Genomic DNA, 65,680 nt, shown 5'->3' with positions numbered 1-65,680 from the left:
GGCCAAGTTAGTGACGTGTCGCTCCCAGATTAATTCTCACTTAATTATTTACACGTCAGCTTTTCCACCTATTAATTCTCATTTAATAATTTACACATCAGCTTTTCCACCTTGGCCCTATTTGCCACATTAAATTTTAGATTTGATTAGGATTTAGGTTGTTTATTTCTTGATTTAATCTTAATTTATTTTTAATTTATTTTTAGAGCATTAATTAATTTTTATGGTATTTTTATTGAATTTTCGGATTTTTAATTAATTCAGAATTTTATGAGTTTTTATTGTGATTTGCTAAATTTTGATAGTTTTTATCTATATTTATTTAGTACCTTTTTAAATTTTAGATTTGATTAGAATTTAGGTTGTTTGTTTTTATGTATCTTTGTTAGATAGTTTCTGTTAAAAAAATCTTCCTAAAAAATATTGTTTTTTATATAGAGTATCAATATCAATCTATATTAGAAAATAAAAAGGGTTAGTAGAGCAAAAAAACCTTCATACGTTCTCTATCTCTAAATACTCACACAATTTTCTCTATTTCTCCCTTCTTCATCTCAACCATGGCAAACCTCAAATCATATATGCTTCAAAAACAACATGGACCTTCACTCACTTCAATTAAATTTTTCATTATAAATTTATCCCCATCACAATTGAGAATTTTTTTTTATGGTTACCAAGGGAAATCACAATTGAAATTTGAGAGTGCATGTTCTTCAAACTCAAAAACGAGTTTCTCACTTCTTGCTTCAGCCTCTTTGTTCCAGGTATGTAAAAAACAATGCTTTGTGGCTTTGTAGACTAAGAATTGTTATCACTCAAAAGTCAAAGGCATATCATTTTTCTCATATCTCTGGTAGTCCTTCTTCTTCAATTTTAATAATTCTTTCATGTAGTTCTAGAAGTGTCTTTTGTTCGCCAAAGCATGTTTTAACCCATTCTATGTTTCATTATTATTGTTTTGTAATGTTCATGTGTTAATGTGTTTGTTGATAAAAAAAAATTAACATTGATAGATGAATATCCCATTTATTTTTTTTTCATTGTTATGTATATTATTTCAACATTTATCTGTTCTCACTGGTCATGAAAGGTGAATTGTTTTCCATCTGTTCTCACTTTTTAAGGGGGATTAAAAGTTTCTTTGATGTTGTAAGCTTATGAATTAGGCTAACCAGATCTTACTGCAGTGTGTTATCCAAATCTTAAGGTTAATGGCCATAAGTACGTACTTTAATTTGAGGCATGTACTACTAACAAAGATTGAGATATAGGTGCATTTGAATGTATGTGAACATTTATACAAACATAGTCTTAGTGACTAACATAAGCGAGGTGAGATCAATAAAAAAAATATTGTGCATATAAAATAAAAATTAGAAAAATTCACTAAAAATACCATAAAATTTAATTAATACTCTAGAAATAAATCAAAAATAAATTAAGATAAAATCAAGAAATAAACAATCTAAATCCTAATCAAATCTAAAATTTAAAAAGGTATTTTTTATGACAATATAATTAACTTGAGATCAATAAAAAAAATACTGTGCATATAAAACAATAGAAAATATATATTTTTTAATTAATCGACGTATGTGGAAAAGTAGTGTGATTCATTTCACCTTGCAATTTAGATTTTTTCATAGTTTGGGTGGGATTCTTCTACAACTGAATACCTATAGGTTAGTGTTAATTTGGAATTGCCAAATCCTATTGCTATCAGGCTGATTTAGTGACGTGTCGTTCTCACGTTAATTCTTAATGACGTGTCATTCCCACGTTAATTCTCATAAAAAAAATTCCACGTGTCATTCTCAGGTTATTTCTCATAAAAAAAATATATTTTTAAATTTTAGATTTGATTAGGATTTAGGTTGTGTATTCCTTGATTTTATCTTAATTTATTTTTTATTTATTTATAGAGTATTAATTAATTTTTATGGTATTTTTATTGAATTTTCGGATTTTTAATTAATTTAGGATTTTATGAGTTTTTATTGTGATTTGCAAGATTTTGATAGTTTTTATCTATATTTATTTAGTACATTTTTAAATTTTAGATTTGATTAGGATTTAGGTTGTTTATTTCATTATTTTATCTTAATTTATCTTATTATTGATTTAAGTTGTTTATTTCTTGATTTTATCTGTTGGTCTTTTATTTTATTTTTATTTTATTTTTAGAGTATTAATTAATTTTTATGGTATTTTATTGAATTTTCGGATTTTTATTTAATTCATGATTTTATGAGTTTTTATTGTGATTTGCTAGATTTTGGTAGTTTTTATCTATCTTTAGTTAGTATCTTTTTTAATTTTAGATTTGATTAGGATTAAGGTGATTTATTTCTTGATTTTTTGTTGGTGTTTTCAAGTATCCTTAGACTTTAATTACGATAAAAAAATTAGAATATATTTTTAAGAAAAATACAATGAGAAATAAATTCTATGATTCTGTCTACTAAGTTAAGACACAACCCCAAGTCCTAATTCTAAAAGAAGGAATTATCTATCACTCTAATATAATCCTCATGAAACAGGAATGGTCAACCAGCCAATTATACATATTCCTTCATTACCAAGATAACTGCACTAGATACTTATGTTTTATCTATGTCAGCCTGCTACATGATGACACCATTGTAAACATGAGGGAGCATGGTTTTCTAATAACATGATGTTTGCTTGAAAGGCTTCTCCTGATTGCTTGATGGGCATTATCAGTTTGAAATACAATCAAAAGTTAAAAACTTTATTTTCCTAGATCTCAAAAGTTATCTGAACATATATTTTTCTCTTCAAAGTCCAATTACTATTTAAGTTGATGTGGTCATTGCTGGATTTTGTTGGGGTGCAACCTTAAGAATTAAGTTAGATTTCCTTCCTAGGTCTTTTGTTTTAAGTAATTTTAACTGTCCATTACCACCTATGAAGAAGTAAAGGGCTATAGAACAGTGCTGATTTGGGTTTTCGCAAGTTGCATAGGATCATCGACAGGGAAGATGATTACCGCCAGAGGAGGCTCAACAGCATAATCTCCTTCTCTGAAGAAGGACCTCTACCTCTCGCTTTCCCACAATCCTCCTCAACGACAATGGCAAAGAGGTAACTTAATTTTTTTCCCCTTTATTTTTTGTGTCTGATGAAATGCTTAGTAGAAGGGAAACTGAAATTTTATTTTGGTGATGGTTTTCAAAAGATGAATGATATATCAATTCCAATCTGTTTCTCTGGCTTAACAAAATAAAATAGCAAGAGTAGTAAAGCATTTCAGCAAGAACCTGTGTTTTGGTTATCAACCTTGACATGTCTTTGAGCCATAAAAAAAAATTAAAAATAAGAAGAGAAAATGATATCACTTTCCAGAACCATAAATCTAAAAAAAAGGGAAAAAGTAATAAATGATGAGAATACATACATCAAATTTTTCATCATAGATCGTAGCACCAACCTGAGCCATATCGTGAGTCTCAAAGGTAATCACACCGCTCTGCCATGGGATTAACACTGTCATTACGAATACTTTCTTCAACCTACAAATCAAGGAGAAAAAATCACACATGTTATTTAACCCCTGAAAATGCATAGAAGCCAAAGATATATAAGGACTCTGTTGAATATCTGTTAAGATTTAGTTTATTATTAATCTAACAAAGAGATAAAAAGAAACTAAATATATCTAAACCTATCTCTATTTAAATAGATATTATCTCTATTTAAAAAAATTCAATAAAAATACCATAAAATTAATGAATACTCTAAAAATAAATCAAAAATAAATTAAGATAAAATCAAGAAAAAAACAACCTAAATCCTAATCAAATCTAAAATTTAAAAATGTATTTTTTTATGAGAATTAACTTAGAATGACACGTTGAATTTTTTTATGAGAATTAACGTAAGAATGACACGTCACTAAGAATTAATGTCCCTAACTTTTTTTTAAAAGAGTGAGTTTGAAAGCTATAGCTTAAGTTAATTTGTTAATATATTACCAAATAATAATAATAATAATAATAATAATAATAATAACATATGTGTGCGGGTATGAGCCGGTTGGGTACTATAATGCTCATACCCGCACTCATACCCACTACTTTTTGCGGGTAATTACCTATATTCAACCTCATACCCATTTAGCGGTTTTTTACCCTACCCATAGTTGGTATTTTTTGCGGGTACCATATGGGCCCGAAACCCTATGGGTCCGAGACCCACTGCCATCCCTACATTTAGATTTTGGCAAAGATGAAGAGCTTCCTGTAATGACATTGAATTGTCTAAAGGTGGAGAGCATCGAGTTGCTACCCACGCGAGTATGGGGACGGGAACATGTAATTTTTTAAAACGCAGGTATGAGGATGGTTTTATAATACCCTACCCATTGTCATCCCTACTTAGTTGGAATAAACACAATAATGTCATACTTTATGATTTATCTTACACAATCCTAATTTGTGCTACTATCACATTTATTTTTTTTAAGATTAATTTGTTGCTAATTTCTTATATCTATGATTTGTGTTATTGTCTTCATATTCACGAAGAATGTAAAACGAGTTCCTGTTGATCTCAACCAGGCTTACAACATAAGTCTTTATGTCAACTTTGCTTAGCATTTCTGAGTCTTCTATTTCATCCATTGTTTAATATATTTTTAATAATCAAGGTATTAATTGACATATCAAATACAATAGACGTATTCCCCGTGCAACGCGCGGGTAAAAAAACACTAGTTTACAAGAATTGCATATGTAGAGTTCAAAAAAAAAAGAATTGCATATGTATATATACTATCAAATCAATCATGCACTTCAAGAGCTCGTACGCCAAGCAATTAAGATGGAGCAAAAAATAAAAAATTTGTGAAAATTTTCTACTAGGAATATTCACAATTCTTCACATTATTCTTCCAAGTTGAAAGACGGGAATTTTTTTTTGGATATGTTTGATTATTGTTTCAAACATTGATTTCCACAATTCGCTAAACACAAGTATCGCAAAAAAATTCAATTTGGTGGCTCATAAAACTTATACAAGTGGTACTTTAAGGTTGTTGCATACAAATTAAGGAATAAAATTTAATGTCCTTTGTTTCATTAAAATTTTATAATGTAACTTTCTTATATACCCTTTATTTCTCTTATTAATTATGTCTTTTCAATTCCCCTACTACTAATGAATGAATTAAGGGTACAAAGTATAATCAATGGTCTATTAAAATTGTAAAAGTGACAAGTAAATATGAATGAAATAAGGATCAATCCCATCAAAAAAAAAAATAAGGATCAAAATATTGACAGTTATATAGGAATGGAAGGAAGTAGTTTCTAAAAACTGTATTTTTAATGGGAATCAAATTCCGGTTCAAAACAAACTTTTTTTTCATATGTTTTTTAAATTAAAAATATATTTAATAAGAAAAGCCCAATCTTTTGTAACTAACTCTTTTGGTGATTAAAATCTTTTGTAACGAACTAAAACAACTTTTCTTTTCCTTGTTGTTACCAAAAAAAAAAACTAAAACAACTTTTATTAATTAAGATTTTAAAAATATTTTCAGTTCATATCTTTTTATATCTCACAAGTCAATACACGTTAATTTAATCTTCCATCTTCGGTCTTCCGTTTCCCTAGATGATGATTTCCTTCATCTTTATTTTGAAAACAAATCAAATAATTACAAACTAAATCCGTATAAATAGATTTTTTAGCTAGGTACATCTTATAGGTAATGATGGGTTATAATGATGATGCATATCCAAGATATGTTGTCTGATTTCCTTGGTTGCTAAGTCATTTTCCCTTATTATATCTACTACATATAATTAGCGTGTTGAAGGATTTACTGTGAATCACTGTTCATTTCAGATGGCCAATTTTTTTTTTTTTGGTCGAAATTTGCTTTTTACTGTTCAACTGTTCATTCATGGACAGTCTTCCCCATTCCCTACGACACCACCAACTCCACCCATCACTTTCTCCCCTCTTTCCAGATACGTGGAGATGTAGAAGCAACAAGATAAAGCAGAAGGAAATGGAGCATCACATATGTTTACATATCAGATCCGTTCATCTATCAAACCCAAACCCAGAATTAGAGGAAGAATGAGACAGAAGAAGAGATTGACATTTAGCTAAAAAATTACAACAAGAATTAGACAAAGATGTTACAATAAAATTAAAAAGAGGTTGAATAACACAAGTTCCAGTAGATGAAATAGGTGAAGCAAATCCAGAAGATGAAATAGGTGAAAAAAAAAAACAAAAGAGGAAAGTCGTATTCTTTCATGTGATGGGAAGCTTCAGTTCTGTGGCTGGAAGCTCTGATCTGGTGGTCGTGCCCTCTGATTCACACCGATCTGGTGGCTGGGGCTCTAAATCACTATGATTAGGGTTTCTCATTTAAATTTAGATTATTCCTTTTTTTTGTCAAATGTGTATTCCTTTCTACTAATAATTAACCATTAAATAATTTTTTTTCCTGTTCTTTGAGTCAGACGGACCTTCTTGGCCCAGTACGTATTTTTTCATACACTGGGTAATGTTTTTATAATTATTATGTTTGACTTATTTTGTATTATGATGAAGTTTCAAAGCCCAGTTTATCTGTTTGGTCTGTAAGTAAAGAGCATGTTTTTGGAAGCTAACTCAAGTGCTTGCCCAAAATTAGTTGAAAGTTTATTGATTTTATTAATTAATTCTGAATATTTTAAGAGTTTAATTTTGATCCACTAAATTTTAGAGTAAAATACACTCACCCCCTCAAGGTTTGCAAGAATGACATTCCACCTCATTCTTTTTTAAAATCTACACTCCACCCCATTTTTTATAAAGGCAAAATTTAGTGACGAAAACAAATTCGTCACTGATAAAAAATAATTACTAATTAGTTAAAATTTAAATAAATTTAATGCATATACACTATCATACATTAATTTATGAAAATAATTTTACTGAATTAAATTTCAAAAAAACCATCGACCCTGTCTGTTAAGTCCACGTCCCATCTATCTCCAAATCATATTTCTCACCACAAAAGGTCACCACCAAGCCTTTGCTCCCTTTAACACGGCGGTCACTGTCCCAGAATGTGAAACCTCATGACACAACCGTGCCTAAAAGTTTTGTTGCGACCTGAACCCTAGAACGTGAATCGCACATCTCAAAAACCACTTGTTCAACTAATTCTTGTGAACTTCACCCCTTTAAGTTGTGAGCGAACACTCTGTTGGTTTAAGATGTTGTTGGATTTTGTTAAAAACGGTGTTTCACCGCATCGTTGGGTTCTAATAACCTCCGATCCACTTCATATTTCTTAATTTTGTTTCTCTATTTTCTTCACCCATTTGTATTGCTTTTTGGGTCTACAATTCAATTTTGAAAATTGGAGGTATAAATAGATTATTTTGATTAAAATTGAATTATTACCAAATATGAAAACACAAGCATGTTTCATTATGTTCGAGATATGGTTTGTAAACCGGAGGAAGAACGCGATTGAGAGAATGAGGAGGACAGTAATGTTTTCATTTTTAAATTTATTAGATTATATTGAAAATATTTTTTGAAATTATTGATTAACAATTTAAATAATAACTAATTATTAATGAAGAATATTTTTCGTCAATAAATTTGCCTCTATATAAAATTGGTGGGGTGTAGATTTTAGATAAGAATGGGGTGGAGTGTAATTCTAACAAACCTTGAGGGAGGTGAGTGTACTTTACTCTTAGTAAAATAAGTCTAACTGTCTAAGTCTATATATATATATATATATATATATATATATATATATATTAATGATTAATATATACTTAAAACTGGCCCCGAAAGATAGCAAGTGGTAAGAGCTAGGGACATAAGGGTTGAGTGGGGTGAAGGGTCCCGGGTTCGAACCCGGAGAAGAGATTAATTTACTAACACTTCTAACAACAAACATTTATCTATAAAAAAAAGAGATTAATTTCTATGCCACGACGGTGTAAAAAGTTTTACACCATCATTCAATCACAACCTTCCATTTCCTATTTTTAGATATTCTTAAATTCAAAATTAATTGTAAGCTAACAAAATTGAGGGATGCGATTGAATGATGGTGTAAAACTTATTTACACCGTCGGTGCATAGAAATTAATCTCTAAAAAAAACTACAATATGTAAATTGCTTAATTCATTTTAATAAATTATAAAATCGTTTCTCCGTGCATAGCACGGGTGTACAATCCTAGTAATATATAATCCCAGACCCTTCTGAGTTCAAAAAAAAAAATCCCAGACCCTTCCTTCTCTTCATTAATTTGACTTCTCAACCCTTCTCTCTTTGCCTTCAACTTCAAATTCCATGGATTTTACATACGTTTGCAAGGTATACCCAAACATCTCAGAAAGTGACTCTGCCACAGATATTTCACTGTGCCCCGTTTCTATGGAACCATTCTTTAATGTTGAGTTTGAGATCAGGAACGTACACGATGCCAATCACTCTAACACTTTTCATCAAACTTTTCATAACATCTCCAAGAACAATATGGAGAAAGAAAACGTTGAATCTATGCTTTCTTCCATGGGGTTGCCAAATGATGCTTTCAAGTTTGTGGTGCCAAAAGTCTTGGAATGTGCTGATGAAATTGCCAACACAACAACGTACAAGAATACAAAGATTTTGTCCATGGTTGTGTATATTGTTATTGTCACCCCGGCCAGTCATGAAGATGACACTGATGATGAAGATGATGATGAAGATTATGATGTTGAAGATTATGATGATGATGGTTTTGAAGAATATTTAGAGGAGGATGATGAAGATGTTGGGTTGGTGCCTGCGGCTGCGACATCAATTGAGGAGTTGGAGATGCAAGAAGAGTTCAAGCAAAAAGGAAATTAAATTGTGCGATCTGTTTTGAGGATTTTCATGTTGGTGTTCGAATGCCTTGTTTACACATGTTTCATAGGAACTGTATCACTAGTTGGTTGCATGTGGCCAATTCTTGCCCCTTGTGTCGGTTTCATATGCCTATTAGTGACGAACAAAATTAGTGACGAATGTTTTGTGTATATGATATGATCAATGTTATCTTCCAAATTTGAAATTCAAGTACATTCTTTCTTGTAATTGTGCGCTGTAAATCTCTTTTTATCTTTATTATCATAATAAGATTCAGAATTGTTCTTAAAAATACTAGCAATTGCACTTTTAGGATCAGCTTTAATTGTTTCTGCCATGGTTTGTTTTTTTGTAGACAAAGAAACGAGGCATCCTGCATATCTAGTAGTAGGTACTAGGTAGCACTAGAATAATGGTTCTAAGATTATGAAATAGTGCTTGATATGGGGATTTGAGTTTGTCACCCTACATGTGGGGCTTGGTACCCCACTTATTCAATACGGGATTAAAGTTCCGTACTTTAAAAACCGAACTGTATTTAAGTATGACTGTCAATTTTTCAACCACTCATGTCTCTGCCTTTACATACTAAAACATATATGGAATTTTATATCTCGTATTGATACGAAACTTTAAATATCATATCAAATAAAGTGGGGTGCCAAGCCCCATAAGTAGGGTGACAAACTCAAATCTCCTAAATATGGTAGTATTACTTATTAGGGTGGGTAATTTATTACTTGTGTTAACTTCAAAAAAAAAATTGATTACTTGTGTTAGCACAAATTCAACAAATCATTTTTTTTACAAAGGAATTGAAAGTCAACAAATCATTTTAATTTCACAAACTTAAAATTAAAAAAAAAATCAATTAAGAGAGTAACAATTGTTTTTCTCATACCTCTTCATCTTTAGTGTTAAACTTTGGTTATTGCTGATGAGTTTCTATATATTTCAACATATAACTAATGTTATATGCTTTTATGTACTATTGATTTATAAAATGTATTTGGCACTTCCAAAAGAAAATGTATTGTTTTATAATTTTCTTATCATAAAAAAATTAATATTTAGTACTCTATACTTAATTGCACATTTTATCTTCACATGGTGATTGTGAAATTTGAGTATCCCTTCTTTAAAACAAACGATTTTAAACCTATCTTTTTAACATGTTACAATCAAGTCCAATTTAGTGAGTAGGAGATCTAATTTCTGGAAAATGTTGACATCTTTTTTACTAAAAGATTTGTTAGGTTTGAAAATGTGACATGTCACTGGGGATTCATCGGTCATTGTTCTGACATTGCTCTCTTGCATTTTTTTTCCTTTATCTTATGCTCTTAAAGTCTAATATTTTCCTTGAGAACACATCAATCAAAAGTCTTGTTTGGAATTTTTTAAGTGTGAATAACAAATAAAATAAAAGAAAACTCATATTGAATAAAAAAAGAGAGTAAATTATACTCCATTACCTTGAGGTTTCCCTATATGATACTAAACTCCAAACTTACGCAAATATTACACTCCACCTCATCCACTATTTATTACTTACGAATTTTGTTTCCAATTTATTTCACCAATATTTTCCAACGAATTTCTCTTCAAATTTGAGTAAAATTCTTACAAAATTATATTTGTAGGTAAATTCCACAGATAATTAGTGCAATTTTCTCCAATTTTCCTTTTATTTATTTTTTGTAATCTTTCCTTTTTTTTTTCTTTTAACATGATCCTTTTTTAAAAAAAAATTGTTACATTGGAAACTTAACAGGAAAATAGAACTACCCAACCTAGAGGGAGTCCCTCAACATGAGGACTTCCAACTCTGGTGGTGGAGACTCAACTAATCTAAAAATTGAACCCGGAAGCATTGCACCAGTTTTAGCTAACCAATCTGCTGCTACTAACCCCTCACGTCTACACCACGAAAAATCCACTGTCCAATCCCCATTTAAGGCCTCGCAGATCTCCCTCACCGTGTCATCATAAACCTGATCTTGGACGCTACCCGGGGCAGACAATGTCCTGACCAGTTCTTGATTATCAGAAACACGGACTAGGTTCCTATACCCGTGATCCCATGCCAATCTAAGGCCCGCACGAAGGGCTTTTGCTTTTGCACCAAAGGAACTACCACCCACCTCTTTGAACATAAAACCAGCTAACCATTTTCCGGTGTGATCGCGCACTAAACCACCACCTCCCATAACTCCTTCATCTGGCCAATAACTACCATCGACTTCCAGCTTCACAAATCCCTCCGGTGGCGCCTACCAACCCGCATGCAAGAGGCCATCATTATCATGTAATAGATTCGGTTGTAGAAAGTGAATGAAGTCATCATGTTCATACTGCAGCTTCCGCCACGCACCTTCCAATGTCCATGGTTGAGGGTCAAGGATCATATTGCAACGCCACTTCAAAACCCCCCAGGGCCCAGCTATGAACCTGATGGCATGGTTGCTAGTAGCCTGTTCCTTGAGCCAACCACGAAAGTCCTGGGACCAGAACTGTTGCCATCTCCCCGCTCCCAATTTAGCCCAAAGTTCACGGGAGCGGGGGCAGTCCCTGAGCCCATGCATGCAGTCTTCAAAAAGGTGATGAACAACGTGCAGAGTTCTCGTAGACAGCCAGCCTACACTTGACACGATTGGAATTGACTGGAATGGCCTCATGGAAACAAAGCCACATGAACATACAGACTCTCTCTGGAACTTTTAACTTCCAAATCCAAGCCCAGCTTTGAGGCTCGTGGTGCTCTTCAACCTGCTCCCAGAGCCAGGCATAGCCTTCTCTCATGGTGTAAAGGCTAGTGTTGGAGTTTTTTCCACGTCCAAGCATCCCTGCTCGATGGCGCAAGGCGTGGTTCTACTGTAAGGAAAAGATTAGCCACCTCCGATGGGATCATGGTGGATAAACGGTCTAGTCTCCAACCCCCCTGCTCAACTAAGTTACAAAGACATAGCACTGTATCCGAAATATGAACAAAGGGAATTATCTCAGCCACTTTTCCAATTCCTGACCAATCATCGTACCATACAGATGAACCTCCCGAACCCATTCTGAATTGAAAACTCTAACGGAGACAATCCCTCGCCTTGAGAATAACCTTCCAGATTGGAGAGTCATTATGTTGTTGCTTCACACTCATGATTGAGGTTCCTCTAAGATACTTGTGTTTAAAAACTTGAACCCACAACTTACTAAAATTAGCCAGGAGATTCCAAATTGCTTTTCCTAGAAGAGTTGTATTTTGGTCCGCCATATCCTTCATCCCAAGGCCACCATGCTCCTTGTCTCGAGTAATTTTCTTCCAGTTCACTAAGTGCCAACCACGCTGCCCATTGACCTTAGCCCGAATAAAGCTTCTCATGCACTGATCCATGCTATGAATGATGCTTCTAGGTAACCAAAAAACCTGCAAGGTGTAAGTCGGGATTGCAGCTAATACCGATTTTTCCAAGCAGACTCTTCCAGTCTCTTCCAAGGGAGTGTAATCCCATATTAGGGAGGAAATACGCGGCATAGCCCCAATTCCGTTTGTTAGAGATATTGGAAGGTACCTCGGCTTCCCTTTGGCTGGAGGGCGTGCCTCTAGGGGTCGATTCAACTATTTTTTGGAGAACATCAACAGGAAGTTGGCATCGTGGAAAACTAACCTTTTAAAATTTTTATGCAAGTGTTTTAAGAATAAAAGTTTAGTTTGTTTTAGATTAGTTTTGAGAAGATTAAAAATTTTAAATTGCTATGATTCCAGATCGATTTTATTGTGTTATTCTCCAAACATTTTGGTTGTGTTTCAATGAATTTAAATGACTAATTTTACTTTAAAGGTAGGATTCGTTCAAGTTGCCATCTCGATCAAATAAACATGTGCAGATTTCACTCAAAGGCATCAACCATATTAAGCGATTTCAAAATCTAAGCAATCAACCATGAGAATAGTATTGGGCAACGAATAATTTTTTTTTTGGTACATCGGAAAAGGCACAACGATTCATATTAATCATTCACACAAACACAATTGAAGAGTAACACAATAAAATTAATTTGAAATTTGGAATTATAGCAATTTTGAATTTTGAGTCTTTACATTAGTAACCTAAAATAAACTAAACTTTAACTCTTAAAACACTTGCATAAAAATTTATAAGGATCATATTAAAATAATATAAGAAGAAGGAAAGACTAAAAAAGATAAAAGGAAAAATTGGAATTGCACTAATTATCTGTGGAATTACTTGTAGATATAGTTTTACAAAAATTTAACTTAAATTTGAAGAAACATTCGTAGGAAAATATTGGTGAAATAAATTGGTAACAAAATTCGCAGGTAATAAATAGTAGGTGGGGTGGAGTGTAATATTTGAGTAAGTTTGGAGTTTAGTGTCATATAAGGAAACCTCAAGGTAGTGTAGTGTAAGAAACTCAAAAAAAAAGTGGAGTACTTTGTAACACCCCAATTTCTCAACTGAGGAGTCACATTAGTTACCTAACAAAATCTAAGGACTATTTCGTAATCCTAAGAAAACACAATATATTTTTTTTTTCCTTTTCGAAACAACTGAACATAATTGAATACATAACATAGACTTTATTCAACAACCCGTTCCCGACATATAATAATAGTGTCATACAATATCGTAAGCAGGTTTCCAAAATAAGTACGCTCACTAGAACAATGGCGGAGATAAAGTTTAAACAACAGAGTTTTCAGATGGGGAAAGAAACTCAAACATAGTCCACCAAAAGGAAGAAGCAACTGCTTCATCCACCTTTACATGACCGTCCACGGTCACGGTCTCCAACTCGAACGGCTAAGCTTCAGCGGAAGGCTCACCATCGCCTAATAGCGTTAAGCGCCCAAACAACAAGTAGCAAATAGAAAGGGTTAACTCCATGCAATTACCATGTATGAAAGAGAAAATCATGTTATTCAAATTTAATTACCTATCATGGTAAATGAACTAGCAACATAACTAAACTCGTATATAAGCTAACAATATAATCAAAGATAGATATCAATAGAAGCAGCAACATAGAATTAGACCAGATATAAACATAATCAACAACATATCATCAAGTCATATATAAACAAAATCACATCTAATCATATATCAAAAACCTCAACAATGTAATACCAATAAACCAAAATCCAACAACATAGGGTCAGTTGTTAGTTCCCTATAATGCAACTATATGCTGCTACCAAAATGGATAGATCAATAGTGTCTCTCAAGACGGGACAGAGCGGGAAACGGACTCCCCTGAACTATCACCAAATAGCGCCCATAAAAGACGGGACAGACGGAGAACCGAACTGCCCTGAATGCCACTTAATAACGCCCATGAAAGACGGGACAATCACGTGGGACAATCACCACCACACTGCCACTTTAGGACATCCCGAAAGATGGGACGATCACGTGGGACAATCACCACCACACCGCCACTTTATAACGCCTTAAAAGACGGGATAATCACGTGGGACAATCAACACCACATTGCCAGTTCAAGACCAAGCCCTAAATGCCAAGTCAATCAACAACAATGCCCAAACCAATGATTTATTCGGAGTAACCACATGTTATTCCTATTATCAACGAGCATAAATCAATTCAATTCAATGACAGAAACCAGTAAACGGCCGAAGCCTCTCAGAAAACAGAGACACACGTCTCAATAAGTTTACTCGGCCGAAGCCTTCAGAAAACATTTGGCACAAGCCTCAGAAACAGTCAACATAAGCAAGCATAATAATCATAATCATCTGCCAATCAATATAAACATCTTCATCTCAAACACAGGCAGTGCGATAAAAGCAGGCAAGACTCAAAGACACACTAAAACTGAGTTACCCTTACCTTCGTGAGTAGAAGTTGGGCATGGAAGTTGTGAACCTCGAGGCCTACGCGTAGCAACGAATAGAACGACGATCGGTCAAGAATTGAAAAAAATCAAATCTCCTCCTTTTCCTCCAAGAAGCTCACGGCCGAGTGTGTGTTGTGTGATTTTTTTGATTTTTTGAAGTCCTATTTATAGGAAATTGAAAACGTGAGAAAATGATTATTTCGCGATTCCGATTTTTCCTACTGATTCCAACGTATTTTAGACACGATATTCTTCCCGCTGAATCTTCTAATTCTTCAAAGAAATATCAGTATGATTTTTGGTTTTCGAGGCTTGTTTTTAAATGTTTACCGGCTTAAAATGCACTTTATGCACTTTTTGATTTTGACCTCGGATGCAGAAACTTCCTTCTGAAGAAAGATTTGGAACGTCGATTAGAGTGGGCGTACGCGTGTGGAATCTTCGTTTGAAGCTCCGAATAGAAAAAGTCTTCATCGTAGGTTAATTTAATAGCTCTAGAAAAACCAGGGATTCAGTTTCGGCAAACCTCCCGGTATCGGAAATGAGTGTTCGTAAATTCCAGGGTTTCGTATTGAAACGCTTGTCATGGAAGGATTTAGAGAAGTTCTAACATTTCTCTGAAGATTTTTGGAATTAGTTTCCATCGTGTCTTTAAGTGTAAATTAGTCGTTTACTAACGTTTTCGTCCTAGGTTTAAGCGAATACTAATCGTGCTATAACTTTTATCGACCTTGATACAATCCTTAGCCTTTTCCTGAACTTTCTTCTTCATAATATAAATCCAAACATTAAACGAAAATCAGGTTCCCCTCACGCTGACACAAAATCCTATGCGTGAGTTGGAAATTAATTATTTATTTAATTTTAAAATCCAGGGTCTTACATACTTTATAAGTGAAAGAGCTCATAACACACAAAACCTTATATGAGGTTTGATAATGGAACCGGACAGAAGAACGAAACATGGCAATTATGTTATGTGCTTTATGTTTGATAATTGTAGCATTTTCCACCCACTTGAACTTATAGGTATTTTCCCACTTCTAATTGACACAATTCTTGGAACTCAACTTCCTCATCTTCGTCTTGATTCAATTCATCTAAGTATTTTGTTTGCCCTTTTTTCTTAGTAAGAGCCTCCTTTAACAACAACACCACTTCATCATCTGTACCATCAAAATTTCATGATTAATTAGATGACATTTATTCCAACGAAAAGCCCAATTTTTTTATTTATGATTATTCTAGTCACCTTCTTAGTTAGTATATCATTAGCTTCATGGATTGTTTGCACTTGCAACATGGAATGTTATTTTACAAAATAAAATGGGAAATGCAACAAACAAGAAATGATTATTCTTCTACCTAAGGTGCCTGGTCAAGTAGAATAACTGAATAAAGTATAGTTTCATATCTCAAAATAATGGATTTAAATTCTTAGTCATCTCAATCACATGATGTCGTAATCGTTATTAAACATGATTGAATGATAATTAGAGAGTAGAATAAAAAGATTAAAATCTGATTAATATATCTTGAAATTTATGAAGATAAAAAGTCATCAATAATATTATTAGAATATTTTGTAAAAATATTTGTAGCTTTCTTGGACATACTAGTGTTCTTTCCCCGTACGTTGCACGGCGATTAAATTTATTGTAAAAATGAATCAGTAGAAATATGTTTTAACTTAGTTTAGGCTCTTTTCAGTAAGTAGAACAGAGATGGAACCGAACATATGTTACAAACATGTAGATGAATGACCACAGTAAATATATTAATTTGATTAGGTTGTATAGACCTCACAATGGCAACACTTGAATAGTAATAAGAACTCAGTTTTTAAGGAATGCATTACATTGAAATTGAAATAAGTTAAACATAACAATAACAACAACATGAACCCTTATTAGAAGTTGTAGTCCATGATTAATGATAAAAACTTCATAACCAATCATGTTGTTAATCAAGCATATTTGAGCTATAGAACCTACAAAGGAAAAAATTTATATAAGAGTAATAATCAATAACCAATACTAATATAAATTGTTTATAATTTTAAAATGTTAAACAAACCTTATAGAAACGCCAACAAACCTTATATCTTGTAGTTAATGATCATACTTTAAAAAGAGATAAGAAAATATTTTTTTTTCATTTGTGTAGCCCATTAAGTTATTGAGCGAAGACAAATCATTCATCTAAGTGTAAACCTGTATTTTTCCATATGAACCCACCCCATAAGTGGGTTGAGCTAAGCACACTCACAACCTGAGTCCATTTTGGTCGACCTAATTACTACTCCACCTCAATTATAATATTTTTAAATATTACTTAAGTTTCCATGCATTGAATTATTACTTAAATTTCTAAAAGTAACTTAACATTACATAATTGATTATTGGAATTGGGTCACAACCTACCCAAAGAATTAATAAACAAAACAACTTTTCATAATACAAATGAAAAAGGAATTATGTCTTCCATATTTCAGACCATGCAACCTAAATATCTCCACAGATACTTCATGGAGATGATGTTGTCGTGCATTTGTCGAGATTTATTAACAAAATAAGTGCAGTTATTTTGTTCACGTTCAGATGATAGCTAGGAGCGCTACTTGATCATGAGAGGTTCTTCAAAGAGTTGGTCGATACAAAATTCTGGTTGGCTCCATTCCAGCCTATATCTATTGGAATTTCCTACATCAGTAAAAAAAACAACATTATAACATAGACTAAAAAAATTCTCATAAAAATATATATTTTTCCGTTGAACAATTTTAGTGGTCGAGGTACCTGGGTAATTTTACCCTGCTGCAGAAAGGTCGATCAATTCGGACGACCTTCTCAATCTTTCTAAGGATTGTGAACTCTTGTATTCGTCCAACCTTACTCAAAACACCGATTATATCTAAAATATCCAGATATCAGAAATTGTTAATACAGTGCGAATAATATAACTACAAAATAATTAACAAAGACTCACTGATAGTTGACGTATCCTCCCGAAAGTTGAGTTAAAAAAGATGAGTGTTTGATGGGTAATATTCAGAATTTTCAAAACTAATAGTTGGTGGGAATTGGAAGGACTGATAAAGTTGAAGAATAACATGAGGTGATTTATATAGAAATTTCAGAATTAGGGTTACTTCTCAATGCAAGTTAAAAAAATGTAGGAAAATTAGGGTATTATGAATGGTATTTGAAATTAGCCGGCACAATTTTTTTTTCAACCAAAATTTCAATCGTACGCTTATAGTGACTTTTAATAGCATGAGGTGATTTACCACTCAAAATAGGAAATTCAATCAATTCCAGGGTAATTTTTTCTTCATAAGAATGGAATGTATCAAACATGATATTAAAATACTACCCCGTGCGTTACAAATCATGATATTAAATAGTGATTCCATTTATTAAAATATTACAAACGCACGGTTCACTTATAATTATTATGAATGATAGGTCAATATATCTCATTTATGAAAATGATTAATTATAGGAAAGGTGTTATTTAACTGATAAACGCATTGATTTAAAAAAAAATTGAGAAACAAGTTGTTGACGGTCCTCGCACAGGTAATCAGTAATTATAGGAAATTCGAAACTATTTCGAATATTTTTGAAAAATAGTAATTCTATTTAAACACATGGATCTTGTGGTGCAAAACAAAAATTATTTGTAATTAAATAGTTGAAATAGTCAAAATGTTAATTAGCCATTAATGTGGATATTTTATGTTAGCAATTAATGAACGACTAAAAAAATAATAATAAAAAATCAGCATTCAATAAGCTTTCAATAATGAGCCTCCATATAAAACTGAAATAAAAATGAGCTTTGTAATGTTTTGGTCCAAATCAATAAGACGGTGACACTTGTCAGACAAAGAGAGAGATTGGATGAAAGTAATTCTTGGAGTGCCAAATCAGCAAGGTGGGTCTCACAACCTTCCTCTTTTCTAAAGTATATAGATAACACAGTCAAGTAGTTTCAAATAGATTATTATAAAAATATCAATCGTAAATTTCTTAAACCTTTTTAAATAAAAATATTTTTTTTATTATTATTTAAAATTTGAAATTTGGAATTAAAGAGAATATTCCTTGAACATCTTTTACACACATTGACGGCAGGGAACAAAATCTCATTACTATTTTGCATTTAAGGGCCTTTACCAAAAAAAAAAACTTAGGGAGCCTAAACCAAATGACTTCTAAAAAAATAGCTTATACTTTTCCTAAAAAATCTTTAATTTTTTGTTTGTTAGATGCCTAAAAATCACTTATTTTTAATTGTAACTCGGCCTTTTAAGAATAAAAAAGTAAGAGATATAATATTTAATTATTATCTTCCATTTTTTGTTTTGTATTTTTCAATGACCCTCACTGTAGCAGGTATTGTCATGTCAACTGGCGCCAAAAGGTATAGTCAATTAGTCATATCAAGCAAGGAAGTGACTCTGCTTTTAACTGCCGCCAAAACCTAGAGTTTTTCGGAGACAAGAATTCGAACTTTCTCACTTCAAAAGCTTCAAACCACACACCCCTCTCATCCCTATTATCTCCAATGGTGGAATCTCGCTCCCCTAAGCGCCACAAAATCACAAGGTTAGTTAGTTAACGTTCATGCATCATTCTCCTTGCTAACTTGATCATCGTTATTGGTTGATCATTTAAACTTTATTTCAGGGGAGAAGATGATTATATGCCTGGAAATATTCTTGAGATTGAGCTTTCTAATTTCATGACTTTTGATTACTTAAAATGTAAACCTGGTCCCCGATTGAATCTTGTAATTGGACCTAATGGTTCTGGAAAGAGTTCTCTTGTATGTGCTATTGCTCTTGGCCTCGGCGGAGAGCCCCAGGTTGGTTTACATTTTCCACCAAGAGTCATAGTTTTGATTTTTGAACCATCATTTGATAACTTCTATAATTGTGTTGCAGCTGCTTGGGAGAGCTACAAAGATTGGGGAATATGTAAAACGGGGAGAAGATTCCGGCTTCATTAAGGTTACCTTGAGAGGGGATCATAAAGAGGAGCGCATTACCATTACGCGGCAAATAAATGCTTACAACACGTCCGAATGGTTGTTCAATGGTGGGATTTTTAACACTCTAGTCTAGATCAGGGTTGTTAATGGCGGATAGCGTAGTGTAGTGGCAAGCCCCAAAAACGCTATTTCGAGGGCTATAGTGGTGAATAGTGGAGTAGCGGTGAACCCCCAGGGTGCTACGCTATAGGCTATTGCGCCGCTATAGCGCGCTATTAACAAGCCTGGTCTAGATACACTAGTTTATCGAATGCTACTTTATTTGAACGGTGAATTTTAAGTCTCTTGATTGATGTTAATTGTAACGGGGATTTGTTAAAAGATAAAGTTGGGTGGTTATGGTATCTAAAAACAAAAAATGATTACTGGTTTTCAAATTAAAAACAATGCTGGCTACCTAAAGGTACATAGCTTCTTTTGAAAACCTTTCTTTTGCGGTAGTATAAGCTGCTCTTTCTTATGAATTGTTATTAACTTAGGGTGTTTTAGTATATTCATATTTCATTACATTGGGTCGGGTTTATTTATTTTTGTATAAAGTATGTAGTTCAAGAACAGGAAGACATTTTGCAAGATAGGTATCTTTCGTCGGAAAATCTCTTTCAGGTTTCTGATGAGCATTAGGTGCGTCCTTCTACCAAGAATTTGTTTTTGTTTGTTACGATTGATGAAGTTTTGGTAAAATCAAGGATATCAAATTTCTGTGGGCAATGAGCATTTTTTCTATCACTTAGTCAATATGGCTATGGTGGAACATACACATCTATAGGGGTTTCTTCTTTCCCTTAAACTTATTACATTCATCGCAACTTTTCTCTCTAAGAGCCTAGATTCTAGATTTTCCCCTATATCTCAATTTAGTAGTATTGTTATTTAAGTACATGCACAAATAAAACATGTTGCAACAAATTATATTTAAGTATTCTTGGAAAGCTTCTATTAGGATAATCAAATAATTATGAAATCTTTCAATGTGTTTCATTTCAGGAAATGTAGTTCCCAAAAAGGATGTGGTTGAAACCATTCAGAAGCTTAACATCCAAGTCGATAATTTGACTCAAGTAAGGTTATGACCTGCAGTGAGGACATTTCATGGCATACTTTTCGTTCTATTAAGCTACTGTGCTTTTTTTATATGACCTTTTGTTGAATTATCTAGAATTTCTCAATTTTGGAGGATGATTCCATTATTTCAAGTAAGATTAACTTATAGTCATGCAAGATTTGTGGTTTTAGCTTCTTCATAAACTTGTGCTTGTTGGAGCATAAGTTTTGTTGAAGCTCTGTACTGTTTTCATCCAGCCACTTTTTTTCTTTTATTTGGGATGTGGCTTACTTCTTTGGACTCAAATCCTTGTCTCTGTCTGGAGAGTTGAATTGTGTTTTGATTATTTGTTACATTTGGACATTTTGTTGGAGCACATGGGTATAATACATCTGATTGTACCTGATTCCTATCTAAAAGTTAGCTATGGTTTGGTTTGTTCAGCCGGCATAGTTAGTTACGGTTTGGTTAGCTTAGCTGGCATAGTTAGTTGAAGCCGGAATACGTGTGCGCTGCGGTGACGCACGCAACAGTGTTGTGTGCGAGGTGATATGCGCGCCAGAGAAGAGTTAACAGAATCTATAACTTCCATTCTTCTAGCTTTGGATACCATGTAGAAACGGCAGAAAGTGATACAGAGAGAAAGAGAGAACTCGAGAGATAATGTAGAAGAGGGAAGAATGTGAATAGAGAATGTATTATTCACCTACAAAATTCTCTGAATTTCAATTAATTTTTTTATTTGCTACCTGTCCTACTTCTGATGTTGAGGTATAATAGGTACTCATGTTATTTTACAAAAAATAAAAAAATTCTTTTCAGGTGTTTTAATTAACTATTTCTTCTCTTTCCTAAATTAACAAGAAAGTTTCATCATCCCTTTGCTGCAGTTTATTTGTGTGATCATCTGCATGTTTTGTTACCTTTTAATCTTATTATTTGCATACTGTCTTTTAATTGTTTTATTTATTTATTTATTTATTTATATGGTATGGGATATATTGCTATATGTGCTATCTTCATTGTGAAGTTAAATTTAAGTTCTATATTGGGCTATTGCTTTTCTCTTTCCCCTAAACTACTACTTGTTTGGGATCCTTGGCTTTTTGTAGTTTTTACCGCAAGACAGGGTATGTCAGTTTGCAAAGTTAACTCCTGTGCAACTTCTGGAAGAGACTGAAAAGGCTGTTGGTGATCCACAGCTTCCAGAGCAACATCGTGCACTAATTGATAAAAGTCGCGCATTGAAGCATATTGAACTGGTAAGGTCACCCTCTCCTAAGGGATGATATCAACTATCTCGTAAAATTGTTTCTTTTAAATTTGAGGATTACTTTGCTAATTCTGTTTTAGTCTCTTGAGAAAAATGAAGGAACTTTAAAACAATTGAAGGAACGTAATGCTGAATTAGAGAAGGATGTTGAACGCGTTCGTCAGAGAAATGAGCTTCTTGCCAAGGTTATATTGGGTTTTGTTGATTACTTTATGTCTGAATGCCATTATTTTCCATAGTATGTAGTGCCATTGTGTTAATGTTCCTCCCACCTCATCTTTTTTGATGTGCTATTTTCGTCCTTTCTTTTTTCTTGTTTTGGAGGTTTTCTGATCCTCCCTCCTTGAATTTTCCCTATCTTCACTAATTACTATTGTACAATATAATCTCCGTAATTAGTGTGTGCAGATTTATTTCCTTATTTAGGGAAAATTGATTTGTTCGACCTTTTCCATGGATTAGTAGTTTCCTTAATTTGGTCACATATGATTCCTATATATTTTCTAGACTTGTATAGTTTTAGAGATATCATCAGAAAATAATATTTAACTTCCCTTTATTTCAAGTTTGTATCAATGTGCCCGACCTTGGGAGGCTGTACTTCCACATCTAAACCTTAACCGCCTTCATTGCGACCTTAAAACCCTAGTAACCTTCATGCAACCAGCTGTGGGTTGCCGTAAGTGCAACCATTTGATCAGCTCCTTTATTCTGTCAGAAACAGCTTATACCTACAACCATCACTGTTGCATATACTGCTGCAGAGATATTATGGATGGAATCACTGCTCATAGAACTCAGAATTGAGAATTCCCTATACTGTTCCACAAATCTACCGTGACAATCGAAGCACAGTTCTTCTAGCACACAATCCTATTCTTCATGCTAGAGCAAAACATATGGAACTTGACATCTTCTTTGTGTGTGAGAAAGTTGTTCAAGGCAAGCTGAAGATCACTCATGTTCCCTCAACTGATCAACATGTTACCTTCTCTTGTTCATGATAGTGTTAGCCCGGTACAATTTGTGACTTCACCCTTCTCCACTCCTATTATTAGCAGCTTCCAATGTTGATTCTTTGGATGTGTTCCCTCTGTTCATGTCCACAGTTAACATAGTGGTAAATTGGATCTTTGGGAGCTCAAGTGCATCTTCATGTCTTGTGCCAAATATTCTATATCCTGTTTGTCTCTACAAAACACCTTTCTGTGCAGCACTGGAGTTTCTATCAACCATGGATTCTATCATGATCCTTCCATCAATACAAGAAACTTTAAAAGGAGAGAACTGAGTTCGAGCCATGAATGAAGAGATTGGCGCTTCAGGACAAAAATCAGACCTGAGAGATAGTTTGAGATGCGAAAAGATAAGCAGTTAGTGGGGTGTAGATGAATATCAGTCTGATGGTACATTTTATCGGCATAAGAGAAGGTTTGTTGCAAAAGGATACACTCAAATATTTGGGTTCAACTTCAGGATTATCCTTTTCTTGGTAACTCACTTTGCTGGCAATTATACCATTTTGAGTAAAAGTGTTCTCTACCTTGAGACTTGGAGGTCTGTATGAAGATTTCATCGGAAAATGACACTTTTGGTAGGAACAAAGCATACTAAGTTACTAACTGAGAAAGGCATACTAACCGAGCATAATATTTCTAGTCGACTCAATGATCCCATAGTTCCTCCAGAAAATCATATACCTATACCTGCAACTGAGAGCATTTCCTCACAGGTCCATTCTCCATTCCATGAGTCTCAAACTGTTCCTCAATCTGAGTCTGAGTCAGTTTCACCTGCACAAACTGCATCTTCACCCTTACCAAATTCTGCAATTCATCAATCGCCTCCTGTCCCTAATACACGTGAGGCCTTATTGTGGATTCAGTCCCTTCTCCAAGAACTCAAGGTCACTGCCACTACACCTACTTTGTTGTGTGATAACCTAAGTGCAGTTATGCTCTCGCATAATCCGGTCCAACACTCCAGGACTAAGCATATGGAGTTAGATCTGTTTTTTGTTCGTGAAAAGGTCATTGCTCAACAACTACATGTGCAGCATATTCCTGCAACAGACCAACTTGCTGATGTTCTCACGAAACCCCTCAGTTCAGCTTTATTCAAAGATTTGAGAGCCAAACTGACTGCGACAGATCTGCACAGTTCAGTTTGTGGGGGGAGTATTAGAGATAATTAGTATAAGTGTTATTTTATAATATTTTATATATTAAAATAAATATATGTAGCCTATGTGGCGGCTAGGTTATTTGTAGCCTTTGTGACGGCTAGGGTTAGTTAAGATAAGCTTGCTGTGCAAGCCTCCAGCCTCCTAAGGTCTCTATATAAAGAGAACTTCTCAGTTGTATTATTCACGTTAAAAAAAATTAATATAAAACAGATTCAGTCAAATTCGTTCCTTTTCTTTTCCACCCTATTAGGGTTTCAAATAATAGATATGTACAGTTATATCCTTAGAAAATAATGTCCATTTTCTTTCTTTTATTTCAAGTATTACACTGTTAAATAACAAAATATTGCCTGTATCTTTTAATGTAGGCCGAGTCAATGAAGAAGAAATTGCCATGGCTGAGGTATGATATGAAGCAGGTGGAATATGGGGAAGCTAAGATACGTGAGAATGATGCAGCAAAGGCATTGGAGGAAGCTGATAAGTTATTAAGTGATCTTAAAGAGCCCATTAAGTATGGTGGCCTGTCTTTCTTTTATACTTATAGTTGATTGTTTCGATCCTAAAGAATTTGAACTGCCATAATAGGTTGCAGTAGTATTAGCTGTTTTGAATTTAAGCAAACTCCAGTCAGGGGAACAATGTCTTTTCCTTTTTTAAATATCCCATGTCTACTTTACATCCTTGAAGAAGCTAAACAGAACCTCGAACCTGAGTTCCATAATGTGGGGTTTAAATAAAATGAATATATAACCTATAAATATTTGTACCTCTTATTTCTCAGACATTTACTTTTTCTTTCTTTCCTGAAATGGTGCATTTGTATCTCTTCCTGAAACTTGTCCAAACTTTGTAAAATTAGCTCTCAGTGTTATATTTTCATTCAAGATTTACATATAGAAGTGCAGAAATGAGAAAGTGAGAGAGAGAGAGAGAGAGAGAGGGATGGGTGGGAAACATAATTGAGAAGCGAATGACACATCAATGCTTTTTCTTTTTTTCATTTTGGTTTAATCATTTGTTCACTACATGCCTGTGATGCTCACAAGCTGCACTCTAGTATAAGAAAAATCTAAACAGACTGCAACAGATAGTTACCACCACCAGTTAGCTGAAGCCAAGGTAGTTAAACTTGAGATTCTACCTCACGACTCAAGTTCATCTTCATTGCCCTTGCCCAAAGTCTTTCCTGCAAAGTTTCTATTTTCTCCTCCTTGTTGGACATCCCTTCGTCAATATTAGTCTTCATTTCCATGAATTTTTCCTCCAAAGAATCCACTCTATCGGACACCTTAGCCATGGTTAATGATTCACTTTGCTGGTTGCGGTTCTCCTCCTTTGTATCCAGCAGGTCGGACCAATTGATAGAACACCAGATGTTAACTGATGAAATATGTATTAAACAGAACACAGATAACATACACACAGTAATTTACTTAATATCCTAGACTAAAGTCTCTCCTACAGAGAATGTTCTCTGTCCACAATTTACTAACAACAACATCCCCATTCTCCCTTAAACTAGAGATAATATATCCCTAAAACATAACAAACATCAGTTATTTTCTACTAATAACTGCCATCAAGCAGTTTTCTATTATTAAATATACTTTTAAACTAAAACTGCATATCTACCATCCGTTATTTTCTACAAATAACTGTCATCCAGCAGTTAATCTACCCATTCCCATCAGCCTGCTTATGTACAAGATATCTAACAATTATGAAGTTGGATCTTGAATTTATTTGGTTAATGTCTCTTTGATGGTCCTAGTAGGCTATCTTTGTACACCATGACAGGTTTTCTTAAATATTTTCCATTTATGGTAAACTATTATGAGTCTACAAGTTGAGTCTACGGACCTAAAACGAGTCTGCATGGACTCACGATTCTGAGAACCTTGGAGTGGAGGCACTGTAGATGAAAGCTCAGCTTTTGCTTTATAAGCTTTTTTTACCCCTTTTCCCTGTATAAAAGTTGAGCTGCTTATTTTATTAATTTTAAAATTTGTTGGGCCCTATAATTTTAAAGTAGCTTTTATGTCAAAAAAAAGTTGGACCAAACACTACCTTATTTTCTTGCAAGTTTTTACCTATACTGTAATTGTGTTGTGAGATTAATCCTCATGATCATGGTATTATCACTGTGATATCTAGCTGAAGATGGTGACTTCCTAAGAGTTCCATGAGTTGTATTGCTACAAGAACAAGGGCCTAGAGTTATCCCATTATTCTTATCCTGTATTGTGGTATTGTATTTAACTCATTAGCATGTCTGTGTGTGGTCAACCCCTCTTGTTTGTTGTTGAGATCTGACATAACATATTATAATTCATCATGCTGTAACAGGAAACAAAAAGAGGAGAAGGATGCATTAAATGTAAAATGTAAAACGGTAAGCAGCTGCTTAATTGACAATGGCAATAAGCGAATGGAGCTGAGGGAGAAAGAGAGCCAATTGGTAATTTTTCCTTCTATTTACTTGATATAATTTTTTTTAGTAGTTTTCCTTTTAACATGATCAAAACCTGTGTTTTCCTTTTCATCCATGCATTTCCCTGAAACAAGTTGTTATTTGGCACTAAGGTCATTAAAATAACTTGATAATTTTCCATGGTACTGTGCTTGTGGGTTTATCTTGTACCCTACTGCATAAAGTTGGAATCTATTGTGATTTTAGTTCCTTGTCACCGTTTTATAGGATGGGGAATTACAAAGTAAGTACAAAGAAATGGACAATTTGAGGAAGCAGGACAATTCTAGACAAGAAATACTTGAAGAAGCTAGGGAGAAACTTGCTGCTGCTGAAATTGAACTTGAGAATCTACACCCTTTTGTACCTCCGAGGGATGAGCTTGTATGTGCCCCTTTAATAATTTTTTATGTCATATATATCCAAAATTATTTGCTTCACCTCTTAGAGTAAGGAATTTTCAATTTCTAAGCATGATTATCAGATATACTATGCTTTTGTACTGAAGTTCTTCAATCTAATTTGAAGATATACCTTGAAATAATACTATAATCCAAGCCTTTAAGATCTTGTTTGGGGGCCAAGAAAGGATAAGGAATTATAGGGTAAGATAATTGGATAAGGGCGTAATAAGATTTTTTTTAAGTTAAAATATTATATTACATCAGAGAAATCTGAGAACCCTTCTCAAGGGAAGAGAAGGAGAGGCAGCCCAACAAAAAAGAGGGACACAACAAAAACAGAAAACAAAAACCCACCAAGAAACACCCACAACAACATAGCCCAAACAAAAAACCTGTAGAATCTGCACAAAAAGAAAACTCCCAAGAGCCATGAAAACAACAGCAAGAATAACAACACTAGGACGCTAAGAAGAGAACATCACCCTAAAATATGTCAAATAACCAATTATCCCAAAATCTAAAGCTGTTGGGTAAGGGCCACCTGAATAGTTTTATATTATATTCTAATACGGCCCATCACAAAAGAGCCCACTTAGGCATGAAGCGTGGATGCACAGACCCACCTACCATGCGCTTAAATTTCACTTTTTATTAGATAATGGGGGCAGCAAAGATCGAACTCTAGACTACTTGGTCATAGAGGCTCTGATACCATGTCAATAATCAATTATCCAAAAAACTTAAGTTGTTGGGTAAGGCCACCTAAATGGTTTTATATTATGTTCTAACAAATTCTTTCTCCAACCCGCGAAGACCCAAGGCTTCCCCAAGAAGCCACATCTTTTTAGCTCTAGTAAGATACCCTCCAAAAGGACCTTTACATCTCTAAAGGACATAATAAGATAAGAGCAAAATAGACTCTTATCTTATCTTGTGTTTTAGGTGAACTAGATAACGATAGGATTTGATATAAATGAGAAATGAATGAAATTAAGCATATAATATTTTTTAAATTAATTTTTTGAATAAGTAATTAATTTACTAATATATTTATAAATGAGTATATCTTGCAAATATGTTTTCAAATTAACTAAAATTAATTTTGTACTATTTTTAATTTAAAATTATATATATAACAAATTGATTTTGACTTGGTAGTATACAATATTATTATTTTTATTGGGCACTTTTAATTTAAACAATATTATTACTTTTATAAAATTAGTCTATATTTGTAGTATAAAGTATTCCATAAGTAAAGAAAACATTTAAAGTAGGTAATAGCAGGTGATAAGAGAAAATTAATCTATATTTCTTATTAATAAATCAATATTTATAAGTTTGTAGTCTATTTCACTATTAATGAATAATTACTTACCAACAAGGGCTGACATAGTTGGTAGATAGTTGAGTTCCTTAAACATTTAGTCGAAGGTTCGATCCCTAGTTGGTGTGTATGGAGAATGATTTGTTGGAAGAGTTCTATCTATTAAATGTTATCTCAAAGTCTCGAGGTGAGTAGTCTCACGACTGCCTCTTCTTCTGAGGATACCTTGGTGTAAGAAAAAAAAGTGTATAATTAGTTTATTTTTTATTATTTATTTGTGATATAAGTAGTGAAATAATGTTAATTAATTAGTAGCAAGTGATACTTTTTTTTTCTTTTTTTTATATAAGTAAAATCAATATTTTTACGTTTTGTAAATTAGTCAATTTTTTGATTAAATTTATGAGTAACAGAATTGTTTTAACTGAACATTAACAACTAGCAAGTCATAAATAATAAAATTAATATATTACTTAAATTAAACTTTATATTTATAAATGAGTATATTTTAAATAATATGAAAATATAAATACTAATGTAATTCTAATTTGGCATGTGAGTGAAAATGGGAAAGAAAATTGTTATCATATCATGGCTGGGTTCTCACAAGTCCCCCGTAGGATAAGACTTCACATGATATACATGACAGAATAAGGGATAAAATATCACTATCCTATCAAACGAGCCCTAAAAGATTTTTGTTGTTTGAGATCAAGAGAAAATGTATGAATTTAGTATTTAACTTTTGAAATATAGAGATTGTTTACATCCACTTTGGCTCATTAATGCTGTGATAACGTATTCCACGATATAGTGGGTGTGGTGATGTGACAGTAGGTCACTATTAGCATGTAGTGATGGTGCTTCTGGGGATGCATTGATATTTTGATAGCAATGATATTTGCAAATGAAAACTAAGGTTGTGACTACAATGGTAATAGTGAATGTGATGCTCTAGTTAAGCTGATTTGGAAAATATATGCTTAAAGAGGTAGGATTATAAAATAGAATATGGTCTACTCTTAATGTAGGTACTGATTATTTCTCTGATAATTTCCAAGTCTATGTCCTAGGAATTGGATATAATCATAAGGAAGTTATTGGTAACTGTATGTCAATTTTACAAGTATTTTGTTAATTCTTATTGCCAATTATTTATTTGGGGTGAGACTAGGGTGGACCATTAATATTTTGGTCCACCATGGACTAACGGGTACTTTGGACAAGATAACTATTCCCTCTCTCCCTCTCCTCAATCCTCTCTCTCCCTCCCACTCTCCTTTTGCTCCCCCCTCTCACTCTATCTCGCTATGTCCTCGAGGGTTAACTCAAGTGGTAAGAGTTAGTGGTAAGAGCTAGGTGACATAAGGGTTGAGGGGCAATGAAGGGTGAAGAGACCAGAATTCAAACCTTGGTGAATATACTAATTTACTAACATTATTAACAACTAACATTTGCCTATAGAAAAAAAACTCTCTCTTGCTACTCCCTTCTCGAGCTAATCAAAGATGAACGACCCAGATCTAGATTGGCCACAATTATTACAAGAACCCGCGTAGGATTTAGAAAAGTAGTTAAAATTACTTAATAACAATAAATTTGTAAATATTTTTAATAAATTTCCTAAGTTTTGAATTTATTTTGGGGTAGAAGTTATAAATGATAATAGAGATAATGAAGTGGTAACTCAAAGAAGTCCCACATTGCCAAGATTAGCAAGTGCACAAGTGCATATATAATAAAGAACACACACACCCATTGCCTTAAGCCTAAGGTTTTGTGGTGTTGTGTGGTTCTAACTAAGGATTTCTAACATGGTATCAGAGCTGGTCTGATCCAAGCCATGACTTCCGCTTCCCAAAAAAAAAAAAAAAAAAAAAAAAAAAAACGAAAAAAAAAGTAAAAATCCGAGAAAAAAAAAAAAGCAAAAATGGCAGTCCCATTTGCGCAAGCCAAGGCCTCAGACTCAGACGAAGGAGCACAAGTCCAAGGAACTCCGATGCTCCCACTAGAGTACTAGCCCAGACAAAGAAAGTCGAAAGGCAGACTCAGACGAAGGAGCACAAGTCCGACGACCACTGATGTTCCCGCTGGAGTGCAAGGCACAGGCAACAAAAAAAAAAAAAAAAAATGGAGTCCCAATTGAGGGGGAGTAATAGAGATAATGAAGTGGTAACTCAAAGAAGTCCCACATTGCCAAGATTAGCAAGTGCACAAGTGCATATATAATAAAGAACACACACACCCATTGCCTTAAGCCTAAGGTTTTGTGGTGTTGTGTGGTTCTAACTAAGGATTTCTAACAGGCCTTGGAAATAAATTTTTTTTTGGGAAGCATGGAGATTCTTTTTTTTTTGCTGCATCAGAAAACTGCATGAAGATTCTTTTAATATGAGATAGATAATTAAATACTGAGTGTTAAATATAAGGGTAAACATGGAAAAAAAATGCTTTATTAATATTATAAAGTGACTTATATTAAGGGAAATCAAAAATAAAAAAATGATTTATTATTAGGATCAGAGGGAGTAATAATCTGTAGTAATTGGTCTGCTACAATCCTAAAGAATTATCTATTTTACCTTACCTTCTAACTGTGATTAGCTGTATTGTAGTCGGTAAAAAAAATTGTTTTTGTTTTGTACTTACACTCTAATATAAAGAGATTCTTTTTTCCCACCAGCAAAAACTGAATGATGAACTTTGGAAGTTGGAGCATTCAACTAGTCATGTGAGGCAGAATAAGTCACAAGCAGAACATGAAATAAATCAGAAAAAGTTACTCTTGATGAAGTGTAAAGAAAGGTAAAAGTTAGACTTAAGATAACGTGCTCTTAACATTGTTTACCAAGGCAAATAAATGTATTTAACTTCTCTTTTTATTCTAACATTTGCAGATTGAGGGGAATGAATAATAAAAATACCAGGTGTTTGCTTCAATTGCAAAAATGTGGGGTTGAAAAAAATTTTGAAGCTTATAAATGGGTCCGAGAAAATCGTTATAAATTCAACAAGGATGTGTATGGTCCAGTTTTACTTGAGGTACATTTGTTCTAAATCATGATATTATCACTTTTTGGGTTTCTTACTTAGTCTGTTAAATTGTTGAATCATATTTCAGGTGAATGTCCCAAATCAGAAACATGCTCAATATCTGGAGGGTCAAGTTGCTCATCACGTTTGGAAGGTACTTCTAGATATATTATTAAAATGATGCTATCATTTATTTCTGCAAAAGCAGTTTCTGCTGATTTTTGCTCAACTCCAGTTGCTTTTGTTTTGAAAATTCTGGATACATTATTTGTAGGTCCTTTGTTTAAGTATTTTATGGAATACTTGTTCTTTAGCCCCAGACTTCATTCTTTAAATGGCTTCTCTATTGCTTATTACTGAGACATATTTCTGTAGTTTTTTATTTAACTGTATCCTTTTTCCCCATTCATAAATTCTTTATCTTCAGTAAAGTTGATAAATTTTGGTTGGTGTAAGTGTTTTTTTCCCACTGTCTTTAGGTGGGAAGGAAGAATGATAATTATACACCTCTTACTTGAAGAGGGAGTTAATTCACCCACTTTAATCTTTCCCTTATCTGCATTGTTGATTATTTTGTTGTTCAATCCAGTCTTTCATAACACAAGATTCTGGTGATCGGGACCTTTTAGTGAAAAACCTGAAGTTCTTTGATGTACCGATTCTAAATTATACTGGCGGTGATAACCACCAAAGAAGGCCTTTTGAAATTTCTGAAGATGTAAGTATGGGGTGACCATTTTTGCTTTTACATATTCATTTGTGAAATAAACATTTAATATTTGTGATGTTATTTTCCTTACCAGATGCGTGCTCTTGGTATCTATTCTCGGTTGGACCAAATTTTTGATGCTCCAGTTGTTGTCAAGGAGACTATGATTAGCACCTCAATGCTAGATCTTTCAGTTTGTCTCTAGTGCTTCGTCTGTTGATTTGTTATTTAGACCCCGTTTGGAAGAGCTTATTTGAGCTTATCTGATAGCATAAGCTCTTATGCCAGTGTTTCGGAGAGCTTATGCAAACAGCTTATGACCTACCACATAAGCTGTTTTGAGCTTATTTTCATACTCTACTCAAGATAGCTTATGGAAAAGAGCTTATGTTTATATATAGCTTATTTTCAATTTATTTCAATAAAATTTTTAAAATAGCTTATGAATAAGCGCTTATGACATAAGCGCTTATGACCATAAGCGCTTAATTAAGCTGTGTTTCCAAGCGGGGCCTTAAACTTATTGTTTGTTTGAAAGATGCTTCCGGGCTTTATGTTTATGGATGTGGGTTAATGTTATTTAGTTATACAACTTATTCATTTTTTCCCTACATGTTTTCAGTATATTGGATCTAAAGAAACTGATCAGAAATCTGAGGTGGTTCCAAGATTGGGAATTATGGATTTATGGACACCAGAAAATCACTACCGTTGGTTTGACTCAAGATATGTAAATCATGTCGGCGCAATTGTTCATCATGTGGACCCCCCAAAACTTCTATCTAATAGTATTGCTCTCTGAAATCTTGTTGAATTAACATATGAATGACCAAATCTAGTTTTAACTTCTGGTTTGTTATTACCTCTCATTTTCCCTTTTGTTGTACTTATTAGCTTCGAACGTGGGAGGAATTGAGAATCTGATTTCCGATGAAAGGGAGCTTGAAGAACGAATTGCTACCTTGGAGGAAAGCATTAAAAGATCTCTAGAAGAGGAAAGGAGATTAAGGAATCAAGTTGCTAGTCTCCATAAACAGCGGGTAATCTGCAGCGAATTTAAATTTTGTTTTGAATATATTTATTATCTGTTTTAGAGATTTTTTCCTATGGGTACGTCATACGTGTGTGGTTGATGAAAGCTTTGATTTTAACCTAATCTGATTTGAAGAAATTTATTCCTACTAAAGTTTGAATTGTTAGGATTCATTCTGAATGTTTTAGGAAGGCATTAACATAACAACGCGGAATGAGCAAGAAAAACGAAAAAAACTCCTTGGCCGGATAGGTAAGTTGAAGTATTATATGATATTGAAAGATATGAAGGCTTCAAATTAACATTTGGATTTGATATTCTAAAGTGAGTATATTTATTTGACCTCTAGAACAAAGGAAAGCGATACTGAAATCGATAGCGGAGCAGGATGATATGGATACTGAGATAGCAAAGCTTGTTGATCAGGCTGAAAAATATAACATTCAGCGATTTCACAATGCAATTAAAATGAAGGTGATTTATTTGTATTTTTGCTCCTTCTTAATATCGGATAATAGAAGGCTTAATTTTAAGTTATTGCAGTTCTGTTGGTACGATAATCCACTTACATTAAATTGTTTGATTTTTTTTTCTGTTTTTTGTTTGCATTTATTCATCTTTTGCTTTTAGAAGAATATGGTTTCTTTGCTGTTGATTTTCATCCAATTTTGACAGGATCTTCTTATTGAAGCTATGGGTTACAGACAGAATGTTGTTGAACTACGTATGTCATTAATCGAATTTGATGCAAAGGTAATCTAAGAATATTTATGCTGCTCACTGTGGCACATAATACATGTGACTGACTTTTAATTACTCATCACCTGTGTGCAGTTAGCTTTCTACAATTCTTGTTTAGCTTGTAGTTCCTAGGCTGACCTGGGTTTACTACCAAGCATCCTTGTTTCTTCCAAAATGTCTAGAGCATATTTCCTCTGAGAAATGCCAATATTGTACCACTTCAATCCCAAGAATTTTTTTTTAAAGGGGTTAAATCTTTGGTTTGGAAATGTTTGAACAAGTTGCTTAGGTTCCTTTTTGATCATCACCTGTAATGAGAGTATCATCCACATACTCCAAATGATAAATGAGTTAGTTCGACTGGATCATTTAAAGAATACAACATGGTTCGCCTTGCAATAAATCTTCTTCTCAAACCAAGCTCAAGGTGACTCTTTTAGACCATATATAAACTTCTGTAACTTTGAAATGACTCCCCTTGAGGCAACATACCCAGGTGGTCGCTCCATATACATCTCTTCCTTTGCCTCACCTTGTTAGAAGGCAATTTTAATATCTAGTTGGTATAGAGGCCAGTGTCTCACGGTAGCCATAGACAAGAACAAATGACTAGTTGGTCTTCTTAGCAACAAGGAAAAGGCATCCGTAATCCAATTCCAAACCATATATTTATTTATTTGTATCTTTTTGCAGCTTAGGGAACTGTCTATCAATCAACTTATCCATGAAGGCCAACTTTTAGTTGTTAAAACCCATTGATAGTAAACTATAGGTTTTCGAAGAAGACGAACAAGGGTCCCAGCACGGTTTGGCTCCAAGGATCTTCATTGTGTTGCAACTTGCAATTCACCGTCATGACATTGAAGCCTCTATCGTGGCATAAGTCATGACCTTTGCAACTTGCAATTTCTTATTTACTATTTACTAACCATGAAATTCAGTTAGGAGAAGTTACATTCAAATTGATAACAATTTTGTGCTTACAAAGTCTTAAGAGTTAAAGTAGAGCTCGTTTTATCTGCAACAGCAAGCTGACATAAGTTAAAGGATGTAGGAAACGTAGTCATCTCACCATTGGCTGCTTTGTTGTAGAATCATTTATGTGCTTGTTTTCTGCATTTATTCCCTCCACTTTTTCTCTAATGTTTACATTTTGAATTTTCTAAGATTGGAGAGATGGAGGCCAAACTGAAGAAACCTGAGAATTTTGCTCTGCAAGTAAAATTGCATTTTGATGGCTGTGAGAATCTATTTAGTTTTTAATTTCTTGATTTTGCAAGCTGCCCATATTTTTCTAACCTTTTTTTGCTTAGGTAAGAAAGAGACTGAGAATTGTAGACAACAGCTTACTGATTCCTTGAATTATGCTAAATCAATTGCTCGGCTTACACCTGAGCTAGAGAAGGAATTTCTTGAGGTTTGTATAGTTCTTCAAATTGTAGTGTGCATTTCTTTGCTTGTTTCCAATATTTACATTGCAATACCAACCTCATCCAGAAGGTGGTGCTTCAGGACATGACAGTGTATTTTTTTCTTTTCGCATGCTTGAAAACTTTGAAGTTGAAATTCGAATAATGAAATGAACACAAAAGCATCATTTTCCATATTAGTTTATCTTATATTATTGAAAAAGCTTAGAGTTTTCTGACCAAAATAAGGTAAACTCTTGATGACTAATGTTGAAAGGTCCCACATTGTCTAGAAATACGACCAAGTTCTTTAAATGGTAGAACAATCATCACCCTTGAGCTAGCATTTGTGGTAGATTCACCCTTCATTAGTACGTTCACATCTTATCATTGAAATACACAGTTTCTCTAAAATACTGTATTTTGACAGTTCCAATATATGTATCATATATAGAGACACACACACACACACATATGAGTAGAAACTCCAACAATTGTTGTGAGTTTTCATGCAGATGGCGACTACTATAGAGGAATTGGAAGCAGCTATCCAAGATACCACTGCTCAAGCCAATTCAATCCTTTTTGTCAATCATAACATATTGGAACAATACGAGGATCGACAAAGACATGTAATCTCTATTCTTGTATTTTTTTTGGGTTATATCTATGTGCGATTTATATTTACAAATTACGATTACTTAACAGATAGAAGATCTTGCAGTAAAACTTGAAGCAGACAAAAACGAAAGTAGAAGGTGTCTAGCTGAATTAGATAACATTAAGGTTAGTGAAATGTTTCTTTACGTGACTAGAGTGTTAGCACGTAGAGAGTGCATATTTCAGTGCAATTGTTATATTTATCTCTGGAAAAATGTAATCTAATATTGAAGTTAATAGCTGAAGCTGAGCATGTGGCATTTGAAAAATAATGTGCACAGTTTCCCATTCTCTAGTCTTCTACCTCTTTTTTCAGTATTCTGTCCTCTTTTACTTCTCCTGATCATTTTTGTTTGCAGAAGATTTACATGCTTTCATTAAGTTTTGTGATCTTTTTGTGGAGGACTGTATGTTATTAGACGGTATAGCAATAAGGGGCATATAATCTTTCCAGACAACTCTCTTCTGTATTTATATGTATGTGCATACACAATAATTTATGTGAAAACTTGCTCAATAAGTTCACTCTTGCAGATTCATAAACTTTAATCTGACTACTTTAATCTATATTTTTTTATGATACACTACAAATTTATATAAAAGCTATACATACAAAAATCTTAGAATTTGGGTTAGACCTAACTCACCCTAGCTTAGGAGTGAGGATAGCTCTATGCTTTATCAGTGTTATCAAATATCGGCTATGGCTGCGCTGTGGCGGAATCTCATGGCGGGTTTTTGGCTGCCCGTCATAGTCTGCCATCTTCCATTAACAACATTGCGCTTTATATGGACTTTGTTAGACATATCTCTAGTCAATGTGGGATCGTAACACCCTCCTCACGCTCAGTGTTGGACATCTGAAGCGTGGGGATCATAAACTGCATATTATGGAATTTCCCAAGGATGTGAATTGCACGCTATAGCAGCGGATCGGCAGCTGTCCGTGACATGGAGCGGAACTGGGGACCTTTTTTGTCGCAGCTTTTGCGTCTGCAATTGCGGCTCAAAATGCGTCCTTCGTGGCGCTATTTCGTTGCTGTGCTTCACTCGGAAACCCTGTTTTGCCCTTAAATGATTCTGTTAGGGAAAATTTTTAAAGGTATTATGGGGTTTTCCCTTTGAATATTTTAGGAATCAGCCTCCCGCTCTGTCTTGATTATTTACGTTTAGTGGTTTAGGTTCTCCCTAGTCTCCATCTCCCTCCTTCTTCACTTGCGAGCCCGCGACTTTTGGCGACCAGACTCTGGTGAGATGCCGCTGAGCCTCCGGCGACCAGACTTTTCCCATCTTCCTTGTTTACCTCCAGCATAAAGAGGTTTGAAACAATTCAAAATGACTTGATCCATTTGTTCAGTACGGTACAGTATATTCTACAATCCGGTGGGGATTTGGATCCCCTCATGTGTTGATCTCACATGACCATGTCATGTGAAGATCTCAACCTTTAATTTTATTTTAATGAATTCTGGGCCTTTAATTGATATATGGAGAGAGAAAATTAAGATTGTGTGGGAAATAATACTAACCATTAGATTTCATTAAAGAAACAATTAAAGTTCCAGATCCTTCACATGACATGGTCATGTGAAATTAACACATGAGGACCTAGTGGAATTCAGAATAGAAGGCCCAGTTGGCCTATACGAACTGTTATGATTTGAGCATTGATGCTAATTATATTTTTTAACCTTTTTTCATGGGGATGAGAATGAACAGCTTCATCACATTTTTTTTTTCTGGGGGAGTTTATGATTCTTTGTCAAATACTGTCACTAGAAAAGCTCAATTTGATAAGTCTTTTCTGCAGGGAAAATGGCTTCCAACACTGAGAAACCTTGTGGCCCAGATAAATGAAACCTTTAGATGTAATTTTCAAGAGATGGCTGTTGCCGGAGAAGTTTCACTAGGTTTGTCATATGGTAGTTGAAATTAATTTTATTTGGTTTTCTTATGCTTCTACCATCACATATGTTTCTCCTCTTCTCAGAAGAGCATGATATGGACTTCGATAAATTCGGAATACTTATAAAAGTCAAGTTCAGGTAACTTCTGTTTTGAACGAGTTATTTTCTTTATTCGGTTCTCATCAGAATATGCTTTCACAGGGATTGATGTGACTTTTGGTTACCAACTAAAATGTTTAGAAGGAAACCCAACTTCATGTCCTACAATGATTCTACTCGGTCACTGATATAACTACAATCAGACTGTTTTGATAAATATAATCTAACCCTTAAAACGATACTGCAATTTCATCATTTTTTTTTAATTCAGCTTAAATTTGTTCTTTGTGGTCAAAATCTTGTTTTCAAATTGTTGATTATTATTGAGAAACAGACGAGGCAGTATGAGAAACAGACGCAGAAGGCTCGGTGGTGGGTGGGTGGCAACTTAGCTTTTGGGATATTTGGTTATTTGACATGGTATCAGAGCCTCTATGACCCAGCAGTCTAGATTTCAATCCTTGTAGTTGCCGCCCCCAATTCTTCTAATAGAAAGTAGAATTTCATCACATGGTAGGTGGGTCTGTGCATTGTCCACACTTCAGGCCCAAACAGGCTCTTGCATGAGGAGGCATGTTAGAAATAATAATAAAACCATTCTGGTGTCCTTTACCCAATAGCTTAAGCTTTTGAGATAATTGGTTATTTGACACTGAGCACCCCCAAAATAGAATGTGAATGTTCTAGGGCCTAAGAATCAAAAAGCTCTTGATTCCATAATAGAAAATGATAGAGAGAAAAAGTAGTGAACAAAATAGTTTTATTGATTGAAGGAATTGTAAATTGTAATACATGGAGGCTTCTCTTATATAGTGAGGTTAATAGAGTATAATAGATAGTTACGTGGTGTTAGGTACTGTTACTTTGAGTTTTTATTTCTGTTATGTTATCTAGCTTCCTTAGTAAGTTTTCTCTTTAGCTCTATTAAGAGAAGCTTCCTTGTATCACATTCAATTCAATCTATACAAAATTCTTCTTTCTCTCTCCTCTTGCATATTTTCTACATTGTATCACGAGCTCTGTGATCCTTGGATCATGGCGTCTTCTCCTACCCTGGTTGAAAATGCCTATGAAAGTCCACGACAACCCCAAAATCCCCCTTCTTCAGTTTTTGTTCCGGTTCTGCCTTTATCTTCATTCTCTTTCTCGATTTTAGAGAAGCTCACCTACAAGGAAACAGGAAATAGAGCCTGTTATCAATGCTCATGTCTTATTCCTTTTCTTGGGAATCCTTCAATCCTGTCCAGGTTCTTCAGTGAAGGTGATTGAAAGGCTGGAAGTATCAATGAGGCGTACACTTTTTGGGAAACCCAAGATCAGTTTTTTCTATGCTGGTTACAATCGTCTCTCTATACTCCCATTCTTACTGGCATGATTTGGTGTATTATTCTTATGAGCTTTGGTACAAAATTCAGTGTTTCTTTCACAATCAGACTTGGGAAAACTCTAATCGACTTTGAACTGAACTGCGCACCATCAAATCAATGAAGGATTCTTTATTCAGGATTGGAGATCCCGTTGTATCGAGGGAACTATATAACTGTTGATACTTGATTAATTATTGATTCATAAGTACAATATTTTTAGACTAGTTTCTAGAGGTTTCCTAGTTATCTACTAACTCTAAACAATAAATTTTAAATAATAAAATCTTATCTATTAGCCGTGTGACTCACACCCTTGATTGTGTTATTTCTTTCACCTAGTGATAGTAATTGAAATGCATTTGTTTGGATCCTATGATACATCAAAGGATCACCTGGGAAGGGGCTTATATGTACGGACAAGTGATGCTGATATCATTGGATATGCTGATGCAGATTGGGCAGGTGATGTTGGTAATAGGAGGTCCACCCCAGGTTATTGTGCTCTTATTGGAGGAAACATGATTACCTGGAAGGGCAAGAGGCAAAATGTTGCAGGAACTAGCATAGAAGCAAGTTATCGTGCTATGTACTTTTGTGGTTAAAACAATTGCTCCAAGAGTTGAGGTTTTTGTGAAATAGGTCCTATAACACTTGCTTGTGATAACCAATCAGCCATGTATCTCTTCTCGAATCCAATTTTACATGAAAGGACTAGACATATTGAAGTTGATTGTCAATTTATTAGAGAAAAGATTCTCTTTGGCAACATCAAGACTGCTTTTGTTGATTAAGTCCTTGCTTCCTAGGATAACTTATATGCTTCAGCATGAGGGGGGTGTTGATTATTATTGATATATATGTTTATCGTGAGATAATTCTGTTATAGTTTAAGTTCAGTTAGGATTGTTCTTTCTTGAGATTATTAGATAATTTTGTTTGATAGTTTCCCTGTCTAATTTTATCTGATCTATAGTTCAGGTTTTTGATTTAGGATTTAATTATAAGTATTGTACAGATCACTAAGAATAAATGAGAAAACCATATTTCACATTCTATCCAACTTACTAGCTGTGCTTCATACTTAGTCTGTGTAAAACATATTTTTATTGTATTTATATTTCAATTAAATTGCCAAGAAATCTCCCTCTAATATATATATTATATATATATATGTATATGTATATATATATATATATTCTCCCTTACCTTATTCTCCAACTTCTGTTTTTATTTTTTCCCCCTTCTCACAGCAATCTTTTCTATATTGTGATTCAGAGAAAATAGTCAGCTTCAAATTCTCAGTGCCCATCATCAATCTGGAGGGGTATTACAAAGAACATATTTCTGATTACATTGATGCTATGTTTCTCCCCATAATTTACCTTGATGTTTGGTTTTCCAGGAGCGATCAGTTTCAACTATTGTTTATCTTGTTTCCCTTCAAGATCTTACAAACTGCCCATTTAGAGTTGTTGATGAGATCAACCAAGGTTGGTTACTGTTTGGAGTAAATTCTTTCTGGATTGACCTCACTCGCTCAAGAGACTTTTTATTACTTAATTTTTACCAGGGATGGACCCTATAAATGAAAGGAAGATGTTCCAGCAACTAGTGAGAGCAGCAAGCAAGGCAAACACACCACAGTGAGGACTAAGAACTATCACTTGATCTTTATAGTTCCTTCGCGCTATTGGAAAAAAAGGTTATAATTTGATGAATACATGTTAATATTATGCAGGTGTTTCTTGCTTACCCCCAAGTTGCTACCAGATCTGCAATATAGTGAGGCATGCAGTATATTGAATGTAATGAATGGCCCTTGGATCGGTCAAGCATCGAAGGGTAATTTCTCATACCAGAAGCTACCACTGATCCCTTTTTTTAACTGCTGATATTGCTCACTCACAGGACAATTTTTTACTTTGTGAATCAGTTTGGACCATTGGTGATAGCTGGAGTATTATAACGAGACATGTCGAAGAGAACCTATGTTGAAGTAAAACACCAGTTAGTTTTTCTCTTGTGTATATTTTTGTGAAGGAAGGAAATAAGCTATGCATGTAAAAAAACATGCTTTTGGTAGTTGGAAATAGCCTTTTCAATTTATTTATACTGTTATCATAATTAAACTCAGGGTAGAAGAATTGGTAGTCTTTGGATATATCTTGAGCTTTTTGTTGGTTGCCTATAGACACTAGTGCTCATGTACGAATTGTTGGTCTTTTAAACTTTTCTCAACACGGTTATGTTGCCATATATTCATTATACTCAGCATTAGCTCACATCTTAAAAAAAAAAATCTAACTATAAATCTAACTATTTGATAGACCTTCTCTTTACATTTTCAATAAGGAAGCGTAAATGTGGACATTTTTTTCTAGGTTTAGACTGCTTTTTTCAACTATATGATAGACCATTTCCCTTTATTCTTGCTGCTATGACGAAGAGTATGTAAATTAAATAACTTCATAGCAAAACAAATAAATGAATGCAATTCAATAATCTACAGAGATGTTGTCGCTTGATGTATCATAAGCAGACCTGTGTTGCTAATTTGGCAGCCAAGTTTATTAGAGCATCATTATCCAAGCAATCTAATGGAGTTTCTAATTTAAATTTTATATCATTCTTTTTGTATATTTTTTTTGTTGTCTCACGTCATCTACACCACTTTAAACAATTCTAGCTACTTTTTACTCCAACCCAACAATTTAACAAAGTTTCTTAAATGAATCAACTATCAACCTACACTTGCCAAGAAGTAATAATATAATTCTAAAAAGTAAAAATGAAACCCATTAAATTTTTGAGCACCGGTTGCTTTCTGCAGCAACTCTGCAACTTTGCTGTAGAAGGAGATTTGTGGGTTAATTATAATTTAACTATTTAAGCTTTTTTTTATTTGAAAAAAGTGCACGTAATTTCATTAAATGATGTTGCATGTTCACATAGGGTTCATAGTGACACCTGGGCACGCCGGCCGGAGGTTTATTGGCGGCAGGGATGGTTTTCAACCATTTAAGGTAGTATGAGGGCGTAGTTTAGAAGATTTTCCAGTAAGGGACGAAAATCAAATTTCACCTAAAGTTTAGGGACCTTTTTCACGTTTAACCCAATTTTTAATACGCACGGAGTCAAGAATCCAACAACTGACCCACCTGTCCGACTAGTATTCATTGACTCAGTACATTGGCCGAGTTGATAACAGTACCTCAAGAGTTTCCAAAAAAAAAAAATTTAAATAAAAAATCTCTGAGAATTCAAAACTATAAATTAATTCAGTTCCTATTGTACTGAGTTTCAAAATGTAAATATTGAAAATATCTTTGAACATGAAAGACCATAGACAAAAAGTAGCTTATCAACTACCTTATCAATTCTGAGACTTCTCCCTCCATTTTTAACCAATTGCTGTCTCTCTTCTTTCTCTTTCTAAAATGGCCATGGCTTGCTTCTCTAACCTCTCCACACACCTATGCTCTCTCCAAACCCATTCTCAGAGAAACTTCTACGACTTCAGCCACTCCTCACTACCAAGCTACACCATCACAAGCCTCAAATTTTGCTCTGCGCCCATTTTCACGCCACCCCATTTGCTCCATTCTCCGGCCACTGCCGTTTTTTCTTCAGGAAACGGCGGCGGATTCTCAGGGAGTGGCGGTGGTGGCGGTGATGATAGTGGTGGTGGTGGTGATGGGGAAGAGGAAGAAAGGGACCGCAACAGGGAAGAGGCCATGCTGGTGCTGGCGGAGGCTGGCAAGTCGCTGGAGAATTTTCCGGCTGATTTGGCGGCGGCCGTTACGGCGGGGCGGGTGCCGGGTTTGATAGTGCGGAGGTACTTCCAGTTGGAGGAGTCGGCTGTGTTCCGGTGGCTGATGAAATTCGGAGGGTTTAAGGAAAGGTTGTTGGGTGATGATTTGTTCTTAACCAAGCTTATTATGGAGTGTACTGTTGTAATCTTCACAAAGGTTTTCTTCTGTTCCATTTTATAGTTTCTAATTATATAGGTACCAATTAGTAAAATTTTCAAGAAGGATAAACATGCATTGTGTCAAGTAACCAATTATCCTTTTGGGATAAGATAATTAGTTATTTGACATGATATCATAGCATTTGTGACTAAGTGGTCTAGAGTTCGATCCTGACCGCCCCTTCTTTGCGTGAAGGGGTGTGCTAGAAATATAATATAAAACCATTGATGCATTGATGCGCATTGTTTGTTTGTTTGTTTGTTTATGGTTTAATGATCTTATTCACCAAATCTTGATGATATTCAATTTTCATTTAGAATTTAGTATATTAACTTTGATAAAGTTCTGCTTTGTGAAAGTGTTTTTTTGGTGAATTGTTTTAAGTAGTATTTTTTTTTTATTAAATTCTGCCTTAAGGTTTTGGGTCCAATTCTCTTAGTGTCTTGTTTCTTTAGCCCATTGTCGCTCTTCCCAGCAGATATTAGGTGTTTAATCTAGATCTTGTTACAATGTTTGAAATCATCCTTTTTCCTCGTGAAACGTATCTGAGTAGTGTGAGAGAAAGAGTTTTAAAGTTCAAGACAGAAAAATGAGATAAGAAAGCTTGTAATCTGATCATTATATGAGGGAAAGGGTTCTCTTGAGTCTTGACACTTCTTTTACACCTACACATAGAGAGAGACAGGAACAGAAGAGACAAAAATGAAAGATATGATAGGTGACGTGAATTGGAGCATTATCATATGATATTTAAGCATTATCATATGCATGATCGAACTGTAATGGATATCCTGTGTACTTCCAGGCAGCTGCAGAATTGGAGCGGCGTAAAGAAAAATTCACTAAGGAGCTGGACTTTGTTGTTGCTAATGTGGTATGCTTGTTAACTAGTTTTATTTGTCTTCTTAGTTTAGTTATCTAACAAAGAATTTGAGAACTTCATTTTATCTATCACTTTTCTAACAGATCCCAAGTGCTGAAAGTATTTTCTTTTGAGCAATTTATGACTTCTCTATTGAAGGCCAATATAGAACATTTATCCTTTTGAGAACTTCCCCATTTTATCTATCACTTTTCAGGCTCAGGGTTCAAAATGTTATTACTTATTAGGATGATGAAAATATTTGATATTCTCTCTTTAGCCTGACTCCTGATTTTCATTTGGGAAGACTCAGCAGAATAACTTCTGTTTGCTGCATGAACATTTGTGATAGTGCTGCAGATTAATGCTCTCTTAAACTAGTTCAAGTGCTTAGCAATTCGGAGCTGTTTCATTATTGGAAATTACTCATTTTACCTTCATATTTTAGCATTCCATCTGCTTCAAGTTGTTATTATTATTTTATAAGTAAAAGAATTGGAAAAAGTAATAAAAGCAGGAAAGAAACCATCTACACACACAGTTTTCTTTTTGGTGAAATACAAAGCAAAAAAGGAAGGATCTCTATGGGGTTATAAGCATGCAGATCTAGATCAATAAATGGTAGAAACATATTCTTCTAATACATCCTAACGTAAGTGCTGAAAGTTATTATTATTTTTCTGAGCAATTTATGCCTTCTCTAATGAAAGCCAATATAGAACATTTATCATTTTCATTCCTAGAAGCTGCTTTGGGTGCAGTCACCTTTGCTTTAACTTGTACGCTGAAGTCAATTTTCCTAGATCTGATATTGGGTCATTCACCACTTCCCAACAATCTACCTGACCCTGTGGCTATACTATTGCATAAAAAATAGTCCTACAATCTCCACTGTCGGGGGCTGTGTGTTGAGATCACACATTGACCAGAGATATGGTAAAAGTAGAGCTTATAAAGGATTGCTCTATGAGCTAGCTTTTCGAATAGAGCCATGCTTAAGCCAGATTGAAGATTAACCATCTTATTCAGTTTATTTTTTTTAATTTATCTTAGGTAACAGGAATTGTCACAGGTTTTGTGCTTGTGTGGTTTCCTGCTCCTATTCTTTCTCTAAAACCACCTCTTGCAGTTAGCGCTGGACCTATCGCGAAACTCTTCTATGGTTGTCCTGAAAATGCTTTTCAGGTTAACACTCTTTAGCTTTCTGCATTTTTTTTTTTCATTTCTAATAATTATAATCGCTTTTGTTGTAATAGTAATGTGATCAGCTGTTGATCAATTTCATTTTCTCAATAGGTAGCTTTAGCTGGAACATCATATACAATTCTACAAAGAATAGGTGCAATAGTGGTATGTGTTGGATCATTTAAAGCAAGTCAAGTAGTTATTTCCTTTTAAGTGAGGGTCATCTTCATCTCTTGTGCAGCGTAATGGGGCAAAGCTATTTGTAGTTGGCACCGGTGCTTCACTGGTACATTACCACCTTACTTTCTTTGCAAAATACCCTTTAAATTTATTCTAGCTTTTTTGGCAGGTTCTTAAAAAAATTGTTGGCTGCTATGAAATTTGCTCTTGGTCCTTGCAAATTCAATTTTAAAATAAATCATAGCATCCAATGCATTGGTAGGATGACCGTTGGTTACGTAATGTCTTTTCAGGTTGGTATAGGTATAACAAATGCATTGATCAATGCCCAGAAGGTTGTTAATAAAACATTGGCAGTTGAGGTTGAGAATTTACCAGTAATATCAACCAGCGTAGCATACGGAGTTTACATGGTGGTAGTTAGCAACCTCAGGTATTCCATTTCCATCAACCAAACTACTGCAAATGTATTATCTAAGGAGCGGTGATTAAGTATAATAAGGAACTTTTCACTTTCTTATGTAAAGATTAAAAGAGATTGAGGGTAATTTTCAACTTTACTCAGAATATAATAAGGATTTAATAATCAAGAAATTCCAAGTCTCTTGCAAAAATAAAGCAGGCAGTGATGTACTCTCTGCATGTTAGCCTCGAAAAAATTGAAAAATCGAATTAAGGATTTGTCTTTGTGATCAGGTACCAAGTACTTGCAGGAATTATTGAGCAGAGAATTTTAGAACCATGGCTACACCATAACAAGCTTATACTAACGGGAGCATACTTTGTTGTTAGAACTGCCAATACTTACTGGGGCTCACTTCTGTAAGATTATGATTTAGCACAAAATTACTATATATAGCATTTTTTCTTCTTTTGTGATCTCATTATTTTTCACGCATCTTTCAATAGGTGGGTGGATTTTGCTCGATGGGTTGGAGTCCAGAAGATAAAGGATTAACCATTGTTTTGCATGACAGGATATAGTCATGAGTTCGATTGGTCTAAGATTGGATATAGATTGGTTCATTGATGCTTGATAGAACTCCAAACGGTTAGTGCTTAAATTTTTTCCCTTGTATTATTCTTTTCATCCTCCCTTGTGTAAGCAGAATTGTACATTTATCAGTGACAATGTTCATTTTTTGTACATATACTAATTCTTATTGCTACTTTCCTACAATAGAGCTATGTTACACAGTGCCTTGATAACCCATTCAATGTCCTTGGCCTTCGATATGTCTGTCCCAACTGGCGGTACTATTACTCACCCGTCTCACCCCCATCACTCCCATCAGCAAATTCCTCTTCCTCTTCCCACCCCTCTCAGACCACAACACTTCCACCTTCTCTCTCGAGAAATGCATGGTCTTCATCATCACCCCAAACCCAGAAGAACAAGACTACAAACAATTCCTCTGGTTGACCAAATTCAGCCAAGACCAATTTGGTCGAACCGAACTTCTCACCCCGCTTTCCTGACGAACCCTTCACGAACTTCTTCTGATTTCGATATGTCCTTAATCTCTATGACGTTCTTGTGTTACACTTGGGTGACGAGTATGTATTTCGCCATGACTTTCCCCTCATTCCCCCAACAATGAGTTGTACAATAAAGATATTGGCGGCTATACGAAAGCGAAATCCAGTTGGTCCGATGGCTTCGACCAATGGTTTGACTCGGGGAACCTGACTTTCACTTTGGTCTTCAGCCAGGTTTCGCTTGTCATAAACAATAGTTAGAACTTAGAAGCATCGAACCTAGGATTTCCTTATCGTGTGACCACCACCATTTTTTTCTCGTACAATTCATTGTTGGGGGATGGAGGGGAGGGTTGTGGCGGAGTATATACTGCCCAAGTGTAACCCAGGAAGGTTGTAGAGGTCAAGGACAAACCGGAATCAGAAGGGGTTCGTCAGGAAAAAGAGGGTGAAAGAGTTTGGTTTGGTCATGTTGGTCTTTTTCAATCAACCAAGAGGTTTGTTTGTGTATCAAGAATGACTGAGCGCTCGTCCTCGCAACTGAAGAGGACCAGCTTCCCTTAGACATCAAGCATGAGGAGCACGAAACCCTCTTTCCATGGGCACATGGCTGCCACCAGCTCTCGAATATCCCCACTAGAGTTGTCATCTATTGCAACTACATCTGAATTTTTATAATAAAAATGAAAAATGAAGTGACCACCAATATTTATTCGGTCGGGAAAAACATTGGAAAACCCCGTTTAAAAAGTTCTTTTTTAGAAAATCAAATTTAATTCGTGAGTCAATTTATGCATAGGGAATGGTTAAAAATTTACTTCACAACACGTCTAGTACATCCGTCACAAGACCTCTCATTAATTGGGCAAACTTGGACACCTGCACACGATGATCGACGACGGAGGTCGTGCGCGAAGGTTGGCAGGAAAGATGATGGGAGCAGTTGCGGAGGTTTGGTAGCTCGAGTTGGTCTCTCTTTCGGGGTTGAAACCTAGAAGCTCATTCCCAAAACCCGGTCCTAGGATCAAATCGGGATCCTAGATCTTGTCCTTAAAATATTACTCTGACCGCATGTTATTAAACCAGATAAAAGAGCATTACATTAGAAAGCTGTAACTTTTTTTTCTTCTTTTTCCTCTGTCTAGCTCGTGTGAGGCGTGAGATACTTCTAGATCGAAAACATGATTCAATTTGTGGGAAGTGAGTAAGTCGTCATATCATTCGCATTGATTACCTAATTTAAACAGTTAATAAAAATAACTTAATCAATGACTTACTTTCAAGAAGTTGCACCCCAATTGAGAATGAAAAACAGTAAAAGTTTGGTTAATGGCAAGGATGTAGAGAAGCATTGAATCTTTAGTGTAAACGAAAAATTTCTTTCATATTCCTAAGTTATTGATTTAGCCTTGAAATCACTTTTGTATAGGCGTTAATTTGTCATGCTTAAAATGCAAAAAGTTAATTTCTCATGCTTATTGATTCTTTAGTTATTGATGTAGCCTAATTCGCATTCTCAAGAAGTTGAAAGCAAATTGGACATAAAACTAGTGCTTTCCTATGTGATTTCTCTTATTTTTAACCAGGATTTTCAATGGATCAGTTCCCAAGGAAAAATTTGGACTTGGCGATTGTAGAAGACAAGAGATTATACACTCCGAGTTGTGAGATATGATCATCATCACCTCAATCAAATGGGAAGATCTTAACCCAAATTAAAACCATAAAAATCATACAGAGTTGGACCAACATATTGAATTGAAATCAAGAAAAAATTGAATCTAATTATAATAATAAAGTATAAAAATATAACAAACGATTTTTAGAATTAATGTACTGGGATTTCAAATTTGGAAGATAGCAATACATTGATCATATGTACAAGTGTACAACTAATGGACACATTCTTCACTAATTTTGTTCATCATTAATAGTAATAGGCATCTGAAACCGACACAAGGGGCAAGAATTGGCCACTTGCAACCAACTAGTGATACAATTCCTATGAAACATGTGTAAACAAGGCATTCGAACACCAACATGAAAATCTTCAAAACAAATCGCACAATTTCCTTCTTGCTGGTACTCTTCTTGCATCTCCAACTCCTCAATTGATGCCGCAGCTGCAGGCACCAACCCAAAATCTTCATCACCCTCCTCTAAATATTCTTCAAAACCTCCATCATAACCATCATCATAATTTTCAGCATCCATCACCATCTCCAACCCCTCCTCAATTGAAGTCATAGCTGCAGAAGGCACCAACCCAAAATCTTGATCATAATCATCATCATCGTCTGTTGAAATTCTAACTGAATTGTAAACTGAATTGTATTTCTGAAAAGTTGAGTTACAATGAATAGCATTTAGCTATTTATAGAATCAGAGAAGCTTGCGTAGCAAGCTGTTACTAAGAGAGAGAGAGAGAGTGTGTAACTGATTCTGTTACACCTAATAACTAATTCTGTTACAGATTGACATGTCAGCAATGCCATGTCAGCATGTGACTACATATATCCTAATACACCCCCTCAAACTGAAGGTGGGTGAGAAACTAGTTTCTCAGTCACATTAAGTTTGCTTCTAAGGTCTTCAAAACGAGTAGGAGAAAGTGCTTTGGTGAAGAGGTCAGCAAGCTGATCAATGGAAGGAACATGATGAACAAACAAAGACTTATTCAGCACCTTCTCTCTAACAAAGAAAATGTCAAGTTCCATATGTTTGGTGCGGGTATGCAATACTGGATTATGAGTTAATGCAACAGCTCCCATATTATCACAGAAAATTCTGGGAACTGTGAAGGGAACATGCAGCTCTTGTAACAATGATTGAATCCATAGCAACTCAGCTGAGGTATTAGCAAGACTCCTATATTCTGCTTCAGTACTAGACCTGGCTACCAAAGTTTGCTTCTTAGAGGTCCAAGAGACAAGATTAGGACCAAAGAAAACACATGACCCTGAGGTGGATCTCCTGTCATCAGGATCAGATCCCCAATCAGCATCACAGTATGCCACTAGAGCTACTGGAGAATGCAGAGAACAAGGCTTGATATGCAAGCCATGATGAATTGTACCCTTTAGATACCTCAATATCCTCTTAACTGCCTTCCAATGTTCCTCCAAGGGCTGACTGAGAAATTGACACACTTTGTTGACTGAAAAGCTTATTTCAGGTCTGGTAAGAGTGGCATATTGCAAGGCCCCAACTATGGACCTATAGAGTGTAGGATCTGCAAAATAATCTGCTCCATGCTTGCTTAGTTTGGCACCACTGACCATAGGTGTAGAGATGCCTTTAGCTTCAGCCATGTCTGCTCTTTCAAGAAGATCACCAATGTATTTGGTCTGAGTAAGTAGGAGAGACCTATCTTGCAAGTGATGGACTTGAACACCAAGAAAATAGTCTAACTGACCCAATTGTTTTAAAGCAAATTCAGAATTAAGCTTTTGAACAATCTCTTGAATAAAGGGCAGAAAATTCCCTGTGATAATGATGTCATCTACATAGACCAAAATATAGATGATACTTGACTTATGATGGAAAGTAAAGAGGGAAGGATCACAACAGCTTGCCCTGAACCCAAATTTGATTAGAGCTGTCTTCAACCTATCAAACCAAGCTCTTGGAGCCTGTTTGAGCCCATATAAAGCTTTGTTCAGCTTGCAAACTAGGGTCTTGTCTGAACTCTGAAAACCAGCAGGCTGCTGCATATATACTTCTTCTTGGAGGACACCATGAAGAAAGGCATTATTCACATCAAGCTGGTGAATATGCCACTGTTTAGACACAGCCAAGGTAAGAATCAAACGAATTGTAATAGGTTTAACTACAGGAGAAAAAGTTTCTGCATAGTCAAAACCTTTCACTTGATGGTATCCCTTAGCCACAAGTCTGGCTTTATACCTATTAACTGAGCCATCAGCATTTTCCTTTATTCTAAACACCCACTTGCACCCTATAGGATGTCTTCCCTTGGGAAGAGGCACCAAAGTCCAAGTATTGTTGGTCATGAGAGCTTCATATTCAGACTTCATAGCTGCCAACCACTTAGGGTCTTTAAGAGCATGCTTAGTGGTTGTAGGTTCTGCCTGTGCTAGAAGCAAAGTGGGAAAAAGCCTTGGCATAACAATGCCAGACTTTGCCCTGGTTTGCATGGGATGCACATTAACCACTGGTGGAGGCTGAGAAGACTCAGTGGCAGGGACTGAATTGGAAGGTGTAGATGCAGTGGTTGCTGAACCAGAACCAGGAACTGGAGCTGCTGGAGTGGCAGAACTGTTGACTGCAGAAGCTGGACTCTGCTGTGGAGACTGAAGTGGTGCAGGAGATACTTGAGATGTGCTGCCAGTAGACTAGGAAGATTGGTGACTAAGAACTGGTTGCTGCACATGAGGCACAGAAGTAACAACAGGAATAATAGAGGAAATATGTGCATTATTGGAATCAGGACAAGGAGGAGAAAATAAAGTGGTGTATGGAAACTTGAACTCATTAAATTTAACATCTTTAGAGATGTAAATTCTACCATCAGCTGCTAGGCACTTATAACCTTGATGAGAGGAGGAATAGCCAAGAAACACACACTCCTTAGACCTAAAGGACAATTTAGAGGAATTGTAAGGCCTAAGATGAGGATAGCATGCACTTCCAAACACTCTAAGGATAGAATAATCAGCAGGAGTGTTGAAAAGCTTATGGTAAGGACTGATGTTATCCAAAACAGGAGTAGGTAGTCTATTGATTAAGAAGGTAGCGGTAAGAAAAGCATGGTCCCAGTAGGAAGTAGGCATGTTAGCACAAGCTAGAAGAGACAATCCAGTTTCTACAATATGGCGATGCTTCCTCTCAACACTACCATTTTGATGGTGTGTATGAGGACAAGTAAGCCTATGATTAATGCCTAGTTTCTGAAAATATGGGACTAAGGGTTTGAATTCAGTGCCACCATCTGTTTGAACAGATTTGATTTTTAAACTAAACTTCAATTCAGCCATAGCTTGGAATTGAAGAAAAACAGAACTGGTATCAGACTTCCTCTTAATTGGATAAATCCATGTAAACCTTGAATAAGCATCAACACAAGTGAGAAAGTAAAGATAGCCAGTAGAAGACTCAATGGAGGCAGGACCCCATAAATCAGCAAAAATTAATTCTAAAGGTGCAGTATATATAGTAGTAGAGGAAGATGAAGGCAATCTATGAGACTTTGCAACACAACAAGATTGACAAATGTTATATTTTGATTTATGAGGAACTGGTATCTTACAAGTGGATAGTGCTAATTGCAGAGCCTCATGATGAGGATGCCCTAATCTAGAATGCCACAAGTCATAAGCTGTGGGACTAGGTACATTATTTGAAACTGAAACTGAAGAAGTAACTGCAGAAGATGCAGGCTTGGACACTGAGAAGGCAGATGGGGCAGAAACTGGAGGAGAACCCTTGTTGAATGTTGAAGAGTGCATGCCATCAAAGGAATATAAGCCATCTGGACCAAGAGAGCCTCGGAGAAGAGTCCTAAAAGTATCCTGAGATTTAACAGTGCAATGAAAAGGGTGAAACTCAAAGAAAACACCATTATCCTTTGCAAATTTGCTAACACTAACCAGGTTTTTAGTAATATTAGGAACTAACAATAGGTTTTTAAGTTGAAGAGTAGTGTGTGTGTGAAAGGGAGAAGAAAAGGAAGCTGAACCAATGGATGTGATAGGCAAACCTTGACCATTTCCCATGTACACTTGATCATTCCCAGTCACTGACACACAATCGGAAACTGCAGAAGCATCATGAGTAACATGATGAGTTGCACCTGAATCTGGAAACCAATTTCCTAGAGTGGAAGGTGCAGAAGTTAGCATAGCTTGTGGTGCACGAGGCTGTGGTGGTGGAGCTCGAGGATGGAAGCCAAAACCAAAGGTGGATGATGTTGGAGAAGCATATCCATAGCCAGGGGCAAACATTGCACCAGATGCAAGGGGAAAACCAGATCCACCAGCAAAAGGCATGCCAAACTGTGCAGGTGCACCAAAAGGTTGAAATCCACGAAAAGGTGAGTATCCAAACTGAGGCATCATGCCATAAGATGAGCCAAAACCATAAGGAGAAGGCATAGGTGTGTTGGAAGACACGTTTGGCTGAGCATTCTGTGCAGGGGAAGCAGAGTTGCCTCGATGATAGCAGATGCTAGCATCATGACCATACTTATGGCAGATCTGACACTGAACTGAAGATCGATCACCACCGCGTCCACGGTTGTTGTAACCACCACGTCCACCGCGTCCACGGTTGTTGTAGCCTCCGCGATCGCGATTGTCACCGGAGCGAGAACGATCATCATCGCGATCTTCATATGCACGATCCTCTGAATCAGTGCGAGAGGCGTAATGAACCTCAGATGCGACTGATGAAGGCGGAGGAGGCGGCGCTGGCGATGGCGCAGGAAGTGGCGCAGACGGTGGCGCTTGCGGTGGCGCTGACGGAGGCGCAACTGCCTGAGCAAGGAAAGCAGACGGAGAAGTCGCAGGAGTCTGACGCGAACGCATACGCTCCAAACGTGCTTCGTGTGCGATGACCATAGCTTCAGCTTGCGAGATCGAGCACGGAAACTCGCGACTACTCACAATAGTCATGAGATGACTATACTCCTCAGGAAGGCCATCGAAAATCGCTTCAAGATGCTCACGATACGTAACCGGATCTCCAATCGAGATCAAAGCGTTCACAATGGATTTGATACGCTTCAGATAATCGGAAGAACTCTTCGATCCTTTGGTGATGGATCGCAACTCAGATCTGAGTTGTGTGGACTGAGCAAGCGAGTGTGCGTGGAAGAAATCAAGCACTGCTTCCCAAACCTGCCATGACTAAGTACAATTCACAACAGTAGGAAGAACAGTAGGTGAAAGAGACGATAGAAGCCAAGTGAACAACGCTGAATCCTGTTGTTCCCAGGCTTGATACGCAGGATTTTCAACCACATTCTCACGATCCTCATCAGTGAGAAAACGAAGAGGAATCTGCGGTGCTGTGAGAAAACTCTGCAAGCGATGAGTTCTCACAATTCCTTCTACGTGTTGCTTCCATGAGAGGAAGTTCGTATCATCAAGCTTCAAGGTGAGCTTGTGAACCAGAGAAGAAGCACTCAACGATGGTTGAGCCACTGGCACAGGAGCTTCTGGAGCTTCACCAGCCATGGTGAAGAAGAAGAGAAACCAGAGAAAAAAGATCAAGGATCGTTCCCTGCTCTTGATACCATGTTGAAATTCTAACTGAATTGTAAACTGAATTGTATTTCTGAAAAGTTGAGTTACAATGAATAGCATTTAGCTATTTATAGAATCAGAGAAGCTTGCGTAGCAAGCTGTTACTAAGAGAGAGAGAGAGAATCAGTTACACAGTAACTGATTCTGTTACACCTAATAACTAATTCTGTTACAGATTGACATGTCAGCAATGCCATGTCAGCATGTGACTACATATATCCTAATATCGTCTTCATCATCAATTTCATCTTCATGACTAGCCGGGACGACAATAATATACACAGCCATGGACAAAATCTTTGTATTCTTGTACATTGTTGTGTTGGCAATTTCATCAGCACATTCCAAACATTCCAAGACTTTTGGCACCACAAACCTGAAAGCATCATTTGGCAACCCCATGGAAGAAAGCATAGATTCAACGTTTTCTTTCTTCATATTGTTCTTCAAGATGTTATAAAAAGTGTAACGAAAAGTGTTAGAGTGAGTGGCATCGATGCTCATGATGATCTCAAACTCAACATTAAAGAATGGATCCATGGAAACTGGGCACAGTGAAAGTTCTGTGCCATAGTCACTTTCTGAGATGTTTGGGTATGCTTTGCAAAAGTATTCAAAATCCATGGAATTTGATGTAGAAGGCAAAGAAATTCGAAGCCTATAGAAACAACTAACAAGGAGAGAAGGGTTGACAAATCAAATTAATGAAGAGCAATTTTTATGTATCATATAATGGTTTGGGATATATATAATAGGGGAAGAATAGCTTAGGAACCAAGTAAATCAGAAACATATCTTGGATATGCAGATCATTATCTATAAGATCTACCGAAAAGATCATTATTAATCCCCAAAAGAGTTAGTTACAAAAGATTGCCATTTTTTCCTGATTAAATATATTTTTAAGTTACGTTCAAAAAAAAAATATTTTTAAAAGTTTAAAACACATAGGAAAAAAGTTTGTTTTGACAAAAATAATTAAAAGAAAATTAGAACGTCTTTGGCGAGACACTCTAGTTAGAATCTTTTTGAACCTGATAGATAGATTTAAGTTTATTTGAAATTTATTTGATTATTTTTAAGTTTTGCACTTTGATTACTGAATTTATAAATATTGTCCCGGTATAGATTTCATAAAACATAATTAAGGTGGTGTTGAAAAAGGGTGTGTGTATTGCCTATTTATCGCCTAATGGAATGTTCATCTCCCTAATGTCTCCTTCTCGTATCAAGTGATTAGGTTGATATAGGTACGAGAAAGCACTTTGACCCTCAAGTTAGCAAGGCTAAGAAAATTAGGAATGATATCATTTCCCTAGAGAGAAGCAAGCAACCATCACATTAGAAACATGGATGTTTCCGAGGTTTATTTTATTAGGGGAGCTCCTGATTCTAGCACTCTTAACATCATCTTCAAGGGGAATAGGAGCAAAGCTTGTCGGAGACACCATAATAGTGACAAACACCCAAACACCCCTAGCTTGTGGGGGTTAAAAACCAGTTTGTGGCGGTTTTTAACCCCCAAAACTCAGGGGTGTTTGGGTGTTTGCCACTATTGTGGTGTTCACCAATCTTTTTTGCAAAAATTAATTAACTACCCAGTACTTGTCAAAGAACCACTTATCTTTAAGAGTTTAAGTTGTTGGATAAAAGCTAAATGAATGGTTTTTCATATATTATATTCTAACACGCCCATTGGCGTAAGAGTTATTTGGGCTTGAAGTGTGGATAAATGCACATGACCACCTACCATGTGCTTAATTAAATTTCACTTTTTAATTATAAAGTGTGGGGAGCAAGGATTGAACGGTAGACCTAATACAAGGTTCTATAATTAGGAATGTCAAACAACCACTTATCTCAAAAGCTTATGTTGTTGGTAAATAATAAATGAATGGTTTTATATTAGTATATTCTAACATTACCACCCTATTTTTTTTTAGGATAGACAAATGTTAGTTGTTAGTAAATTAGTACAAATTATCTCTCATCAGGGTTCGAACCCTAGCCCTTCACCTGCAATTACCTTTAACTCAACCATGTAAGCTACCAACCTAATAATACCAGATCTACTGTACTTCATAATTTTTTTTTTGGTCAATTGTACTTCATAATCTTAAACCATTATTTAGTGCTACCTACCACTAGATATACAGGATGCCTCGTTTCTTTGTCTACCAAAAAAGAGAAATATGAAGATCAACAATTCTGAATCTTGACCACATATACAATTAATGGAGACATTCTTCACGAATTTTGTTCATCATTCATAGGCATATGAAACCGACACAAAGGGCAAGAATTGGCCACTTGCAACCAACTAGTGATACAATTCTTATGAAACATGTGTAAACAAGGCATTCGAACACCAACATGAAAATCCTCAAAACAAATCGCACAGTTTCCTTCTTGCTTGAACTCTTCTTGCACCAACTCCTCAATTGATGGCACCAATCCAAAATCTTCATCACCCTCCTCTAAATATTCTTCAAAACCATCATAATCATAATAATCATAATCATAATCATCATCATCATCATCATCATCATCATCATCATCATCATCATCATCATCATCATCATCATCATCATCATCATCATCATCAATTTCATCTTCATGACTGGCCAGGGTGAAAACAATATATACAACCATTGATAAAATCCTTCTATTCTTGTACATACTGTTAATTTCATCAGCACCTTCCAAGATTTTTGGCACCACAAACCTGAAAGCATCATTTGGCAACCCCACACTAGAAAGCAAAGATTCAACGTTTTCTTGCATCATATTTTCCTTTGAGATGTAACCAAATCGACGATAAGTGTTTGAGTGGGTAGCATCGTGTACATTCCTGATCTCAAACTCAACATTGAAGAATTGATCAACGGGGCACAGCTGTGAAATTTCTGTGGCAGAGTCACATTCTAAGATGTTTGGGTATACCTTGCAAACGAATTCAAAATCCATGGAATTTGATGTTGAAGGCAAAGAAATTTGAAGAGAGAAGGGTTGAGAGATCAAATTAATGAAGAGAAGGGTTTATGATATATATTATAGGGGACGATGACTTAGCAACCAAGTAAGTAAACCAGACACGGTTGGGTTGATATCTTTGGATATGCATATCATTATCTATAAGATGTACCAAAAAGATCTATTTATCCAGATTTAGTTTGTAATTACTTTTCGTTTTTTCAAAATAAAAATAAAAATGAGGGCATTTATCATCTTGGGAAATGGAAGATATTAAACATGTAATTACAATTTACTTTTTTTTATTGAATCCAGCGGAAAATACTTTTTTTTCATTATATATCTAATTCTTTCTCTTTTTGATTTTTTTTTTAATTCCATTTTTCATGAAAACTATCTATAAAAAATGTAGAACAGCTTCAACCTTCAAAGAAATGTAGGATCGAGGGGATGGTAAGCCAAGGGAGTTATAAGCATATCCAGAAGCTATATATAATGATCAAGTAAGCACGAGGGTGAACCATCAAGTTCATTTGATCAAGGTTCTCATACGGCCTGCGAGAATTACTAATCCTAAGGCAAAGAGTCTAGAAAGTCAACGTCAGTATCGTATGATTAGATTGGCTTGATACCCCTTCAACACAACATAGGTCATCAAAAGGATCTCGAAGACACACCAAAGCAAGAAAGTTGGGATCTTTCAGAAAAGGGATTCCTATTCAAAGGATGGATAAGCTCACACTAACACATCAATTTTTTTTATCACTGTAATTTTTTTTATACGTGCATGAATATTAAACTCTACTTGTTAAATGAGATTATCTCATTAGTTTAAAATATTCTTTGAAACGCTACTTAATTTAAATATAAGTAGATAACTATCCTTTTTTTTCCCTAATAATTTAATTAACTTATTTTATCCTTCTCAACTATTCGCACTTAAATTACTGAAATTATAAATATTGTTCTAGTAGAGAATTATAAAACATAGCTAAGGTTATAATGGAAGGGAGAACCTAATATGCATCATTTAGGTGGTGTAATTTTACACCACCTACTTTGACCGGGTATAGCAGGTCAACACATTATTTTTTTAAGAAAAAATATCATTAACAATTTGTCATATATTAAATTTTTAAAAAAAAAGATGTGTTGACCTGTTATAGCAGGTTAAAAAAAGTGGTCTAAAATTATACCACTTTAAAAGTGGTCCACATTAGGGGTCACCATAATGGAAAAGGGTGTACGCATTGCCCAAAGGTATACTTGCAAGCACTTTGAGTTCAAGTTCGCGAGGCGGAGAGAATTAGGAACTATATCACTTCGAGTAATGATATATACACACCTCATTTTTTAAACACTCCATTTTCACCTCTTTTTATTTCTATCTTTCTCATCTTATCATCTATCACATCTCATATTTTCTCTCTCTTACTTTTTCTTTTATTCCTATCTCTCTCATCATTCCACCTCTCCACCTCAAAAGAGAGGTGTGGATGAAACATTACCCATATCACTTCTTTAGATAGAAGTAAGTAACCATCACATCGGAAAGACAATTGGGGAGCTCTTGTTTCTAGCACTTAACATCGACTTAAGGGGAATACTTGCAAAACTTGTTGTAGAAAGAAGAAGAGTTAAAGTGAATTTATATTATATTAAAAAAATTAACTATCAAAAAAGGAGACAATTTTTTAGAGATTATAAGGAAAGCATAAGTTGATTTATGTTTTTTTTTTTTTGTCTTGACTAAGGTATCCCCACAACCGATAGCCGTGAGACTATAATTGTAAGATCCAGGATTTTAAAATTAAATAAATAATTAATTTCCAACTCACGCATAGGATTATGTGTAAGCGTGAGAGGAACTTGACTTGTACTTGATGGTTGGATTAGTATTATGAAGAAGAAAACGTTAGTAAACGACTAATTTACACTTAAAGACACGATGGAAACTAATTCCAAAAATCTTCAGAGAAATGTCAGAACTTCTCTTAATCCTTCCATGACAGGCGTTTCGATACGAAACCCTGGAATGTACGAACGTCCGATTCTAATCCTCGGAGGTTTGCCGAAACTAAATCACTGATAGTTCAAGAAACCTAAAATCAACCGACGATGAAGACTTTTTCTATTCGGAGCTTCAAATGAAGATTCCACACGCGTGCACCTATTTCTCTTGATGCTGAAGAAAGGTTTCTCATCCGACATCAACTGCAAAAAGTAGTTTTTCGGGTAAAATCGATTTACACCGACTTTGGATCGTTTGATTTAATTCCAAGAAACCTCTTTTGAGTTTTGGAATTCTGTCGCCAGAACCTATCTTAGAATTCACAGAGGAATGCGCAGGAAAAATCGGAATCGCGAAATTTTCATTTTTCCGCATTTTCCAAAACCTATAAATAGCTTGAAAAATGAAAAAAAACATCACAAACACACACACACACGGCCGTGGGTTTCCAAGGAGGAAGGAGGAGAAGTGATTTTGTCGATTCTTGCCTGATCGTCCCACAGTTCGTTGCTACGTGTAGGCCTTGAGGTACTGATGTTTTTCCTTACCTCTGATCGTAAATTCTGTCGCTTTTCTCTATGTTTTTCTGTGCTCAAAGTTTTGAGCTTTTTGTAAAACTGTCCAAATAACTTGATTTCTCTGTCTAAACTTATTCCTTGCGTGCCCCTGAGCTTGTTTAGCGGATTACATTTTGCCAAATGTCGCCGAAAGGCCGCCGAGTTTCGATTCTGCTCAAAATACCCATTTCTGATAAAGGTTCCGCTTTTTGAATCAAAAACTCTCGACTGAGCTTAGCGTTAGTAGGATTAGTCGTCATAATCGTCGTTGGTGTCGACCCCATCTAATTTGTTTTTCGAAATTCTGATTTTGAGTTTCCGAGCTAAAAATATTGACCAAAATACCCCTGCGGCAGTTTTCGACCCGATAATTTTTCTGAGAGTTTCCCTGGCCTAGATATCGCCTAAGAATACCTAGGAATCGATTTAGATCGAAGAAAAAGTTCGGAAACCCTATTTTTGAGAGTGGCCGAAACCTATTTGCTAGGGTACCGTGTCCAAAAATAATTTTTGGGTCTCTTTGACCTGAGCCATTACGTAGCTCTTTCGATTGTCGAAATTTTGGCTCCGGTTTCGTGTCATTCCGAGTTCTGTAGCTCGAGTTATGCTCGTTTTAGTGAACGAAGTCTCCGATGTCAATTTATGCTTAAATAGGAACTCTGAAGCTTTAAAGGCTTTCTTTACGATTTCGATTAGTATTAGTAGATCGTGTTACTCCTAGTGAAGCTTGTGTTGATGAATTTGTTTTCTTTGTTCTAGGTTCGCAATTTCCATGCCCAACTTCTACTCACGAAGGTAAGGGTAACTCAGTTTTAGAGCGTCATTTGAGTCTTGCCTGCTTTTATCGCACTGCCTGCGTTTGAGATGAAGATGTTTATATTGATTGACACTGGATTATGATTATTATGCTTGCAATGTTGACTGTTTCTGAGGCTTGTGCCAAATGTTATCTGAAGGCTTCGGCCGAGTAAACTTATTGAGACGTGTGTCTCCGTTTTCTGAGAGGCTTCGACCGTTTACTGGTTTCTGTCATTACTGCTTTCTAGTGGATAAGACATGATTATTGTTGATTGATTTTGGTATATAGGGCTAAAACTTAGTGGCAGTGCAGTGGTTGTCGTTCCACATGCTTGTCCCGTCTTTTGAGGCGTTATTAAGTGACATTCAGTGGTTGTTGCTCCACATGTCTGTCCCGTCCTTCGTGGCGTTATTAAGTGGCATTCAGTGGTTGTCGTTCCACATGTCTGTCCCGTCCTTCGTGGCGTTATTAAGTGGCATCCAGTGGTTGTCGTTCCACATGGTTGTCCCGTCTTGTGAGGCGATATTAAGTGGCATTCAGTGGTTGTCGTTCCACGTCTGTCCCGTCTTGAGAGACGATATTGATCGATCCATTTTGGTAGCAGCATATAGTTGCATTATAGGGAACTAACACCTGACCCTATGTTGTTGGATTTCAGTTATTGATTTATTGATATCTGATTTGATGTTACATTGTTGAGATTATTATTATCTGAGTTAATCTATGTTAAGTTGTTGATATATGAGTTGAGTTATGTTGCTAGTTATTTACCATGCTAAGTAATTAGAATTGAATAGCATGATTTTCTCTTTTGTACATGGTAATTGCATGGAGTTAACCCTTTCTATTTGCTATTTGTTGTTTGGGCGCTTAACGCTATTAGGCGATGAAGAACCTTCGGGCGATGCTTAGCCATGCTGAGATGGAGGAGGGATAGTAACTGGCGGAGCAAGGATGGAAGAAGCTTTATATTTTCCTCTTAGTAGTTTATGCTTTGAGTCTTCTTCGTTATCTGAAAACTCTGTTACTAAAACCCTATTTTCGCCACTGTTTAAGTGTGCGTACTTATTTTGGAAACTTGATTATGCTATTGTAAGACACTATTATTAAATGTCGGGAACGGATTGTTTAATTAAGACTATGCTATGTATTAAACTGTGTTTAGTTGTTTTGAAAAGGAAAAAAAAAATTATCGTGTTTTCTTAGGATTACGAAATAGTCCTTAGACTTTGTTAGGTTACTAATGTGACTCCTCAGTTGAGAAATTGGGGCGTTACAATAATCTCTCGCTTTCCACGGTCAGCGCAATAAGCAATAGGGGGCTGGCCAATGAGTTTTTTCTATTCGCAAGAGTTGAAATTCGAAAGTTGATTTATGTTTGATTACACTAATTAAAATCACTTTTTTTTCTCTCATAAGTTATAATATATTTTCTTGATAAGCTAATGAAAGTAGCTTTTCCAAATAGTTAGGTTTCAGGTATTTTTAAAATAGGGTTAAGTATCATATTGGTCCCTGTCTTTGTGTCGCTGTCTGACCCAGGTCTCTCCCCGGAAAAATTATTGGAAAAGGTCCTCATATTTGAAAATCATATGGAGCGGATCCTCGCCGGAGCCCGGAACTCCGGCGAGTGATGATTTGGATCGCTGACTATGCTAATAATGCTTATGTGAATTTTAAAAAAATTAAAAAAAATAACACATCAGAAATTTTAATTAAATCAACAAAAATAAAATCAATTAACAAAACTAAACCTAAATTAATTAACAAAAACAAATTTCCCAAATTAACCTCAATTCTCCCACAATTAACCCAAATTTCCCAATCAAATTAGGGTTCTTCTTCTTCTCATCCGCTAATTCCAATCCCCTGATTTCATCACTCAAGCCCACTGCATCTCCACAAGGAGAATGGCTTCGCCCATCTGCATCTCTTCTCCCCTTGTTCTTCAACTTCTTCTCTTCTCCGATTCTTCTCCAATAAAGACCAGTAGCAGTAGAAATTGAGACAAAGAGAAGAGAGAAAAGTTCTACGGGACGTTGAAGGAAAGAGATACACCAACCGACAAGAGAAAGGAGACAGTGGACGCTGAAGCTGTGTCGAAATCCGAGAGTGAGCGGTGGTGGCGCTGGGACCAGAAGAGGAGATGACGGTGGTGGAGGGAACAGGGAGGACGTGCGACCCAAAAAATCGATGCACCACTTCCTCTCTTCTTACCTTCACACCCATAACCCCAAAATCGCTCAAAGCGCCACAGTACCCTCCAAATCGCTGCAAAATTCGAACCAGATCTGGGTCACTCATCTCCTCATCCTTGAGTCCGTGTGCCACCACACCTCTGATCTCTCGAACCAGTTCTGGCTTCCTCTCTCTCCGAAGTGGTGGTACGGTTCTAGAGTGAAAGGTTGGCGAGAAGAGTGGTGGATTTGACGGTGGTTTGGGAAGAAATGGAGGTGGCTATGGTGATGGTTGTGGCCGCCGGCTAGGAGAGAGGGAAAGAGTGATGGTGGTGGCTGTCGGCTATTGGTGTGCTAGATGATGAGGGTTGCAGATGACTGCTGGGGTTGTGTGGAAGAGAAAAAGAGAGATTTTGGGATTTGGGTGGCAGAAGATGAACCCTAATTTGGTAGGGATGATTGGGAATTTGAGTTAATTTAGGGAATTGGAATTAATTTTGTTAATTAATTTAGGGTAATTATAGTTAATTGGATTAATATAATCTGACATGTTATTTTTTATTTTTTTATTTTTTTAAAAATCCATGTCAGCTCAATTTTCACAATCACCGATCCAAATCATCACTCGCCGGAGCTCCGAGCTCCGGCGAGGATCCGCTCCATATGATTTTCAAATATGATGACCTTTTTCAATAATTTTTCCGGGGAGGGACCTAATTCAGACGGCGATACAAAGACAGGGACCAATATGATGCTTAACCCTTTAAAATAATATTATTTTTAAAAAGCTGAAATAAATATCTTACATTTAAAAAAAATGATTTTTTTATAAAAAATTGAGACAAACACTCTTAATATATGTAAAGCCAAAAATATGGTTCATAAGTTATGGATGACGCATTTCATGATGAATGAAAGTCAAGTGGAGCATAGACTTTTTGGGTATACTGACTATTTGTCAATGTTTGTTTACCCTGCAACTGCATTTTAGACTATTTTAAGCGGTGTTTCTCTTACTTCCATAAATCTAGGCCATTCCAATAACACCTTCAACTCATCACTTGTGTGGTTGAAGCTTTTATAGCAAATTAGTTTTGGTTTATATGGTTGGAGCTTTTGGTCACGAATTTCTGTTTGGTCCAGGTGTAGGGTTTTTGAGTGGGTATTGGCAGGGTGTTTATCGGGTTGCTAGAGGTTTTTTGAGAGGGTTTTTGCTGTGTTGGCTGGTTTTTGTCGACCTTTTGGTTGAGCAGGTTATTGTACCCATGTTGTTAAGAGAGGTTATTTCTCAACATTTCCTATATATATATATATATATATATATATATATATATATATATATATATATTTCTCCTTTCAAAAAGCTGTCATGTGTGAATTGAGCACATCTAAATTCCTATGACGATGAGAAGGATGGACATTAAACATAGCTTGAAGATAATGTTGTCATGTGTGAATTGAGCACATCTAAATTCCTATGACGATGAGAAGGATGGACATTAAACATAGCTTGAAGATAATGTTGAGCATTGCAGTCATACTGTCTTGAGCACACTAAGAGCAATTAATAGAAAATGGACCAATAACAATATTCAATTCCAGTGTTTATTCTGATCATTCATGACAATTGTGTTCGATGAGCTGAAAAAGGTGATCATAGTTCTCCTTGCTCAACAACTAATTCTGTTAAAGATAAATAGACATAATAATTCGTTTGAGAGAGATTAAAATCTCATCTCAGACTACTACAATCAGATTGTACTAATGGACAAACCTTTTGTGACTTCCCTTCATATTCGCCATTGGTCTTCAGCTTTTGATGAATTCCACAGTGATACATACTTTGAGAACCATTATGTTTCTCATGATGTTCTAAAATCCTACGTCTCATGGACCCTGAATACAACGCCTTCTTTACCTCAAAATACGCACCCTCCAACCTGAGCCATTGAATTTCTTCATACCTTTCCATGCTTCTTGATCTGAAGCACATTGAACGAAACTCTCTTTAAAGCATTGTCCTTGCATTCGTAGTTGTTGCACGTACACATGTTATATGTAAGACCCAAGTTTTTAAAACTAGAATAAATTAATTAATTTTCTATTCACGCTTAGTGGACTGGGCGAGCCCCTAGAGGGGCAACGCCCAGCATGTATCCCGCCCTGAGGCGGGGCCCTGGCCTTCAGATGGGCCTTGACCTCGGAGGCCCAATTGGCCCAATAGGTAGTACCCAAGCTCTATAAATAGGAGGTAGTTATCAAGTGTAGAGGACTTTTGGGCTCATTTGATGAAATAACACTCGAAATTCAGCACTCTCTCTCACTCTCATTCTCTCTTAGCACAATCCCTCTACCTCTAGGTACTATGTCTCTCTTCAATGTTCATTCCCAGAACATTTGGCGCCGTCATGATGGTTTTGGGGAGGTGGGTCGCGTGCAATGGGGAGTTACTGCGCACGATGGGACGGTTATGAAAGGTGAAGTGACGGTTCCGGAGAAAGAGGGAAATTGATGTAACCGGCACATCACGTGGGGCAGCCACGTGAGGCAGATAGAGATTTGAAAGGGTTTTAAAATAAGGGAAAGCGCGAAAAGCCTCGCCACTATAAGGATCAAACACCATCGCCTGACGGGTGACACCAACAACAAAGTTCAGTCGCTCGCCGGGGTTACCGCCAGTCAATGATTGAATGATCAGCAAATGACCCATGCCTGCCACCTTTCCCGCCGGCGA

General features: G+C 35.6%; 3 protein-coding genes across 3 annotated transcripts; 2 read left to right on the top strand and 1 right to left on the bottom strand.

The window, feature by feature from the left end:
- Positions 1-19,245: 19,245 nt before the first annotated feature.
- On the top strand, positions 19,246-41,778 carry LOC130748918 (structural maintenance of chromosomes protein 5-like). Its single transcript, XM_057602167.1, has 30 exons — positions 19,246-19,377; positions 19,459-19,636; positions 19,716-19,869; positions 20,810-20,883; positions 21,980-22,129; positions 22,221-22,325; positions 24,694-24,839; positions 26,675-26,786; positions 27,027-27,182; positions 31,213-31,334; positions 31,427-31,571; positions 31,651-31,716; positions 32,152-32,280; positions 32,366-32,464; positions 32,894-33,059; positions 33,166-33,311; positions 33,493-33,556; positions 33,654-33,778; positions 33,980-34,057; positions 35,213-35,285; positions 35,359-35,462; positions 35,970-36,086; positions 36,163-36,240; positions 37,925-38,024; positions 38,105-38,159; positions 40,763-40,811; positions 40,890-40,977; positions 41,058-41,130; positions 41,226-41,329; positions 41,421-41,778. Exons 1-30 carry the CDS (start codon positions 19,337-19,339, stop codon positions 41,480-41,482), a joined length of 3,159 nt encoding a protein of 1,052 aa, XP_057458150.1. The 5' UTR covers positions 19,246-19,336; the 3' UTR covers positions 41,483-41,778.
- Positions 41,779-42,804: 1,026 nt separating this feature from the next.
- On the top strand, positions 42,805-46,858 carry LOC130749481 (protein RETICULATA-RELATED 4, chloroplastic-like). Its single transcript, XM_057602849.1, has 8 exons — positions 42,805-43,455; positions 44,264-44,332; positions 45,374-45,505; positions 45,617-45,670; positions 45,747-45,791; positions 45,979-46,118; positions 46,382-46,507; positions 46,595-46,858. Exons 1-8 carry the CDS (start codon positions 42,925-42,927, stop codon positions 46,641-46,643), a joined length of 1,146 nt encoding a protein of 381 aa, XP_057458832.1. The 5' UTR covers positions 42,805-42,924; the 3' UTR covers positions 46,644-46,858.
- A 9,818-nt stretch (positions 46,859-56,676) lies between these two features.
- Positions 56,677-57,396, bottom strand: LOC130743653 (uncharacterized). The gene is made up of 2 exons (XM_057595887.1): positions 57,111-57,396; positions 56,677-56,915 (listed from the first exon to the last, which is right to left on the bottom strand). Exons 1-2 carry the CDS (start codon positions 57,394-57,396, stop codon positions 56,677-56,679), a joined length of 525 nt encoding a protein of 174 aa, XP_057451870.1.
- Positions 57,397-65,680: the final 8,284 nt, after the last annotated feature.

Source organism: Lotus japonicus, chromosome 3, assembly GCF_012489685.1.
Source record: "Lotus japonicus ecotype B-129 chromosome 3, LjGifu_v1.2".
Lineage (NCBI taxonomy): Eukaryota > Viridiplantae > Streptophyta > Magnoliopsida > Fabales > Fabaceae > Lotus > Lotus japonicus.
Note: the sequence above shows the minus strand (reverse complement) of the source record. Positions and strands in the feature narration are given on the sequence as shown.

What these genes read in the sequence shown, in the direction of transcription:
- LOC130748918 (XM_057602167.1), top strand. Translation starts at nt 19,337, where the DNA reads ATGGTGGAATCTCGCTCCCCTAAGCGCCACAAAATCACAAG. An exon ending in TAGAGAAGGAATTTCTTGAG is followed by an intron (nt 35,463 to 35,969) that starts GTTTGTATAGTT and finishes GTTTTCATGCAG; the next exon opens with ATGGCGACTACTATAGAGGA. An exon ending in TGCCGGAGAAGTTTCACTAG is followed by an intron (nt 38,025 to 38,104) that starts GTTTGTCATATG and finishes TCCTCTTCTCAG; the next exon opens with AAGAGCATGATATGGACTTC.
- LOC130749481 (XM_057602849.1), top strand. Translation starts at nt 42,925, where the DNA reads ATGGCCATGGCTTGCTTCTCTAACCTCTCCACACACCTATGCTCTCTC. An exon ending in GTCCTGAAAATGCTTTTCAG is followed by an intron (nt 45,506 to 45,616) that starts GTTAACACTCTT and finishes TTTTCTCAATAG; the next exon opens with GTAGCTTTAGCTGGAACATC. An exon ending in AAAGAATAGGTGCAATAGTG is followed by an intron (nt 45,671 to 45,746) that starts GTATGTGTTGGA and finishes TCTCTTGTGCAG; the next exon opens with CGTAATGGGGCAAAGCTATT.
- LOC130743653 (XM_057595887.1), bottom strand. Translation starts at nt 57,396, where the DNA reads ATGGATTTTGAATTCGTTTGCAAGGTATACCCAAACATCTTAGAATGT. An exon ending in AGGTGCTGATGAAATTAACA is followed by an intron (nt 56,916 to 57,110) that starts GTATGTACAAGA and finishes ATGGTTTTGAAG; the next exon opens with AATATTTAGAGGAGGGTGAT.